This window comes from Rattus norvegicus, chromosome 2, assembly GCF_021556685.1.
Source record: "Rattus norvegicus strain SHRSP/BbbUtx chromosome 2, alternate assembly SHRSP_T2T, whole genome shotgun sequence".
Classification (NCBI taxonomy): Eukaryota; Metazoa; Chordata; class Mammalia; order Rodentia; family Muridae; genus Rattus; species Rattus norvegicus.
This window is the reverse complement of record NC_141535.1, coordinates 112084083-112156002: the sequence shown is the minus strand read 5'-3', so window position 1 is coordinate 112156002 and position 71920 is coordinate 112084083. Positions and strand designations below refer to the sequence as shown.

At 45.1% G+C, this 71920-nt stretch overlaps 1 protein-coding gene and 1 long non-coding RNA gene across 7 annotated transcripts; one reads left to right on the top strand and one right to left on the bottom strand.

The window, feature by feature from the left end:
• The first annotated feature begins 14896 nt into the window (after nt 1-14896).
• On the top strand, nt 14897-52426 carry Tmem212 (transmembrane protein 212). Of its 4 annotated transcripts, XM_087630610.1 has the most exons (5): nt 14897-15097; nt 24647-24706; nt 25599-25922; nt 50700-50737; nt 52305-52426. In XM_087630610.1, the coding sequence occupies exons 1-5, from the start codon at nt 14939-14941 to the stop codon at nt 52348-52350; spliced, it is 627 nt and encodes a 208-aa protein (XP_087486736.1). In that variant the 5' UTR covers nt 14897-14938; the 3' UTR covers nt 52351-52426.
• LOC102555566 (uncharacterized) lies at nt 32789-39312 on the bottom strand. 3 transcript variants are annotated; one of them, XR_015671494.1, is made up of 4 exons: nt 37947-38102; nt 35653-35740; nt 33359-33395; nt 32789-33259 (listed from the first exon to the last, which is right to left on the bottom strand). It is a non-coding gene; the product is annotated as an uncharacterized LOC102555566 (long non-coding RNA). The 3 variants fall into 3 exon arrangements; XR_015671492.1 differs by lacking the exon at nt 33359-33395 and having other exon boundaries at nt 37947-39312; XR_015671493.1 differs by lacking the exons at nt 32789-33259; nt 33359-33395 and adding an exon at nt 34645-34742 and having other exon boundaries at nt 37947-38108.
• Nucleotides 52427-71920: the final 19494 nt, after the last annotated feature.

Below are 71920 nucleotides of genomic sequence, written 5' to 3'. Positions count from 1 at the left end.
AGACAGAAGTCAGTGTCAGGTGCTGGCTTCTAATGCTATCCATCTGATTTTGAGAAAAGATCTCTTACCAGCTCTGTTAAACTGGCTTGCCAAGGACCAGCATTGGCCTGGAGAGGGGTTCTGAGAGAAGGGGTGCCCAGGAGTGACGAAACAAACAATTCAAAGTTGAATTGTCTGTCCAAGCTGACAGCCTATGTCCTGCTTGAGATGGCTCCCTATACAGCTTTCTACAGATAGCTCTTGAGTCTGTGGTCTGCTCGAGATAGCTCTTGCTTGAAACAGCTCTCTCTGCTAGTTAAAATTCTAAAAGCTCTCTGTATAACTCATGGGTTTTCTGACCAGAGTCAGAAAAGACGTTATAAATTCTTGGATTTTATAGAAAAAAAATCTAAAAGACCTATGTTCACTCTCCACATACATCCAGACAGCTCAGCTCTTGCTAGGAAAAAACTTTAAAAAGGATTGCTACCACTTTCTGCTAGCTCATCTCATGTAGACCAAAAGCCCAGTTTCTTAGTCACACATCAATTCAGTCATTTACTCCAGTTCCCCTTTTCTATGAATCGGTATTCCATTCATGACCATAGCCCTTTGGCTACTAGAAGGACAGCAAGTACATTTTTTGTAACATGGCAAATGAATTCTGAGATCTGTTAAGCACAACAAAAAGATAGCTGGGTAGGACCCCTGTCCTGAGATTACCATTCTGACCATGCCTGGACCTAAATTAGCTCTGTTCCAGGCTGATCTTGAACTCAGGAATCTGCCTGCCTTTGAATCTTCCAGACAAGCTCATAGTGGAGTTGCCTCTGTTCTTTTATATCTTTGAAGCTCCTTATACAATAAATATTCCATCCATGTATTTTGCATAATTGAGAAATTATATATTTTTTAACTCATGTTTTCTAAGTTCTTTCCCACAGCCTTAAGGGTCTACCATTTTGCTGAGACATAGACACACCCACGATTCCTGGACTCATGCTGTCTCTGATTATCATGGAGTCATCAACTTTAGCAGAGAGGGTATTCCTAGGAGGAGGATCAGGTAAATATGTACATTATTATACAAACAAGCCTTACGCTTATAGCAACCATCAAAACTCATGGAGGCCCATGCCCTGCTGGCTCTGTTCCAGAGGTGGGAACCATGTCTGGCAGTCCTTATAATGACCAGGCAGGTCTTGGCACTGGCTCACCAGAGACCACCAGAGATTATTCCCCCTTTGCCTTCCCAGCCCTGGGTTATAAAGAGAAGCCGGTGCACCAGGCTTTCAGTTGAATGCTAGGGAATCCAAACCAAGGTTCCCATGATTTGCTATCTCCCATCCCTGTTTTCACAGGTTTTCCTGTTTCTTGCCCCTATGAGCACATCTCCAGTCTCACCTATGCAGAAGTAGCATTATCCAGAAGGCTCAGCCTACTCATTTTGTTTCCCTTTCTTTCTCTCATTAATGGACCATTTATCTCCAAAATGAATTCTTCTAAAACTTCTTTCTCCATTCTTACAAGAAGTGGATAATTTGCTTGATACATAAACATCTCTTTCTGGAGGCTGGAGAGAGCAGGGGTCAGGATTTTGACCCCTGGGTACTCCTGTCTACCTTTGATAGTAACATAATTAAAGACGAGTCTACTTCTTCACAATGTTTGTATCACTTTTCTATGTCTGTATGTGCCTGGGCTGTGTGGACCAGGGACAGGAAGTCCTTGACCAAGAGGGCATGGAGACAAAGCATAGACCTAGTGACTTTCTGAACGTCCTGAGTGAATATCACAAAGCACTACAGCACACAGCACTGCTCTATCGTCAAGAGATAGAAATGAATAGAATGTTCAGGGGGCCCGTGTTTGTGGCAGCAAAAGAGCTGGGAAAAACACTTGGCAAAACAGTCAGATTTTAACCAAGTATTTATTTCCATCAGCCCTTAAGCCAACATCATAAACATGAGAAGAAACTCTCTCTTTAGCACAAGACTGAAAGGGTTTGTGCTGTGGTCCTAGCAGCTAACTTTCCAGCTTCCTTCCACTGTTCACCAAGCTCTGTAATAACATTAAGATTTCAGTGTTCCCACTTCCCTCCCCCGCCCCACCCCCACAGATGAGACATTATCTCATCTGTATCCCATGCTGGCCTGTGGCTGTGGTTGGCCTGCGTGCTTGAAGATGACATTGAACTTCCTACTGCTCTGCCCTGACTTGCTGAGTGCTGACATCACAAGGGTGTACCACCAGGCTGGTTTTATGCAGTGGTGAAGAGTCAACCAGGGGCTTCCTGCATGGTAGGCAATCAGTGTATTGGTTGAGCTACATTCCAGGCCTCTTCATACTACTCCACATTTTGTGTATGTATGTGTTTGTGTGTTTGCACATGTGTGGAGGCCAGGGCTTGACCTTAGGAGTCTTCCTCAGTCACTATCTAGTTTTTGAGACAGACTTTCTCACTGGACCTGGAGCTCATGGATTCAGCTATACTGGCTGGCCAGCTAGCCCCAAGATTCTTCCTGCCTATGCCTCCCCGGTGCTTGTATTGTGGGGAAGTAAAGACACACTGGCCCTTTTAAAACATGGTAGGCCCTCAGGCTTACATGGCAAACATTTTACCACCTGAGCCATCCCCTTAGCCCACATCTTTTCTTTCAGCAAAAAAGGCTAGGAATAGGTGTTTACTACAACAGAAGACTGTGTGGTTAGCATGTGCAAGGCCCTGCATAAGGCTTCAGTATTCAACACCACTATCAAAGCAATACAATGAAATAAAAGTCAAACTCTAGGAGTGTCATGAGCATGTTGCCTGCTTACCATAATCGGAAAAAATAGTAGCTGGTAAATAATAAAAATCGGAGCAAAATAACATGGAGAGCAGCTGTAAGTGTCATGTGGCTTTGTTCCATACATCCATACTCACCGTGTAGTTACAACACAAGCAGTTTGTAGGCCTCAAACTCTGCCAACCCAGCCTGAATTTACCCAGCCTCACAGAACCAAGGAACCACCAGGCTGAGGACTCACACAGAAAGAGTTGAATCCGTTCGTCCGCTTCCTTCTTTGAGACACTGTAGCCCAGGATTCACAGCAATCCTCCTGCCTCAGTTACCACAACTATGCGGTTCTTTAAAACTTAAAGGTAAATTGAAACTCTGTTCCCTTCCTAGACTTTCTGGGACGGGTTAATATTGTCAACTTGTGAGCATCTGGAGTACCCAGCAGACGATGATCTGAGTAAATCTGGGAGCTTCTACACTGAATTAAGTAAGGTGGGAAGATGCATCCTAAATGTGGGTGATGCCACGTCCCATTATTTAATTAAGAGGTGACAATAAGCTGAGGAGTGGCATCTGCCATCCCACTTCCTGTCTGTAAATACAGTGTGACAAGACACCTCCCCTCCCCTTCACCATGTGCCCCCCACCATGATGCTCTGTTTCCCCTCAAACCGTCAGCCAAGACATACACCCCTCTTTGCTAATGATATTTCTTGTCATGTGTCAGGTCACAGCAACAGGGAAGGCGACTGATAAACTGTCTCAGGATGGTGGTTCTTCTGTCACTAGATGGAGTGAAAGTGTCTCTGCCTTTCCTTAGTGGAGGAAAAAGTTGTAGGGTATCGTGCTCCCTCCCTCTCCAGTGTGTGTGGGAGTACGAGCCCTCAACTAGGACAGTGTTATTTCTATTTCATATTTTGTTTTTCTATAAACAAACTTTATCTGTGGCCTTGTGGCAGACAGTCAGTTCCAGGAAACGCACAGCTGACAATGTCATTCCCCTCGAACTGCACATAATATAAAAACAGACCTTAAGTAAATATTTGAATTAGCACAATTACAAAAATTTAACTTCAGGCTAGCCTTTCCGAGCATGTATCGATCACTCCTTCCCAGGGATTCTTCAGTGGATTCGACGAGTCACACCTGCTCATTCAGAGGAAGCTGAACGTGACATTGGCCATGCTGGCAGAGGATGGTTGAAAGAGAGTGTAATTGAGAGGTTAGGTTCCTGCCACCTGTCTATAAATAGCAGCCGAGCGGCACCTCGTGCTAAACACAGAGATAGCAGAGAGGCGCTAACAGCTGGCCCTGGAAGGTTAGGTTGGGCGGCCATTGGATGCTTTTTCTTTTTCAACTATGGATTTGGTCCTGGGAATGACAGGCTAAGCATAGCTGGTTCCTAATGTCTGTCAGGCTCTCCCTGTGACTCTCCAATTGGCTTACCCCTTCATGCTTCCCACTGTTAGTAACACGCTCTTTTCTGTGAACTCGTCTGTTAGATAAGGTGGCCTTGCTTGGCCCCAGCTTTGTCAGTTTGTTTTGTATAGACAGTGAGGGAAAAAAAATGGAAATTGTCGTCAAGGAGAAGTTGCACAAACACTCTTTTATTGTTGTTGTTATTCTACTGTGGAAATAAACAAACAACACCAAGGACAGAAATCTAGGTTGAAAAGTGAAAATCACAAGCCTTTCTATACAATGCTAATACCAAAGATATGCCACCAAAGCGTGATGTTTGCGGTGGGACCCAGCTCCTAATAACATAAAGGGTATGTTCATATTGCCAATTTTTCCATCTCAGAAAATATTATGATAATTGTGATAACATCTGTATGGAGTTATAGTGGGAGAGTTTGCACGGTCCATTTCCCTTGCTTACTCTTTCTTTCTTTCCTTCTTTCTTTCTTCTTCCCTTTCTTTCTTTCTTTCTTTCTTCCTTGTTTTCTCTCCTTTTCTTTTATTTCTTCTTTTCCTCCCTTCTTCCTTCCTTCCTTTCTCTTTCTTTCTTCCTACCCTCCTTTTCTTCTTTCTCTCTTGCTCCCCTCCCTCCTTTTTTTCTTTCTTCCTCCCCTCCTTTCTCTTTCTTCCTCCCCTCCTTTCTTTCTCTTTCTTCCTCCCCTCCTTTCTTTGTTTTCTTCCTTCCTTCCTTCCTTCCTTCCTTTCTCTTTCTTTCTTCCTACCCTCCTTTTCTTCTTTCTCTCTTGCTCCCCTCCCTCCTTTTTTTCTTTCTTCCTCCCCTCCTTTCTCTTTCTTCCTCCCCTCCTTTCTTTCTCTTTCTTCCTCCCCTCCTTTCTTTGTTTTCTTTCTTTCTTTCTTTCTTTCTTTCTTTCTTCCTTCCTTCCTCCCTTCCTTTCTTTCTCTTTCTTTTTTCTTCCCTCACCTCTTCTTTCCTGTCAGGATCTTAAGCACCCCAGGCAGACTGTGAATTCTATGTGGCTGAAGAAGACTCTGAAATAATTCTCCTGCCTCTCTGATGTATATGCCACCACATCAGGTTTGTTCAATGCAGGGGATGGAACACAAGACTTAATATGTGCTAGGCAAGTAACCTACCAACTGACTTTGTCCCCCACCCCATTTGATTACCATGAGCAGGGCCTGATTTCTAGTGGATTAAAGAACTGCCCATCAGAGCTCTTTCTCAGCGGTGACAGTCCTCGCTGGCTCTTGAGAGGCTAGTCTGTACCTGTGTCTTCTTCTGTTCACCACCACGTCCTGTGATTCTGTGCCTTGTGCCCATACAGCAGGGTTAAGACAATTTCCGCATGCTTACTTCCGTGTGCCTTCTCCTATGCCTATGTCTGATGTCCATAGGACGTATCCACAGGGCAGTTTCCCAGCTGGCTTAGCTCTCCCCAAAGATGACCCTTGTGCCTCTATGTGGATTTTCAGAGAGAAGCTGGAGGGGTTCAAGGGACCAGGTATCGTGTGTCTCTCAGGGAAGAGCTGTGGATGGCTTCTATAGCAGATGGCTTAGATGCACTAGCGACTGTGAGAGGTACAGCCTCGTCATTAATTTCTTCTCCTGCAGCCCGACAATCTACCCTAATCGTGTACTCCAGCCTGGATACTGTTCTTGTTTTTGGTGCACAGTAACTTAAACAAAGGCTTTGCATTCACAGAGCTCCACTCGAATCAGGGAAGACACAGCACATAAGACGAGAGCTCTGAGAAGAAAATCAGACGTGATAAAGTCATGGCATCGTATGAAATATACCCCACAGGCTCATGTAGCTAAATACTTGGTCTCCAGCTGGGGGTACTGTTTGCATTAATTGTGGAACCTTTAGAAATGGAGACTCACTGGAGGAAGGGGGTCACTGGAGGAAGGGTCACTGGAGGAAGGGGGTCACTGGGGGCAGGTCTTGATATTTCAGCCGTGTCCAGCTCTTGTGTCAACTCTCTGTTGACCTTCTGCTTCCTGACTGCTGCTGCAGTGGGACCAGCTGCCTCCAATAGTCACCATAGTGGGCCACGTCACCTTTGATGATGAGCCCAAATGAGCCCAACCTCCCCCAAGTTTTCTTCCTGTCAGAAATTTGGTCACAAAAAGAAAAGTAATAGAGTCCCAAGAATAGTGGGGATGGAGATGAAATACTGAGTGAGATTGTCATTGGGGGCAGGGGACTTTGAGTATAGAAGCTGGTGGCTGAGGGCATGAGAAGAACTGTTTATAACACCTGCCTGCACCTCACTGGCTTCCTTTGTAACAACTGTGCTTCACCTGGCTTCCTTTATAGCACCTGTGCTTCACCTGGCTTCCTTTATAACACCTGTGCCTCACCTGGCTTTCCCACCTGTGTTCTTATCTGGAAAGTCCAGAAAAACGACTTTGTTTTCAGACTGATCACAAATTTCTAGAGATCCAAAAGACATTTATTCTATCCCATCTGAGGCTCAGAGAACATTGAGGAGGAGTCAGACAAAAAGAGAAAAACTGGAAAACAGGGAGAAGCACTGCAAAATGGCATCTCAGGAGGCAGCCATAGCCATATGAACTCACAGTAGCTGCCTGCACTGGATGAGCACAAGAGTAGGCCATTCAACTGTCAGGTATGGATGGAGGAGGGCTCCGGTGTTCTGCCCCTCACTGCTGAACCACTTACCACTAATACAACTAGGGAGATAGGCAATCATTGTGCATTTCTGTGCCCACCACCCTATCAGACCCCATTGCTACTTCTAACCCAACAGCCACAGAGCTGGTTAACTAAATAGGTCACGGGACCAAACCAAAAGTCATGAGTCTGGGAGAGGGACTGACAGTGGTATGTTATGTGGTAGAGGTGGAAGGGAAGGGAGAGAAATAATGTGGGGGTGGGGTGGGATGGAGGATGGAGGTGGGGAAGAGAGAGTGATCAGAATACATTGCATGCATGTACGAGATTGTCAAATAACAAAGCTAATCAATAGTGAACGAGCATGGATTTTTGTAGAGGTCTTTGCCTCTGAGCTCTTTTCAGGAAGCTGGGAAAGCACCCACATGGCAGCTCACAACTGGCTGTAACTCCAGTCCCAAGGGATCTGATGCCCCCTTCTGGCCTCTATGGGTAGTGCACACATGTGGTACACAGATGTACATGCACACAAAACCTTCAAAACATATAAAATGAAAAAAAGAGAGAAAGAAAAAACGTTTAAAGAACATGGAAAAGCTTAGTGATTCTATGTCTGCCTCATGCATTTTGATTTCTTTATAGCACAGACAACCATTAGCTTATGGTTCAACCATTAGCTGATGGCTGAGATTAACATATACTTTAACTATGATTGCATGTTTTGTCATGGGTCAAGGTACATGCCATGGTGCACATGTGGAGGGAAGAGGATCGTGGAGTTTGTTCTCTCCTTCCTTTACTTGAATTCTGGGATACCTTGGGGTGGCAGGCTTGAACAGACATTCTCTTACCAGTCTCTGGGTGTTTATAAGATGTATAGCAGCAAAGTTTCGGTTTTAGCTCTGTCCTTTAGTTTAAAAGAACCAAAAGAATGGTGAGGGTGGTGGGGGATACAGCATGGAGTCTCTTGTCCGTTTCTTTTTTTAACTGTGGGTGTAAAATCCTTATCTGATGGTCTAACACTTCCTTGATGTATCTATCTGCTTCATCGACAACTCCCTCTCAGGTGTGCTTAGATGGAGCACAACACTATTTGCTTAGGAAAATGTTCACATGTACACACACAAAGGTGAGCATGGAGGGAGGGAAGGAGGGGAGGGAAGGAGGGAGGGAGGGAAGGAGGGAGGGAAAAAAAGAGGGAGGGGAAGAAGGAGGGAAGGAGGGAAGGAGGGAGGGGAGGAAGGAGGGAGGGAAGGAGGGAGGGAAGGAGGGAGGGGAGGAAGGAGGGAGGAAAGAAAGGAGGGAGGGAAGGAAGGAGGGAGGGAGGGAAGGAGGGAGGGGAAGAGGGAGGGAGGGAAGGAGGGAGGGAGGGAAGGAGGGAGGGAAGAAAAGAGGGAGGGGAAGAAGGAGGGAGGGAGGGAGGGGAGGAGGGAGGGAAGAAAAGAGGGAGGGGAAGAAGGAGGGAGGGAGGGAAGGAGAGAGGGAAGGAGGGAGGGAAGGAGGGAGGGAGGGAAGGAGGGGAGGAAAGAGGGAGGGAGAGAAGAAGGAGGGAGGGAAGAAAAGAGGGAGGGGAAGAAGGAGGGAGGGAGGGAAGGAGGGAGGGAAGGAGGGAAGGAGAGAGGAAGGGAAGGAGGGAAGGAGGGAGGCAGAAGAGGAAGGGAGGGAAAGAAGGGAAGGACTGAGGAGGGAGGGAAGGAAGAGGGAAGGGAGACAAACAGATAGAGAAAAGCCCTGTATTCTAATCTAGTGAAGCTTTGATCTCCAGAGTCAACCAAACACAACTCGGAATACAGTGAGTACAGGAAAGGTGTCAGCCATGGGCCTCCACTATTCCTCCCTACCTTGACCTTTGGCCTTGGCCTTCACAGGATCAAAAAAAGCATAGCAAATATCACACAGAAAAACATGTTTAAAATAAACATTTTAAAACAAGGAATTAGGTGATCACACAGTTCCCATTTTAAAGGACCAAGCCATAGGTGGTGGTAACCCGAGAACTTGGGAGACAGAGGCACATTCAAGGCCAGCCTGGTCTATATATCAAGTTCCAGACTAGTCAGGGCTACATAGTGAAATACACATACATACATATGTATGTAGGTACAAGAATGCATGCATAAGTCAAAGCTTCTTCCTTAAAGCAATCTGTAAAACAAACAGCATCAGACGCTTCCTCCTCACTTTCTCCCCATTTTCTGTCCCCCTTTCTTCACATCTCTCACTTTCCTCCACTCCGAACATGGAGAGACCTGTACGTGAGCTGCTCCCAGCTTCCCAGGTTCCTGCATTCCCAATCAACTCTGCTTTTAAAGTCTCTCAGACCTTAGACTTTTGGACAGCACAGAACACTGTTTGTGGCCCTAGGAGTCTTTTCCTCTTGATTCCAACATGACTCCATCCCTTCCTGTCCATCTTCCCCACACCCCTCTCCTCCGATACCCTTGCTGCATCTCCCTTCCTGTCTGAGCTCCTTATCCCTCCTTGGCGGCCAGCGTGCCAATCCACCCCATCAGTGTTCCATCTGTAATTTCTCTGTTTCCGTGGGAAAACAAGACAGGAGTGGCCGCTGCAGAAGACAATGTCCTCGGTGGCCTGTGGGAGGCTGCTGGCACGGACCAGAGCACAAGTCGCAGCTGTCCACTGCAGCTGAAGAGACAGGTCTCTTCAGACAGATGCCTAGCCGCATGAGCTCGCTGGTATCACAGTCATCTTGCCTGGCAAAACTAGGGAAAAGTCTGATAGATTCCAGATGATTTCAAAACACACTTGAGGGGGAGACACTCAAGTGGAATTATGTTGGTGCAATACTATCTCTGTAGTATCTTATAAATTGGAGGGTTTAAAATAGAAATTTGACAGTTTCCAGTTAGGGATGATAAACATTGAACTTTGTTCTCTGTCAGCCCCGGGTCATTATGAGGAAAGAGAGTTCACTCAGAGTTGAAACTGAACAACCAGGAAAAGCAGAAGGAAATGCACTGTGTATGAGCACTGGGAAGGCTTAAATGGGTTGAAAAATGGTTGAAAAATCTGTGAAAATGTATGACTAAGCATGAGGCATACCTCCACAATGCAACCTGGCATGCCTCCTCAGTCTTCTGAAGGAAGAAAACAGGCTTGAGCAGGCTGCTAAAGAAGACCCAGGAACATCTTCTGCACCGCCAACCTATCAATGTCAGCAAATGTTCTGAGCCAGCGCTCTAGCAGACTCGAGCCTTTCATTTTATGCAGTTTATAACTCTACCTAGCTGGGCTTGCAGGCATAGGCCTGAGGGCAGCTTTATCACAAGTTCACAGCCTTTGTGAGAAGGGTTTGAGGTCAGCCTGGGAAACTTAGCATAGACCTTGAATCAAAATAAAATGTAAAAAAGGTGGTGGGAAATGGCTACCAACCTAGTGTGTGTGAGGGCATGGTGTGTGCAAGTGCATGTGTGTAGCATGTGTGGTGTTTAATATGTAGTGTATGTGTGTGATGTCAGTTTGTACTGTTACTGACCATGTAAAGCTTGATCACTTGGTTAAAACCATAACTGAAGGAGCATATATTTGTACAAATATGTGCATATGTGTATATGTGCGCACAGACACACATGTATGCATCTATGTTTACATATGTTCATACTTATTTGCCCATGCTATACAGCAGAGCTTTGTGTGTACGAGTGAGTGCTGTGCCACTGAAGTGCAGCTCCCAGGCCTCTTTCAGCCGGGGCATGGAGGTGGGCAGGGCCTCGTGCATGCCAAGTCCTGGTCCCACTGTGCAGCTCAGGACGACCTTGGTCTTCTCGTCCTTGCATCTCCGTTTTTCAAATGCTGGGATGGTAAGTGTGTGTCACCCTGCCCCATTTGTTTGGTACCAAGGATCAAAGTGGAGGCTTCCTGCAATGCTGGACAAGCACTCTACCATCAGAGTTACATCCATTGCCCTCTTCTTTCGACCTTTAATTTGAAATTTTCAAGCCTAGAGAAGACCGGGAAGAAAGCATCAAGAATACTATGTAGTCCCATCTCTAAGACATCCTTTTTGAAAAACTAATACTCACAGTCATGGCATGGGCGCTGGGCACGTGCACACGACGGGTGGCACACTTACTTGCAAAAGCACGAGTATAAAGTTCAGAGGAGAGGTTTGTGGACTCAGCTCTCTCCTACACTTCTGTGGGTTCTGAGGCTCAAATTCATCATCAGGTTACAGTGTAGGCATCTTCACCTGACCAGCCCAACCCAACCATTTATACAAATATAATGTCATAAAATACCCAATAGTCTAAGTACAGACAAACCAGAATCGTGTAATTCCAACTTCATGCTTAATTTCCCCAACTGTCCCAGCACCCTTATTGTTATTTTTCATGACTTATAAATACTTTAAAAGTTTAATAGTTTGGAAGGGTTCATTTGTAAAATGTCTCTAGCACCTAGGTTTATCCGTTTCATTTTTATTAGATTCCACTGAGATATTCATGCACAAATGCTACCCAGGTGAGCATGTATGGGTGTCGCATCAGGAGGCAGAGATATCAGCTTGTCCTGTTGTCACACTCTGACCTCTCTTTACTATGGCAGCTAGCACATTCACTGTCATTGTCTCCCTTTCACCCAGTGTCTTTACCATCCAGTGGTGAACCCTGCTGGAGTCAGTTCCCACACTGGCGTTATCAGTGTTAATGTCGTTCATTTTTTGGTACTGTTTACATATTAGATAGAATCTTCAATACTAAACTAGGTCCTTTCTTTCTTGGGGGACCGAGAGAAAGAGAGGCCCTATGTAGTCCAGACTAGTTTCTAACTTGTTATGTAGTGAGGGGTGACTTTGAATTCCTGATCCTCCAACTCCATCTCCCTTGGGATTACAGGTGTGTGCCACCATGCTGACAAACTTGAGTCTTTAACACCACAGTAAATGCTCCTTCTGCTCTCAGGGCTACAACCCTTCAATACTAAAAGGAAGACAGATCTCTGAAACTACTAAGGAAATACATTTTAAGTACATCTCTCTTTAGGACTCCATTTTTCTTCATTTATTTTCTTTTTGATATAAATGAATCTGTCCTGGAGTTTTAAACCCTTTTAGACCCTAAGACCATAGCAGTCACAGGGCTGTTACTCATAGGAAGGAATACACTTCAGAAGCTAGAAGATGATGGACCCAGAGTCCCTCCCTTAGCACACCTGCCGTCATCCAACCTTTGTGAGTGTGGGATGCCTTACTTGGTTGTGTGCAGTGTGCAAGAGGGAACTGGATTCAAATGTCTGTTCTGGTGGGTTGTTCTTCCTGCTGTTGTTGTTCGTTTGTTTGTTTGTTTGTGGGAGGGGTTGAGACACGGATTTGCAGTGCAGGCCACGCTGATCTGGAGGTACTGATTTTCCAGCCTCAGTCTCCCAGGTGCTGGAATTGCAGGCTTACAGGTATTCACTACTGAACACAGCTTTGGTTTCTTGGGTTTTTTTTTTTTTTTCATTTTGTCTTTAGTGGCAAAGCGGGATTGAAATCTTTGTGGAGCGTCCACTCTTCTTCCTTGAGCCAAGATCTTGGGTTTCGCCTGGGTTGAAGAGAAGGTGAGGTGTGCACCTTTGACTTTGCCATCTTCTAGAAGAAGTCTAGAAAGTTGGCGCCAGATGGAAGCTCCCCAGGAGGGAGGAGCTCCCCTGTAGCCATAGCTACTGGTGCTTAGGTACAGTACCATGGCTGAAAGAAACTGGGAACAGGCACGTCCACTTCTGTTCTCACTGAAAGATGTCCTTGCTTTAACGGTTAACAAGAATCCAGCATCTCTGGAATCTGGATCAAGATGTCTCTGGCTCTACCTCACTCTTACTAGGTCATATTTAGCCGTGACACTCTTAATCACTAATAAAGTTAGAGTGACCTCTGTGTTAGTCTGAAATGTTACAGGCACGTAAAGTGTCCCCGAATTAAAAACAAAACATTCTCTCTTTGTTATCCTTTCCACTGTGTACTGTTGAATACTGGGGGTTGCAACAGTCTTTGTTTTCCAAACGTGCTAACAGAAGAGAGTGAGATAACCCACAGTGTGCTAACACACCACAGAGCGGCAACCTTGAGATAAGAATTAGAGGAAAAAGTCAAAACAGCACAGCCAAAGTTGAGCACAGACAAATCTGTCTTTCCTCCAGACCCTTTCCCCGAGCACAAGGCAACACCCTGGCCTCAGCATTCTCTCTGATGAACCTGAACTCACATATAGTCACCCTTGTGCAGCCCAAATGCAGACTGGACAGGCGATTGGCTTCATGGATTGACATGTTGAGTACTAGTGTGTATCTGCTTCGTCCAAATATCATCTGAAGTTGTCAGAGAGGTCATGGATATTTGCAAGGTACAGAAGACTCCCAAGTTCTGTGCCTTCCAGGAACTTCTCTAGTTTATGTGAAAAGAAAATAACCTAAGAACCCAGCTCTCACCACTGAGAGGAAACACGGGACAGCGGCCCTGTCAGATGGCCTGAGCAGCTTTTGTGGATTCCTATCTGGACCGAGACTGCTTTGAAAGCTGGGTCAACTCGAGCATCGAGCAGCAGAATGGCCACCATAGATCAAAAGACAGAAAGGGGGATGGAAGGAACTCTCCAGGGAGGGCCCTCAGGGAATCTTTATCAAACTGATCAAGGAGAGTCAAGCCTAGTGTTCTGAGGTGACAGACAAAAGAATTAATACTGTCTGAGCCGAACACAGGAACCCTGAAGAAAGGTGAGCTCAGGACGTTCTCCCAGTACAGAGCTGACTCCTGAGCATCTACACAGAGGAGTTCAGCTGATGCTCTCACCCAAGCACCTGGTGAGAGGAACGCTTGTCTTGTGAAGAAGCAGACTTGGAAAATCCAAGTAGTTCATTCTTCCTCTAGGACACAAACCCAGAAAGGGCAAAGCCAAAGTCAGATCCCAGCTCTGTCTGACTTAAAACCCATGTTCTGGGCTGACAAGAAAGCACTTGCCTCTAACCCTGGAAACCTAAGTCCCGTCCCTGGGCCCAACTTGGGGGAAGAAGAGAACTGACTTCTGCAAGTTGCCATGCTATGGAATGAACATCCTCCTGCAACACACACACACACACACACACACACACACACACACACACACATACATACACACACACATACACACACACATACATACACACACATACACACACATACATACACACATACACACACAATGTAATTATTTTTAAAATGTATTTAATATATATGGTTATTTTGCCTGCGTGTATATATGTACACCACATGCATCCTGATACCCAAGGATGTCAGAGGAGGTGTCTGACCCCCTGGGTCTGTAGCACAGCTTCAGTTGTGAGCCATCAAATGGATGCTGGGAATCTAACCTGGGTCCTCTGGAAGAGCAGTCAGTGATCTTCGCCAATAAGACATCTCTCATGCACCAGTAAATGTAATTTGTTTTTTAAAAAAAATTAGGACTAGCTGAGCGTGATGCCTGTATTCTTTCCCCTAGGGAGACGGAGGCAGGAAGATCTCTGTAAATCCAAGGCCAACCTGGTCCCTGTAGCCAGTTCCCAGACCTTCTCTAAAACAGTAATAATAAATAGTTGTATGGAATTGAACTTTGAAAGGAGAGACTCGTTTACTTTAAACCGTTTAAGTTAAATATAATGAACAGTGGGCCACAATCTGCATGTGTGATTCTTGCTTTGTATTGTGGGAACTTTTGCTGGGAATGCGACTCTATTGTGCTCAGAGGATGTTGGCTTTATGCTGTAACCACCAGGCAGGTTGAGTTCAGAAACAATTAGCTCTGTCAGTAAGCCTTTGAGTCTGATTAAGTCAGGAAGTGGTCACTCCCCGAGACAGGGCAAATGAAGGGAGTTAAGGCAGCCACTCCAGAATGAGAAATCTCCTGCCCTCACTTGTCTCTGAAAAGTCCGGGGTTAGAGTCCCACATCTAACCCACATTCAGAGTTCACTCCTTCCATTCACCTTCGGTGGAACAGAGAGAGCATTGTCTGCAGGATCTTGTTTCCCATGTTCACGGTCATCACAACTACAGTCTCTAAGAAACTTCTGTTTATAGAGGCCTGGGCTGGGCTTGTGTTTTGGTAACAGATATCACAGAGCAAAGAGTCAGGCCGCAGAGGAAAATGAAGGGCCTCTACCAGGCTGCTGGCAGGACCCTGGTCACTCTGGGGAGCCTGAGCATCTTCTCTGGATCCATCGCCTTCTTCCCTGTCTTTTCCTGCAAGCTTTGGTACACAGGATGGAGCGTTTGGATTGCCTGTCCCATCTGGAACGGGGCTTTGGTAGGACACATTTCATTAAACACGCTGGCGTAAATGGTAGTGAGAAGAAAGGGGACATAAAATAACACACGATTTAAGAGCTTTCCAGGAATTCAAAGAAGTCTATAGTCCACAGAAAAGCATAATCCTGAACTTAGAGCAGGCATTTCTGTTAGTTGAATTTTAAGAATATAATTTTTCTTAATATTGTTTCATTTGTACTTGTATGTCACGTATACAACAATGAGTTGCTTGGGAAATTCTCATGGGGTAAAGTGGCAAAACCTGTAATCTCAGCATCTGGAAGACAGGCAGGAATTATGAGCTGGAGCCCAGCCTAGGTTATACAGGGAGGCTTTGATTATTATGTTGCTGTGAGCTGGAGGCCAGCCTGGGCTACACAGGGAGGCTTTGATTATTATGTTGCTGTGAGCTGGAGGCCAGCCTGGGCTACACAGGGAGGCTTTGATTATTATGTTGCTGTGAGCTGGAGGCCAGCCTGGGCTACACAGGGGGGCTTTGATTATTATGTTGCTGTGAGCTGGAGGCCACCCTAGGTTACACAGGGAAGCTTTGATTATTATGTTGCTGTGAGCTGGAGGCCAGCCTGGGCTACACAGGGAGGCTTTGATTATTATGTTGCTATGAGCTGGAGGCCAGCCTGGGTTACACAAGGGGGTTTTGATTATTATGTTTCTGTGAGTTGGAGTCCAGCCTGGGCTACACCGGGAGGCTTTGATTATTATGTTGCTGTGAGCTGGAACCCAGCCTGGGTTACACAGGGAGATTTTGATTATTATGTTGCTGTGAGCTGGAGGCCAACCTGGGCTACACACAGGGAGGCTTTGATTGTTATGTAGTAGTTCATCCCTTATAAACTGGTATCCCCACAGTGGACTTAGTTTTGACTAAGATTATAAATGTGTGAGGTAGGTTAGACGTAGGCTGAACATTTATATGTTAGGCATAGGCCAAGATAAATGAACCACGTCTCTCTATCCTGCCACTACCTGAGTTGGAAGGAGGCGGTCTGAAGCAGGCACAGTTATAGAGCTACAGGTGGAGGGAAGTGGCTTGCATGCAAGTTCTGACTTTAATGTTCTTAGGATGGGGATCGAGGCAGGAGGCTCAGCCAGTTAGTTCCTTCCTGCTCTTTCCCGTGCTCTGGGGACAACTGCCTAACCCTAAGATGCTTGGTGAGGATGAAGGCAATTGACCAAAGACTGGCAAGAGCATTGTACTTGATTGCTAGCAAACACCAAACCTTTCCCTTACCCTGTGCTCTGTGCAAACTCTCTGCTCGGAATCACTTGCTAGGAGTCCTACTCAGCTCCCTGGTCCCCATAATGCTGCCTCGTGAGCCTCAATGCCAGCCAGTTTACCCATATGTCTGTCCCTTCCCAATCATGGCTGCGATTTCCAGAATGCCAAGGCGTGTTCCACCCTAGGGCTTTGCTCTAGGGGCTCTGTCTAAACTCTTAAGTGTTTCCCCTTCTGTTAAAGGCGGGATCTTATGTACTTCAGGCTGTTCTAGAACTCTCTCTGAGCTTCTGGTCTTCCAACTCCCAACTTCCCAGTGTTGGGATCATAAGCAAATGGCGCTCTCAGTTTCTGTGATGCTGGAGGTCCAGCCAAGGGCTTTATGCTGAGAGACAAGCACTCAGTCAACTGAGCTATACACCTGACTCCTCCCATCAATTCTCAAGTAAATGTCACTTGCTCACCCACGCCTTCCCTCTTTGCCCTCTTTAAAACTGTAACCCCTTGGAGGCCAGCAACATGAACCAACAGATAAAAGTGCTTGTTGCCAAGCCTGAAAATCTGAATTCAATACCTGGAACCCACATAGACGTGAGAACCAAGTCCCATCAAAGGTCCTTGACCTCCACTCGTGTGCTGTGGTATCCATGTGCCCACTCCCCACCCCAACACAAATAAGTAAATGTAAAAACAAACAAAAACTCTTTAAAATTGTAACCCCTGCCCCCATCTGCCATTCCAGATCCTACAGCCCCGCCCTCATCTACATCACTATATAACTTGACTATTTACTAAGCTTTGTACAACAACAGGGGTTCAGTTCTTATTTTCTTTTTTACTCTATCTCCACAGCTTGCAACAAAGAGAGCTGCCTGCTAGATTCTGACAAAGTAGCATTTGATGGCTACTGTCGACTGAGTAGATGACTCCTGGGCCCTGAATTCTGGTGTCTCGGGATGTGTTATAGAGTTCAAATCTGATAAGTTTTCAAAGGACTACAGGTGAAATCTGGCCTCTATGCAGGAGAAATCTTCCAGAGAAGAAAGCAGCAGAGTGCTCAATTCTTTCATATCTAAATTTAGAACAGTCCTTTTTTTCCTCTTGAGTTTCTTACCAAGCCACGGTTTTGTCTGATGAAGGTCAGCACCAGAAGACCTCTGCCTTTGTCCACACCACCCCTGCCAATCACGTCCCGAGACGCTGCTGACGCACATCTTCCTCTAGTGAAGATGGCTTGTATATCTCAATCCAATTCCCATTTCCTTCACAATGACTCCGTATTCCTTTTGAGACTTATAAGACAGATTTTCTTATAGGTGACACAGTCCCCTGTACTTGTCCAGAGGTTTTTATTTAAGACTTACTAAGTCAGGCCCAAGTTTTGGTCCACAGACTCTCCTAATTCTGTTCTGAAAACCACATGGCTCACAATTTTTCTAGGCTGTCTGAGCAAAGTTATTTAAAGGTATCAGCTGCTAGGAAGCGTAAAGCCAGCAGGGCATAGTAGTTTCAGAGCCCTATTAATCCAGATTCAAGGCCTGCAGAGTAATTTCTGTTGAAGAGACTGGATCCCATGAGTTTGATCACAGGTTCCAGACCTAGAGAGTCCAGGGTCTTGGTCAGAAACAAGCCACAACCTGGCTCCCAGATCCTCAGTAATACAGTATCAGGATTCCATTGGAGCCCTGCATGCCAGGCTGCTATAGAAATGGCTTAGCAGTCAAGGGACTTCCATCTAACAGATAGTATCAAAGAAAAGCCAATGTTTGGCATAGATATAATACTGAAAGCAGATCTTAATGATCTACTGCACAATGGAGAGAGGAGACTCAGCACAGGGCAAGGTTCACGTCCAGATATTAGAGCAAAAGAAAGAATGTAGGTCAAGGGGCAGGGTGTAGGGTAGTGGAAAGAGGAAACAGCAAGGAGAACTTATGGGGATGCTTGCTGAGGGCCGACGAGGTGATGAGACATTGTCCTCAGGGTGATACTGAAGGATAAAGAGAAAAGTACATAGTCAGGGTCACCAAACATCACTGCATTGAAGAGAGGCTGCTCGCTGAGGTTCTTGGTTATGTTTCATTTATTTAATCCATTTATCATGTGTACGAGTGCACATGTGTGCCCTTGTGTACCTTGGAGGTCAGAGAAGAACATTCAGTAGCCCATTCTCTCCTTCCACCTTGGGGAATCAAACTCAGGCCTCAGACTGGCAGCAAGTGATGAGATGGCACGCGCTGAGCCATCACACAGGCACCCTACTCAGATTTGACAAGGAAGTGCAGTCTGGTCAAGTTGATCTTCGTCAGTGGTTAGTTTTCCGCTTAAATAGTCTAAGCCTTTTCATAGTCAGCTTGCCTAAAAACAACTTAGTCACCTCGTCACCCAAAGCAATCTTTTCTTCTCCAACTTCCTTTTCTTTGTGTTGGGAAATCAATTTCAAAGCAGGAATGACCTTTGACTCAATTTTTTAAAGTAGCCTCTTTAAAGACTGTTTATGGGACTCACTGGGAATCTAAGATGATAGGGTCAGTACTGGGGTGGCTCTGAGGATATATGGATATGAGATCAGTGTGGGGACCTATGGATGGCAGGGTTAGTGCTGGAGGATCTATGGATGACAAGGACAGCAGGGTCAGGGCTAGGTTAAGCTGGGGCTCAGCAGTGCCTGTCAGGCAACTCCCACTTACCAGCTCTGTCGGGAGGGAAGATATTCTAAAGATAGATAGATAGGTGCGCCCCTCCCTTTAGCCATTGGGCTATTGAAACAATGGGCCCCAAGGAACTGGAATCTCCCCAGGAATCTCATGCAGAGGGGAGGAGAGGCTGAACTGGTGACATCAGGGAAGGAACTTGTGTCCATTAAGATGGCTTCCCACAAGCCTGGCAACTTGTCAGACCACCGTGACAGATGGACTTGGATCTAGACAACAATGTATATGCCATGGGCGGGTGCACGCACGTCTTGGCCCACACTGTCAGCTATCCGTATCTCTTGTCCTCTGAGGATAAACATGGCTCACAGTGGGTCCTGAAGGCAACTTGGAGGGTTCTTCCTTGTTCCTCTTTTCAGCATGGCCACACTGAACAGATCACTTTTCTCTACTTCTCCCTACTGTCCTTTTATGTCACCTTTGGAGGACAGGTGACCTAGGCTAGTTTGCTGGTCCTGTCACGGGGGAGGCTTTGGCACTAAAACCTTTGATAATACTAGAGAGTGCCATGCTGTCAGCACTAGGCCTACGCTGCAGAGCAATGCCCTAAACCAGCCCTATTTAAACCACCTGCCAGGGGTCGTTAGATTTTTCCAATGTATGTTCCAATGTTCGCTTTTCCCTTCCTGCTCACTGTGTACCTTCTCCAACCCTACTTAGATTTTATGTCTAGGCAACCCTGGAAGCCAAACTGTAGAGGCTCTATGCATTTGAAGAGAATAAAACCAATATGCAGGGTAGCTGACAGCAGTTTCAATGGATAGGGTACAATAGACTAGAGACTAGTAGAATTTATCACATAGTAAAGATCTGGTACTAAATCTATTAGATACGAATTAGACTGATGGGACTCAGATGCAGCTCAGTTACTTAGCAACAATACCATGCATGGAACCCTAGGTTACATCTCCAGCACCACATAAACTGGGCTTGGTGGTGCACAATCTCAGTACCTAGGACATGGAAGCAGGAGGATACGAAGGTCTAAGTCGCTGCCTGAGTTGGAGGCTAACCTGGGTCGCATGAGTTGTAGCTACCCCAGAAGGAATGCAGATGCTCTAAGGGGACAGTGTGCCCCTCCTTTTGGCCATGAGACCATTGAAGCAGTGACCTCTAAGAATTGAGGTATCCCTGGGCATCTCAGACAACCTTGCAGAGAAGTCTGGAGCTGGGACAATAATGGACAAGAACACACCTTGACCAAGGCTGCTCACGTACGCCTGCCTACCTCCGGCTTTCTGATTAAACCTACACCTTCTAGTAAGTCCCTGGGGTTGAACTTGGCAGAGGGGGCTGGATCTCTCAGTTCTTTCCACTGTGAGGATGGGTGGCTGATGGGCGCCGAGGGTCTGAGCTGTGACCCTAATATTGCTGCTAACAAGACCTATCTTAAAATAAATAAATAATTTAGGAAACAAACAAATAAAAAGACTTGTGATTAAAGCAAGATTCAAGATGTGCTGCTGGCCGTGAGTGGAGTTTAAGGTCTAAAGACCAGGGTCTTGCAGGGACCCTCAGACCTCACCCGTTGTGGTCCAGCTTGCACATAGCATCTGCACTCCTGTGAGTTAGGCCGGATGCTTCCTTTTCAAATGCCACCAGCATTACTTGGTGGTCCCCAGATAATCCCAGTATATACTGACCTAGCTTTTGAGGTCCTCTTCATCCCAGCATAACACAGCTTTCAACTCTGATTTTCTGCTTTTCCCTACCAAGCCTCCCCGACCGCCCCCAACTACAGGTCTGGAACCCCTCTGTCTGGGCCCCAAGCACAGTATAATTTCCTCACCTCTGCAGATGCAGGTCTTTAAGACTGCCCTCAGGTGTCATGCTACTGAAATTAAAGCCATCCTTCAGACTTGCTCTAGACTCTACTTGTCCTGAAGCTTAACACCTAAACATTGTGTGTGTGTGTGTGTGTGTGTGTGTGTGTGTGTGTGTGTGTGCACCAAATACTCGTTCTTGTCTATTTTTATTTTATTTGGTAAATGTACTGTTTTATGTTTAATGTGTATGCATCAGAGACAGAGGCAGAGAGGAAGGGAGGAAAAGAGGGAGGAAGAGAGGGAGAGAGGGGAGGAGGGAGGGAGAGAGGGAGGAGGGAGGGAGAGACCACAAGCTTAGGTATCTCAGAGGCCAGAAGAGGGCAGGGCATCAGAGCCCTGGAGCCAGTCTTTCAGGCAGGTATGAGCTGCCTGCCATGGGTGTCTGGAACTGAATTCAGGTCCTCTGTAAGAGTTGTATGCACTCTAAAGTGCCGAGCCTTCTCGGCCTCTTCAGTGAGGACATTTGTATGTGCACAATGTGCTGGGTTTTTGTTTTTGTTTTGTTTTGTTTTTTTTATCTTTTATAGCCTCTTAGCCTCTTTCGAAAAGCAGGAGAGTATCTCCATGACAGTTTAACTTCCTGTTTAAGACTGTTTCAGTGGATAGTGTTCCTCATAGGCACATGGGTTTGAACACTTGGTCTCCAGCTAGTGGGAGTATTTGAGAAGGTTATGGAAGCTTTGGAACATGAAACCTGGGCTTTAAAAAGAAAGGCAGTCTCTCAGGACAGATCTTGAGACCTTATATATAGATCAGTCCTATTTCCTATCTGCTTCACAAGAATAGATGCAGTGTGAATAGCCCGCCTGCTGCTCCTTCCCTCATGCCTTCTCTGCCTTGTGCTATGTCTTCTCACCTCAGTGGACAGTATCTTCCCGGAATTGTAAGCCCAAACAAATCCTTTATCCATTAAGCTGCTTCGTTGGGGGGTATTTTATAACAGAAATAGAAAGAAACTAATGCAGGGTCTCAGGTAGCCTCGGCTGGCCTCAAACTCTCCGTGTAAGAGAGACAACATCTACATAAGATCTTGTAAATGACTAAGCTATATCCTCTTTTCATACAACGCCACTGAAGTTTCCATTTCTATTGCTTCCTTCGATTCATCTGCTTCTGGGAACTTCATGGTGTACTTAGGCAGTTTAAACTTCTAGAAAAAGGTCTCATAATTACTGAGCAATGAAAGCGTTAGCCATCCCCAGGGAAACAAGCCAATAGCATGGCGGCCGGCTGGGGACGGGACACTCTCTACCACCAGGCACCTCTCCTCCTGGCCCATAACCACACAGCTTCTCCAGCCCTTCACTTCTGGGACACCCGACTCTCGTTTTCTTTTGCTCTTGACATCCCCTCTCCACTCTCAAATCTCTCCCGTTTTAATTCTTTCCCAGCTCCTTATCTAAAAATAGAAGAGAGCAGCGGGCATCAGGAAGATGGGTGTGCTCAGCTTTGGCATCCCCAACCCATCCACCAGGTGAATTTAACAAGTTATGAACAGCCAGCATCCCAGGCTGCTGCTCAAAGAGCCTTTTCAGAGCTGTGTGTAAACAAGGCAAAATTCAACTGGCCGCTACCACCAAAATAACAGGAAACTGCAATTCTGTAGCGCTTTTCAACTTTCAAGAGGAAAGAAATCCCTGCCAACCCCACACTCAAGGCAAGCTAGAATCTCCGCATCCCATAACACGCAGCTATCTTCCAGAGCTTCGTCAGCAACAGGGCAGCAGCAATCTCCTGCTTCTGAGTCTCTGTGACTGATGACAGGCAAGCCACAGGTCAACCTGGAAACTTAGACAACCCCGGACTCCATTTCTCTGCTCTTCCTAATTCTCCCGTTCTATTTGCACTCCTCTGCCTCCTTAGCATCCCTTGAAAAGGTTTCTCTTGCAGAATCGAGCCACAAACCTCTTTTGACTGCAGATGCTCCTCCTGTTTTTATCCAAAGGACTTTCACAGTAGAGCCACGGCAAGTCGGCCATCTTGGACTGACCAACAGGAGCCATGTGTGAGCCTGTGTTTCCCTCTCCTGGTTTCTCTAGATCCAAGCTTCAAAACAGTAAACACCCCAAACTTGGAGCGCTGCGAGCAGCATCCCACTAAGTCACATGGGTGAGGCTCTGATTTCTCCCCTTAAATTAACTGATTCTGGTCAGGCCACCATGTTCAGTCCTCTGTCAAAATGAAAACCAGTCTATACCTAGTGTCTAATTTTAGGATCATCTCTTCCTGACTTCCATCTCTATCTGAGCTCGGAATTTATACTTTGACTGAGGGTGAGGTTTCTCTGGTTTGAGGATCAGTGATTTCTAGTCTCAATAACCTCAAACAGCTCCATCTCCAGACCTCATGATGAATCTGAGATGAGCTCAGAGATTCCTTTTCCATGATCTACTGCAACGTTCTGGATACACCATTCCCTCCTCCATTAACTATTTTCATTCTGCGCTTTGAGCATTTTTCTTTGAATGGGGACTATAGAGAAAATCCCTTCATAAAAGTGGATAGCACTCAGAACACGGAATGCCATGCCTCGTGCCCATTCTAATGGCTGTTTTTATTATTTAGGAAACAGAGGTCATGTGACTACTCCCCATCGGCAGTCCAAGGCAGCACAATTAAAACAAGTAAAAAGAAGAAACAAGCTGCAAAAGATCAGACCGAGGATAGAATGATTTCTGGGCTCTAGGACAGGTCCCCATTCTGAATAGTCCCATTTGCAGGTTTATAAACTTGTTGGGAAGATGAAAGTGTGTCTCAGGGAGCAAGCGTGCTTGTAGCCAAGCCTGATGTCTGAGTCCAATCCCCAGGCCCCACCCCCACATGGTAAGAAATAGCCAATCTTATCAATTTATCTAACCTGCACACACAGACACACACACACACACACACACACACAGCACACACACACACACATTATGCTCTGCTCTTCCTTTTTATCTGGACCTCAAAATTCACACACACAAACACAAACACACACAAACACACACATACACACACACACATCACACACACACAATGTTCATCTCTTCTGCCTTTATCTGGACCTCAAATTCATGCTTTGATACACACACACACACACACACACACACACACACACACTTTTCTGTTGCTGTGATTTAAAAAACAATAGCATAACCAAAAGCAACTGAAGAGTTTATTCTGGCTTATGATTCCAGGGCGTTTGACTCTATGGTGGCAGGAGGAAGAAGATGGGTTTTTACATTTCTACCTCCACACAGGAAGCAGCAAGCAGAGGGAGCAAGTAGGAAGTGGGGCAAGACTCTAACACAGCAGAGCCCATCCCCCACTTTAGCATACTCCCTCCAGCAAGGCTCCAAGTCCTAAAGATTCCATACCATACCCTTCCCAAACAGCTGCACCAACTTGAAACCAAGTATTCAAATCCAGGAGCCTCTGGGGCCATTCCTCATTCAGAGTACCACACGAAGCCCAGGGCAAGGTCTATGAAGCCAAGATTTAACTGTCCTGACCTGACAGTAGCGGAGGTGGTGCCGGATGGCAAAGTCAACAGAGAGAATGGAAAATAAGTTAGTGTGACTCATGTCCTGATGACTCTAATGGCTTCTTTTCCTCCCTGTCAACACAGCTCCTTTCACAGATGAGGAGGAGATCAGAGCTGTAAATCCATTTCACCCTTTGCCCTGCCTTCTAGCTTGTGATAAAGTTGTCAAGCTGTGAGACAGATTGAACTCTTAGCAGAGGTCCCTTCGATTGTGGATGTTATTTTTTTCCCAATTTTCTTTTCACAGGCTGTCACAGCTGGATCACTCGTGCTGCTGGCTCATCGAGAGTGGACTCAGAGACACTTGGTAAATTCAGAAGTGTCTGCAGTGACCATACAGTGTGAGTGTGTGTGTGTGTGTGTGTGTGTGTGTGTGTGTGTGTGCGCGCGCGCGTGCTATGGGTTGAACCCAAGTACACAGGCAAACCCTTTACCCACTGAACTACACCTCCAGACTCAATAATGCATTCATATCTCAGCTCTGTGGTCTCCATCCCAGTCCTCCCAGATTGGAAAGGATAAAAGGCCCACTCGAGCCTGTTTCTAATAGTGCTGAGCCAGCTCTGTCCATGCTACCAAAAGCACACAGCATCTAAACAGAGGCCTCCTTTCCATAGCAAAGGCTGAAGATAGGGGGTCAGCTCGGGTTTCCATCGTTTGATTGAGAGGGTCTGTCTGGGGTGAAAGGCAAACCCTGAGTATCGAGTCCTAGAGAAGGGACTGGTTCAATTCATTTTGTTTCTCCAAACACGGACTGGCACCCTGTGTCGGATAGGGAATAAGTAAATAAAATTCTACTGAATTGACTTCATTTTTGCTCAAGTTGGCAGACACGATGTCCTCCTGCAGCATAGACTGTAGCAAGGGCAACCTGAAAGGAAAGCTGAGAGGACTAGGGATGGAGGTCAGTGGTAGAGTGGGGGCCTGGCATACAGAAGGCCTGGGGCTTACATTTTAAATGGCAGCACTGGGGTGGGGTGGGGTGCAAGAATCCAGTGTGGCACTTGGGAGGTAGAAGCAGGAAAGACCAAGAGTTCGAAGCCAACCTTGGAAACCTAGAAAACACTGCCTGGGCTTCAGGAGACCCTGTCTTGAAAGTAGATAAGAAAAGGATGAAAGCTGTGTGGGTCTGTCATACAGGGGAAATTAACAACCATCACTCTTTCTCCAAGTAACAGTTTGTTTCTGCTTATTTTCAGTGGGAAGCTGTTTTCACCTTTGTAGTTCTGAGCATTCTGGGATGTCCCCTTCATTTCGCAGTAGCCTTGCAGTCTGCCCTCCTTGGTCCATATTGCTTCTACTCCTTTTCAGGGGTCTCGGGGACCAATTACCTCGGTTATGCAGTTGCCTTCCCTTTTCCGTACACGAAGTTCCCATCGGTCTGTGTAGACCCACTGCACTATGAAGAGTATCACCTGACCCTTCAGGCCCTGGACCTGGGCCTGAGCCTCACCCTGTTCTGTGTGTCTGTAGCTGTGTTCATCAAGCTTTCTGCAAGACTGATGCAGACCGGACACGTAAATGTAAGTCTCAACCGATGGAGGCTGGGCTTGCTCTGTCCCGAATGGTGAAGGTAGGGACTATAGGGGATCCCTAAATGTTCTCCCTCAATCACCTCTACCTCCTGCCATGGTCACGAGGGTCCAGCATGTTCCAAGTACTCAGTGATTGATTTTGGATGCATGGGTGGAAATGTGTCGGGAGAACATACGTTAACTGTAGGCACCACCTGCCATTTTTTATCTCAACTAGAATTTTAGAACTGTGACAATGGTACACATTCCAACCTCTTTGGTATTTTCCTCTCTTTTTAAAATGTTTAAATTAACTGACAATTTCACACATGTGTATAATGTATTAGATCATGCTCACTTCATGTTACGTTCTCTCCCCCCTTTCTTATCCACTGAGCCTCTTTTTCCACAACTACTTCCCTTTTAACTTGTGTGTTTGTGTGTGAGCGCATGTGTGTGAAAGAGTATTGTGGTGTGGATGTATGTGTGAGTGTGTAATGTGGTGATGTCGATGTGTAAGTATATGTGGGGGGGGGTGAGAGTGTGTGTATGTGTGTGGTGTGTGTGTGTGTGGTGTGTGGATGTGTACATGAATGTACGTATGGTGTGTGTGTGAGAGTGTATGTATGTGTGGTATATCTGGATGATGTGTGTGTGGGTGATATGAATGTGTGATACGTGTATGTGTGTATGTAGCGTGTATGTGAGTGTGTGTATGTGTATATGTGTGGTATATGTGTGTATGTACTGTGGATGTGTGTGTGTGTAAATGTGTGTGGGTGATATGAATGTGTGTATAAGTGTATGTGTATATGTAACATGTATGTGAGTGTGTGTATGTGTGGTATATGTGTGTATGTACTGTGGATGTGTGTGTGGGGGGGTGGGTGATGTGGATGTGTAAGTAGAGGTGTGTGTATGTGTGTGATGTACGGGTGTGTACATGAATGTGTATGTGGTATGCATGTACATGTATGTGTGTGTGTAGTATGTGTATGTGTGATGTATATGAGTGTGTGTGAGTGTGTGTATGTGTGATATGTAAGTGTGTGTTTGGACATGTGTATATGCATGCATGATCTCACTTGGCCTGATGGGTTTCATTGAAGTTTCTACTGAATCACAGTTGAGGGGACATTTACTGGCACATAGGCAGTTAACCAGTGGCTACATCACTGAAGAAAACATCTCCTGTTACTCCAGCAATCATTAACTGCCAAGATCTCCCCCAGGAAGGGGTGGGACCTGGTGAGTTCTTCCCCAATCCTCCCAATGATGGTGTGCTGGCTGGTCCAGTCTTATTCTGGGAAACTAACCACAAGTCTAAGCAAAGTGGGTGCCCCACCCGGCTCTGCATTGGTTTCGAGAACAGTGTAAGTTTTTCTCCTGGAAAGATGTATGTTAAACAAACCTCAAACTTCAAACTATAAAAAAATTAGTTTTACTTGTTTCATTTTGCGAGAAGGTCTCTTTTTGTAGCCTGAGTTAACTTGGAACTCATGTGTAGCCCAGGATGGCCTTGAACTCTTGGCAATCCTAGCCTCCCACATGCTGCAATTATAGGTGTGCCTCACCGTGCCAGGCTCTCACACACATTTTTCCTCATTTTTAATTCGTGTCTATGGGTATTTTGCCTGCATGTATGTCTGTAGAGTTCATGCAGTATCCATGGAGGCCAAAGAGGGCATGAGATCTCGGAACTGGAGTCACCCATGGTTGTGAGCTGTCAACTGGGTGCAGAGAACAGAATCTGAATCCCCTGTAAGAGCCAGCCTCTTGTCTGCTGAGCATCTCGCCAGGCACAAACCAACATTTAAATCGTGCTTTAGCACGTTCACTTGCAGTTTTTCTTGGTGCTAGAATAGTTAATCATTTGCTTTATTCTAACATATTAAACTTTACCATATAAAAATTTTCTAATAGAGAATACCAAAAGCTTCATGGAAACTGATTGTACCATCTCCCTTTATGCTTAAATATTCGTCAAATACAGATGCTTTAATTTGGCATCTACCCATGAATTTCAAAAGGTGGCTTTGCTACTGTTAAAGAACATATGGAAAAGTTCTCCCAGTATTTCTGTTTGGGCCGTGCGAACTTCCTAGCTTTTTCCGAGAGAGTTAGTAATAATCCTAATGGGAGGGCCTAGCCAACTTCTGGTTGTGTGGAGCCAAGTTTGCATCTTAGAGGTTGTATGCTTCTCTTAACCAGTTCCTCTAAGGGCTGGGGTGTTGGTACAGTGATTACCAGGTAAGCACAAAGCTCTGTGCCTGATCCTAAACACCACCCAATATAGATATGGTTGGTACACATCTGTGATCTCAGCTCTTGGGAGGCAGAAGCAAGAGTATCAGGAGTTCAAAGTCATCCTTGGCTTCATAGCAAATCTCAAGTCCAGTGTGAGGTACCTAATACCCGGTCTTGAACAAACCAGGAGTTGGGGGCAGGCACAAACCTGGTGATGAAACTTGTCTCAGATCACACAGCTAAGGGGCAGAACCCAATTCTGAACCCAGAGAACCTCTGACCAAGCCTGATTCATTCAGCCTGCCTAAGCCCCTTCCTTATTACTACTGCTGGGCCCTAGTCCCAGCCCATTGCCACAGGACTGAAGGTGGTAGAGTGCAGGTAGGTGACCCTGGATCCTAACTCTTCCAGGTGTGGTCGATGTCCATCCTCTGTCACTTGAAGAGCCTTCTTCAGAAAGAGCCGCTCCCACTGCGAACTCGGCTTCTGTGATTGAGATTCCTATCTATGGGGTCAAGTGAATCTAGGTAGTGTTGGGCAGCTTCTTTTCTTCCAGCTCAATGCTATCTACCCCAACCAGCAAAGCCAGAGCACAGGAAGTTGGCACTCTTGATGCCTTTTGTGGTCAGCCCTGTCCTCTTCAGCTCCTACATAAGTCTGCAAAGGAAGTCCTGTGCATTCCTAGGAACAGAGCTGATTTTACAGGGAGGCCTGCCAAGCAGAGGCAAGCCAACCCACATTCCCTCCCCTTCCTGCACTGCCAGGGCATCTGGAAATTTAGAACTTGACATTTCTCCCAGGTAGCAAACAGTCCACATTTTCTAGAGTTCTTTGTTAGGAGGAGCCCCCGGCTAAGAGAACCAGCGAAATGCTGGCCACCATAGGCATACGGCTACCCTCCTTTGCTACTAACACCTACGTTTAGCACAGATGGAGTTCAGGGAGAAAGGAAGGAAAAACCAGATGCAGAGTTTGGTCATTGAACTCCAGAGACTAATTATTGCAGGAACCTCTCTGGAGAGACAGAAAATGAACAGGAAGCAGAAAGTGAGTTACTTGTGGACCTAGACTCCTTTGGAGGTCAACCAACCCTTTGGCAGCGGTCACATAAGACCATCAGAAAACACAGATGTGTTTGTTATGATGCATAACAGTACCAGTGTTATAGTTGTGAAGTAGCAATGAAAATAGTGTTCTAGCTGTGGGTCTCCACAGCATGAGGAACCATATTAAAGGGTCACAGCAATAGGAAGGTGGAGAACCACTGGGCTCCAAGGTAGTAGTCACTTGGGCTGCTCCAGCAGAGCTCCTCAGCCCGTAGGGCCCAGCACTGTACTATGCTTCTCAGAGGAGATGACTGACAGCAGAAGCACTCATGCAGCCTAAGCCATTTGTTGGTTGGTTGTTTTGAGATAGTGTTTCATGTACCCCAGGCTAGCCTCAAACCCACTTCATAGCTGAGGAAGACCTTAGATTCCTAGTCCTCCGCCTTTACCTCCAAGGTGCTGGGATTACAGACAAGCTCTAATACGCCTGAATTACAAACAGGTTCTAACTTGCCTGGCTTCTGGGTTCTTATTAAAACAAATCTGTAGAACCCACCTGAGCCCTTCAGAATCCTGAAGGAAGAACATAGACAATGTACATTTATGACACACATCCTTGGGAAATTCTAATGACCACAGAAGTCAATGAATTGACACTATAACTTGTTTATTTCTTGTTTATTTCCTTCCTCCACCCCCACAATTCCCCTCTTTAAAAACAAGGTATGACATAACCCCAAGGCTAGCCTTGAACTTGCAATGCAACTAAGGCTAACCTTGAACTTGTGATCTTCCTGCCTCTACCTTCAAGTGCTGGGATTACCATACCTGCCTTATGAGGTGCTTAGAATTGAACCTATGGTTTCATGCAAGCTAGGGCAAGCATGCTACCAACTGAGCTATGTTCCCAGCCTCTTATACCTCATTTCTCTGTAAAAGCATCTCTTCTCACTGGCATTTCTGGACAGATTCCCTATTTCCCTGTCTTCCTACAGCACAGCACCAATTTAGGCAAACATCTAGATAAATTTACGAAGGTCGTTTCCCTTGAGTGCCTCTTTGGATGATTTGACGTGCCTTAATCAGCAAGGGTAGCAGATCGAGTTTCACTGACTGTCATGAGGGACTGATACAAGGAGACTTGAAAGTCTACATTAGCTCATATGGCCCTGACTCTCCGCCCATGCTTGCACAACTCCACTCAGACATCTCGACATATCAGACATAATTTCCAGCAATGAAAAGAGAATATTATTTATCGAAATTTCAGAAGACATGGGTCTTTCTTAGAAGAAAACTGGGATTCCATCAATACAGACTCCTCTACCATGTTCCTACCCGAGATGAGCCCACAGGAAGTTATAATGCCTGACATTTTCCTTTACTTCGTTTATTTATGGAGTGGGGCGCGGGTACTCCATGTGTACGTGGAGGCAGAAGACATCTTTCAGGAGTTGGCTCTCTCCTACTACATTGCACATTCTGGGAATGGCTTTGTCCTCAGGCTTGACAGCGAACACCCTTACCCACGGACACCGCACTGGCCTGTGCTGCTAGATTCTCTACAGAATGAAAGTTCTAGCAATTTGTTTGCTTTTCCTAATAATGCCCTGAACTTTCCTTTAAACTATCGTACATAATATAAAGCCTGCTCCTGGCTGGTACTTTCTCTTGCAAATAAAACATTGATAACCTCCCCAGTATAGAGGACTGTCAGGGTGGGGAGGTGGGAGTGGGCCGGTGGGTGAGAGAGCACCCTCATAGAAGGGGGGGGTATGGGATAGGTTAGCGGTTTTTTGGAGGGGAAACCAGGAATGTGGATAACATTTAAAATATAAATTTTAAAAAATCCAATAAAAGAAAAAAATCATATTAACTAGAAAAAATTTCAAAAGAAAGAGAACAAAAAGAAACAAACAAAAAACTATAAATGTGGGGACAACATCTATGTTACTGGCACGAGCAAAAAGTTGAGGGATGTAGCGTAGAAGTTAGAAAGATATAAAATAATGTTTATTTGGAGATTGGCTGAATAAATAAACTTATGAGCAAATAGTAAAGAAATGGCTTTAACATCCCACAGCTTTTGAAAGAGGAAACACAGATCCCTGTACAGTAGACTCTGCATTGTGGTATCAAATGATATGTGAGATAAATAAGATTACCAAAAAAAATTGATAACCATTACGAATGGCAGTCTTAAGTGTCATTTTGAAAAATCAATATTCTTCCAAAACTAAAAAAAAAAAACCTATCACGAAATTTGAGGGTCGGGAGGATTTGGTTTTTTAAAACGAGAAAACAATGATCAAAATACGTTGTAAACGTATACAATTCTCCAAGAAATATTAATTACATTTGAAAAACAGAGAAAGGTAAAGACAGCAAGCAATGGTCTGAAGGAAGATGGAGGAAGTGGAGGTGGCGGCCTCTGGCTCTGGCATCCAGTGCTGTCCTTCAGGGGTTTTTCCTGTTAAGTTCCTGCTTTCAGAAATGAGCCAGGCACTCCTGAGGGCATCCCCAACCCCGACCCACCCCCAACGGTGTTCAATAGGATCGAGGTCATCTTGTTACAGGTCACACAGATAAAGGGCGGGGCAATCCCCACAGAGTCACACTGAGAAATATTTGCAGGAGGTGGGGAGCATTTGATGACTCTGAGAAGCATGAAGACCTTTCTGACCTGCAGTTTTTCTGTCTCCAGGGGCCATGTGCCAAGGACTGCAAAAATAGGATGGCCCAGCAGCCCCACGCAGCAGCCTGGCGCAGCAGCCCCGCGTAGCCCTGCGTGGCCCCCGCGCGGCCCACATCACACACAACTTACATTGGACAACTGATCCAGAAACACAGCAATTATCAGCATTCTCGGTCCAATCAGTAATGCAGCTATGGGAAAATAAGGATCAGGATTTCTGACACCTTGCAGCCATTCCCTCAACTGCGCCCTCCGCCAGCCATCCAGATGGGGTGTCTCCTTTTATTTTCCTTTCATTATTTTTTGTTATGCTTTGTGGCTTTTTTTAATGAAAAGGGGAGGGAAAACATTTCCCCCTCTTGTCGTGTGAGGTGATGGTTTTACTTTTTCTAATGAATGGAGATGCTTGCCTCACAGAAAAGATGCCGGTAAACCCTTCAGGTGTAATTTAAAGACACTTGAGCAAAACATTTATTAACCCGCAGTTCTTTCCCGTAGCAGGAGACAGATGAGCTGGCCATGTAATGGCGCATGTCTTGAGCATCATTAATTCTCTGCAACAGTACAAATATTAGGGAGGTATTTTGAGACAGGCTCTCATAATGTAGATGGGGCTGGCAAATCCCCCTGCCTCTGCCTCTGATGTGCTGGGATGACAGATATGGTTCACCACGCCCAGCTTCTGTAAGTGTACTTTGAAATGGAATATATTGTTTTTGAAACAGACAGAATATATTGTTTTTGAAAATGACACTTAAGATTGCCATTCGTAGGGGCTGGGGATTTAGCTCAGTGGTAGAGCGCATACCTAGGAAGCGCAAGGCCCTGGGTTCGGTCCCCAGCTCCGAAAAAAAGAACCAAAAAAAAAAAAAAAAGATTGCCATTCGTAGTGGTTATCAATGACTTTTAGTAATCATCTTATTTAATTTATTTCACATATCATTCACATATATGTCAGAATATAGTACTTACACACCGTAACAGTTCATTGTGATGTGCTCATAGTGGGTAAAATCCACTTTGATTATGTCACCCTATTACCTCTCGTCCCTGCCCACTGACTCCCACATCTTCCAGCTAGCCAGGCTTCTGCTTTCACGACTTCAGTTCTTTTCTTGGTTTGATGGGCTTGATGGGGTTTGCTTACAGAGACACGGGTGAGGGGTTTCATCTATAACTCTTGCTTAGGGCCTGAGGCCTCAAGTTGATCTCTGTAGAAATACAGGGAACTGTACCTCCTTAGGCAGAGAGAGTTGGGTTGACTTGAGTAGGCCCTTGTAGGAGTTGAAGTCCACTGTACTTCTCCCTCTTGATGTCTGTTGTGTTGTCCTCAGATTAGCCAGTGGAGAAATCAGAATCTAGAAGAATGATGGGGACTAGCGATGGCTCGGGGTGGGGGTGGGATAAAGTGCTTACACAGAGACAGGCAGATCCCTGGGGCTCGCCGGATAGCTGACCTAGCTGAAACACGGAGCTCCAGGTCCAGAGAGAGACCTGTCTCAAAGGGTAAGGTGGACAGAGATAGAAGAAGCTAGCTACGTAAACTTCTTGCCTCCACATGTGCATGCACACACATACTTGCATGGCGCACACGTGCCATAGTGAGAGTGGGGAGGAGATGGGGAGGGGGAGAGAGAGACAGAGAGAAGAGAGACAGAGAGACAGAGAGAAAAGAGAGGAGAGAGGCAGGGAGAGAGAGAAAAGACACACACACAGGGGAAGAGAAACAGAGACAGAGAGACAGAGAGAAAAGAGAGGAGAGAGACAGAGAAAAGAGAGGAGAGAGACAGGGAGAGAGAGAAAAGACACACACACACACACACACACGGGGGGGAGGGGAGAATCACAATGTGGGTATTACCACTTCTACAACCTCAAGTTCTTCAAGAGAGCAGCAGCATGAAGACTGGTCACAGGAAAGTAACAGCAACTGTTGTTTACCAGCCAATTACCAGCTGAGGTCACGAGCTTCAAGTGTTAGCTGTAACTGCCAGTTAGTTGCAGGAACTAGCTACAGGTACTAGCTGTAGTTAAAAGCTAGCTGCAGATGCTAACTACAGGTACTAGTTAGCTGTAGGTACTAGCTAGCTGCGTGTGCTTTGCTTATCACTCAGTGCTCACAAGTTCATGTGTCCATTTCACAGACAAGGACACTGAGTTTGGAATGTAGGCCACTGACTGCCATACCCTCTCAGGGAGGGTGTGGAGGATCCCACTGCTCTGTGACCTTGCTGAGGCCTCCCTCACTCTCGGATGACAGCTTTCTGAGGGCTTCCCACTGGTGAACAGTCTATGTTCTTAGGGTGCTTGTATCACTGAATAGGTAGGACACCCCAAGGAGAGCAGCAGCTTACAAGGGCCACGGAGATGAGTGCGGTTCTTGTAGTGAACTAGAGTGGAGGGACTAGAGAGCTCCACGCTTGCTAGCTCGGTTTTCCCGATCATCTTAAGCTACTGCCTGTTGCCGTTTGCCAGGTCCTCAGTCTCACCTTTTATCAGGAAATATCCTGGTGGCTTATTTTTTTCCTTTTTTCCAAATCATAATTTGAAATATTATTAATTAATAAGTTTGAATAGATATTAAACACATTGAAAATAAGCAAGGCCTGGTGACAGCTACATGGTGGGGGTGGGGCAGGGTGGGTGGGAGTTGGGTGGAGGTGGGGTGGGTGGGGTGGACTGGAGGGGCAGTAAGACAGTTCAAGGCTACAGAATGAGTTCAAGGCCAGTCTGGACAACTTAGGGAAACTCTGCTTTAATTTCTGAAAAAGACTGACTAGAAGCCTGGGGATGTAACCTGTACAGTGCTTGCCCATTGTGTGTGAGGCCCTAGGTTCAATTCTGAGTATAAGGAAGGAAGGAAGGAAGGAAGGAAGGGAAGAAGGAAGGAAGGAAGGAAGGAAGGAGGAAGGAAGGAAGGGGAGCAGGGGAGGTGAAAGAAAGACGAGCAAGCAAAGGAGAAGAAAAGAAAATATTTAAAACAATAGGGTTTTGTTTGTTTGTTTGTTTGTTTGTTTGTTTGTTTTATTAAAAAGTAGAACTTTGGGAACTAGGAGATGGCTCAGCTAATACTGTGCTGCCATGTCAGCATAAGAAGCTGAGCCTTGATCCCCAGCACCCCTGTAAGGTCTGGGTACAATATATACCTGTGCCTGCCGGTCACTGGGCAAACTTATGCACACTGGTCACTGAGCAGGAGAGAGATTCCTGCAGTCTACCAGCATGCCAGCCTGGCTGAATTGGCAAGCTGGTAGAAAATGATCCAGGAGGACACCCAGTGCTTTACCTCTGGCCTCCGCAGGTAGGCCCCTTTACCTCTCACACACACCGGCAAGTGTTCATCCCTGCACATGCATGTGTGTTTACACCCACAAACACATTCATGTGTGCATATAATACACTCATATCACAAAGTAGAATCTTCATTTAAAATCTCAAAGACCCCAATTCTCTAGAACTGTGAAGGAATTCAAGGAACGCTATAGCTACACTTAGATCCCCTGGTGATTATAATGGAGCTAAAAAGGGGACAGGAGGGACCAGTGTGGGTTTGCTGCTTTACATTGTATTACAGAAACCTGGGGAGCTGTTCCAGGATGTCTGAGTCCACTCCCTATAGCCAAAGACGGAGAAAGCCAGAGACGTAATTAGGGTGAGAACAGGATCACGGGCATGAGGAGTGACTCTCCCCTGCTCACAGGCCAGAGGATGTGGGAGAGACCGTGGGCTGTGTTGCTCTGTAAGCACTCACCAGTCATCTATGGAGTGTGCTGCCTTGTCTTTAGGACCCCAGCTTCTGGACAGGCAGCCTCCAGGGATCATTCCGGATCTCTCACAGTCTGTGACATTGAAATAAAAATTTCATTTCTTCTGACACATTATTCAGACACAGTACTCTGAGATCTCAGAAGGGAACACTATATGAAAGCAAGTAGAAGAGGAGGAGGTTTTGTTTGGTTTGTTCTTGGAGGAATGCGTGTCTCTTTCCCCGTTTGAAGCCGCTGTTGTGCCCCGAAGTTACATCACATTGCTGAGGTACAGTGCCAGCCCATGACACATGACATGCTCAGAGCAGTACTCACATGACAAGCACATGTCAACCCACAGCTCCTCAGATCTCTCCAACCACTCTCCTTTTATTTACTTATTGACTTCAACCACTTTAGAGCAAAACATTTCCTTACCCAATAGTCAATCTGTCATATCAAACTGACAAAACATTTCATGTTGGCTCTCTGGGAAAGCAAACAACTTTCCACTATATTATTAAATACATAAGGGGCATATCTCCAGTTTATTTGAAAACCAAGAAGAGGAGGAGGGGCAGTTTTAAAATATTTTCACTACATAATCAACAGAAAGAAGAGACAGGCTATGGCATAGCAAAGAATCTTTGCCCACTATTCGCCAAGCAATCTAGAATATAGAAAGAAATGTAGAAAGTAAATACCCAAAAACTCATGTAATCAGCAAGTGGGCCAGTGGGCTGAATTGACATCCTCCAAAATAAGACACAGGTGTGCCCTGACTATTTAAACACAGCATAGCATCCTTAGCCATCGGGGAGACGTGAGTTTAGACCGTTGCTGAGATTGCACCTCGAAACACCCAGAACGGCCATCATCAAACAGCAGCAGCATGCACTGGTGAGGACTTGGGGAAAGAGGAAGCTCGGACTACTGTGAGGATGTACACTGGGGCAGCCACTATGGAAATTGGCATGGAGTCTTCCCCAAGTCTAAAAGCAGAACCACCATATTGCCCAGCTGTGCCTCTCCCGGGTATAAACGCGAACAGTCTGGAGTCAGCAGAGAGATACCCACACGTGCTTAGTGCTGCACGACCCACAGCTAACCGGTTTTGACTTCAGCTTAGGTGCCCATCAACAGATGCATGGATGAAGAAACTATGGTACACGTACACATGAAATGTTATCTGACTGTAAAGAAAAACGAAGTCATAGCCATCGCAAGAATAGATAGATCTGACATCATGCTAAGAAAAGCAAGCCAGATCCACAGAGAGACACGCCACATGTTTTCTTTCACATGTGGAATCTACATTTAAATTTAAATGTATGTGCATATATAGATAATACTTTCTCAGCCATGTGATACATTCTTGTAATCCCAATAAGCAAAATTCGGATGCAGGAAGATCATGAATTTGAATCAGCCTGCTCTTTATAGTCAAACATCTTTAAAAATTAAAAGTCAAGGCCAGAGAGAGGGGTCAGCAGACAATATGAGTTCCAACTCTTCCAGAGGACCTGAGTTTGGTTCATATCACCAACACCAGGCAGCTCACCATTTCCTATAACTCCAGCTCCAGGATGCAGACAGATACACACACACACACACACACACACACACACACACGTGTTGTGTGTGTGTATATATATATACAATATATAGATGTGTATATATACGTGTGTGCGCAGTGTGCGTGTGCATGTGTGTGATATTTTAAGCCGTAAAAGCCCCATGCTGCACCCTAAAATAACTACACTATAAAATGAAAAACAAATATGACATCCCTTTCCTTTCTTATGTTGTAAACTAATCTCATGTTGCAAGCAGAAAAGGAGACTATGGCATCAGGTATAGACTCCAATCAGAGCCCCTTTACCTTCTGAAGACAGCCTTCTCTTAAATGTCCCCATACATGTACTCAAACTACTGCTTCAGATATTCAAACTCACTTCCCAGTGTCCATTTACCGTAAGTTATGGTAAAGCCAGAGGGAGAGAAAGAAACAGAACGTGTCCTTGCTCTCCTGACTAACAGAGACTAAAGTACATGGACTATGTTGTAAATTCTCCCCACTGAAGTGGTAGAGAAGACTTTCCCTGCTGTGGATTCCCTTTGTAAACGTCGTATGCTTTGTAAACTTTGTGTAGTTTGGAAACTTCCTAAACTCTCAAGGCAAGAAAGTGGCTCAAACATCTGGAGTTCAACAGCAGCAGCACTGAGAGCAGAAGGGCGGGGCATGCCCTCGCCACTTTGTTTCATCTATGCCCTGAGCCCATTGGATAGTTCTACCCACCTTCAAGGGCAGCTCCTCCTCCACACACACCCCCAGAGTCACTGATCTGTATGATAATTCTCTTTGAAAAACACTCTCATGTCCATGCCTAGAAGTGTGATGTGTCAGTTTTCTTGATGGCTTTTAATCCAAACAAGTAGGCAACCAAGATTAAGCATCGTAGAGTATTCAGAAGATAGAACCCAGAGGACTCAGCAATGGTTACCATGGAGATACGGGAGGCGCACACAGATGCGAAAGAATCGTGAGAGATGAAACTGAATGACTGAATTGAATGAGTCATATTCTTAACAGGGTAAAACACTCAGTGTCAAATATCTCATCATCAATAAAGAGCCATTGTGAGTACCAAAGAGAAAGCAGAGGCCGGCACATCCAGCCAAACGAGTCCTGAAATCCTCCAGACTTACGTAGTCCATACACATGGTGCCTCGCCCTTGAACTCAGAACAAGTTCAGCACTCAGTTCCATGGTTTGTAAAGATTTTAAGAGAGTATTAGGTAATGGTTTTTGCATTTGTTTCTTTTCCTGTTGTTTGACAGAATGCCCGACAAAAGCGCATGAAGAGAGGAAGGTTTGGGCTCAGTTTGAGAGCATGATGGGAAAATCACAGCAGCAATGTGAGGTAGTTGGCTTCACTGTGCCTGCAGTCAGGAAGCAGGGAGACGAATGTCGATGCTCAGCTCTCGATATCTTTTTTTCAGTGCCGGACTGCCGCCCGTGAGGTGATGCTCCCCACACAGAGTATCTTGGTTAATCCAATCTGGAAACCCGCTTGCAGACATGCTCAGATGATTCTAGATCTGTCTGTAATACTGTCAGTAGTCACCACCACAATTACATCTGTGTTTTCCTGCTCCCATGAAAAAGAGCTCAGCTAAGGACTCTAGGGCTGCCAGATCCCATGGATCCTTGCCAATATGCATGCTCCTTGGCCACTTCCTGCACAGAGCACCTCCTCCTGATATCTTGCAGCAGCCCATGGTTCCACCCAGTCTCCTCTCCTCTACTTAGGTTACTCCTTAGGATGCTGCTGCCTCAGGACCTCGGGTGTAAAGATTCACACCTCCGTTTTTAGAACCTGTCCTATTCTAACAAGCCACACAATTGTCTATTTCCTGGATATTTCTCCTAGGTGTTCACAGGCGCATCAACTGATCCTCAAGGTGTTGATGGAGCTCAAGTGGGGACTCCTCTCAGGTGACACTGGGCTTGGCCAGAGGTCAGACACCCTTCAAGACTACTTACGCATCAGATCAGCTACCAAATCCTGACAACTAGAATCTAAAGGTTCTCCACTGCTACCTTCCCTCAGCGCTGATTTCTAGGTTAGGTTTTGCACTCGGCCTTCTCACACTCTAGGTTTAGCTGGGTTCTAGAATGATCTCTATCAAGTTCCAATCTGTTTTTATCACTCCCTGCCTTTAGATCTGTGGAGGTTTGAAGGTAAATGCCCCCCATAGGCTCATAGAGTTAAATATTTAGTCACGAGTGAGTGGCACTACCAGAAAGGATTAGAAGGTGTGGGCGGGATAGCCTTTGAGGTTTCCAAAAAGCCCATTCCAAGCTCAGAGTGGTGTGGGCGGGATAGCCTTTGAGGTTTCCAAAAAGCCCATTCCAAGCTCAGAGTCTGACTCTTCCTGACACCAGTGGATTCAGGCGTCGAACTCTCAGCTGCTCCTCCATCCAGCACCATGTTTGCCTTCATGCTGCCGTGCTTCTTGCTGTGGTGAGAGTGCGCTGAGCCTCTGAAACTGTAGGCCAGCCCCAGTTCAAGGCTTTCTTTTATAAGAGTTGCCATGGTCAGGGTGTCTCTGCACAGCCATAGAGCACGGACTGAGGCAACATCCTTCTAGGTCAACCCTTCATGTTCAGGCTATCATGATGCATCTGAGTCTTCTCTGATCCTGGGAGTTTCTTGGACGCAGGGGTTGTCTCTGTTAATCTCTCTACAAGTTTTGAGAGGATTTTTCTTTTGAAATTGCATATGTTAACTCAGTGTGTGTGTGTGTGTGTGTGTGTGTGTGTGTGTGTGTGTGTGTGTGTGTATTATATGAACCCTCTGCTCCCCCTCCTCTGACCCCCCTCCCAATTTCATTTCTCCTCCTCCCTTTCTTCCTCTTCTTCCTCTTCCTCCTCTCCCTCCTCCTCCTCCCTCATTCTACATAATCATTACAGGCTATATACACTTGGATGCTGGGCTATTAACTGGAGCTTGGGTCACCTACCATAGGCAACAACCTTGAAAAAAAATAAAACAACTCTTCCTCTCCCAGTAGTTTCTCAGCTAGGGGTGGGGCCTTGTGAGCACCTCTCATCCATGCTGGAATGTTGACTGGCTGGATCTTGTATCTGGCTTGACCTTAGTCAGACCATCCTAGCTGCCGTGAGTTCAGGAATGCCTCAGTTCTGTCATGTGCAGAAGACTCTGTTTCCCGGTGCTCTCTGACATTTGCCTCTGACGAGATTTCCATCCATCTTCCCTGATATTCCCCAGACTTGAGTGGAACAGACTATGGCCCAGCTTCCATTTAGGGCTGAGTCTGAGTTGCTTTTCCTTCCTGCCATTTCTGAAGCCAGCAGACCCATCCACTCCTGTGCTAACTCTGCACTCCATGCAGGTGCCCCACGAAGTGTTAACATTTCCTTCATGTTTTGCATCCTGATAGACTTTGATGGGCAGAGGCCATGATAATTCTCACTGATTTCTCACTCCTAGGATAATGTCTGATTGTAAAATTAATTTTTTTTAAAAAAAAGATCCCACTTTGGGAGATTGTCAATTGAAGTAATAATCTTCACTACTGATTTTTTTCTATCTGGGCCTTAGATTTTTCTCATCTGGATTTTTTATCTGAGGGCAGCCTTAGAACCAATCCTCTGGTGTAACAAGGGATGAGTACATGTTAAACACTTCAAACTGGGGGCTGCAGAGATTCCTCTGTGGTTAAGACCATTGACTGCCATTCCAGATACCCAGGTTTTATTCCCAACACCAACATGGCAGCTCACAACTGTCTGTCTCTCCAGCTTCAGGCACTCCAATGGCCATGTCTGGCCTCCACAGGCACTCTATACACATGGTGTATAAACATGCATGCAGGCAAGCACTCATGTGCATAAAATATTTTTTGAAACCTTTCAAGTGGTATGTGGTGGTATATGCTACAATCCCAGAACTTAAGCGATGAGATAACCTGGGTACATTTTTGAGGGAAGCCTGGGACTTACAGCAAGGTTTTATCTAAGGGAGGAGGAAGGGGAAGGAAGGAAGAAAGGAAGTCAAAAGAGTATAACATCGTCAACAGAAATCCAAGAAAATGCCCAAGCAAAGTGGAAAGATTCATTGAAAAGGATTCCGATCTTTCTTGGCCATCTATTTTCTTGAAATCTTCAAAACTGGCAGCACAGCAGAACAAGTGACTCCTTCTATTTATCCCTCTCCAGTTGGTCAGCAAACCTATGGTTTTTAAAAATCATTTTAATGTATATTTGTGCATGTTTCTCTGTGCGTATGTGTGAGAGAAGCTCATAGGACACATCAGATGTCATCCTCAGGAATGTCAGCTTTAAGACAAGGTTTCGCACTGGCCTAGAGCTCACTGGCTGGTCAGTGAGCCCCAAGGATCTTCCTATGTCCACTTGTCCAATGTCCACCACAAAGCTCTGAACTTTGTTAGGGGTTCTGGTGGTTGAACCAATGTCCTTGCCTCGTGAGGGAAGCACTCTGTCCTGAGCCATATCTTTTGTTCTGATCAACTGAGCCATTCACTTCCTCGTGGGGCCTCCCCCTCCTCTTCTCTATAAACCAAAGTAAACTAGATGGCTCTGGTCAAAACCCTTTCACAGTGATGATTAACCTTATTAAAAATCCTTAACATTGAAAAATACAGTAAAAGAATTCATAAAAACAATAATCTTATCATTTTATTATAGTTTACATTATTTAGGATTACATTAAAAATAAATTTAGTATAATAACATGCAAAATATTAGGCAACTGTTTACTTTCATCATACAGGAAGTGACAGTCCATGTCATTAACATTAAATTGAGTATTGGTCTGAAACATGTTTGGGAGAAATTTTGTAGTGATATGTGTGTGTGTGTGTGTGTGTGTGTGTGTGTGTGTGTGTGTGTGTGTATAAATTTTGCAGACTGGCTAAAATTTAGAATGACAATTAAATGTTATACTCAAATATCAATGGAAGCCGCCATATGTTTTAAGGTTTGGCCAAACGTATTATTTATTACTTAGTTATATTACAATTTAGTAGGTGTCTTAGTTAGGTTTTTATTGCTGTGAAGAGACACCATGACCAGGGCAACTCCCATAAAGGAAAACATTTAATTGGGGCTGGCTTACAGTTTGAGAGGTTCAGTCCATTACCATCATGGCAGGAAGCATGACAGTGTCCAGGCAGGCAGACCTGGGGCTGGGGGAGATAAGAGTTCTACATCTTGATCTGAAGGCAACCAGGATGAGACTCTTCTGCAGGCAGCTAGGAAGAGGGCTTCTCTTCCTCACTGGGCAGAGCTTGAGCACTAGAAGTCCTCAGAGCCCACCTACGAAGTGACACACTTCCTCCAACCAGGACACACCTCCCAACAGTGCCACTACCCATGGGCCAAGCATATTCAAACCACCACAGTAGGTATGGAGGAAGTGGGCTTTTTGCCGTGATTGCTGCTGCTATTGTTGCTCTGAGTCAGAGTCTCCTTGTAGTTGAGGCTGATCTTGAACTCCTAATCCTCCTCTACCTCCCAAATGCTAAGTTACAGGTATGCATGGCCGTGCCTCTCTACATTTGTTTTATAAAGAAATAAAAACATTAGAAAATTATCAAATTAGTATTTGTGGGTCCATCGATGCAAATAACACATTGTTTATCCTGCTGTACTTGTCTGACTTAGACCGAAAACCTAACTCTGTCTTCAACATCTTTTTTCCTTTTAAGGAAGAAAAATGTGCCCTGATGCCCTCCTTTGGCGTGTTAGGCAGAAAAATGTCATCTAAAGGCTTAGTGAAAATAATCTCGAGGCATACTGTCAAGAGGGATCATCATTTTTATGCTGTTTTTACTTGAATTTTTGCATCAGTGTTTCTTATTCCATTTTTTTCTTTTCCAAAGAGCATGGCAGTTCTATCAATGACGTCAAGGAGATAATTAAGATGGACGGTAGCTTAATCAGCTCTAGCACAAAGCAGTAAACAGATGAAACAAATCTCCCCAGAAGGCTGCAAGGATTCTTCCTCTGTGTGCATGTGTTTAGGCGTGAGCCTTCATGTATGTACATGTTCATATGTGTGCAGATGCATGTGTGTGCATGTATGTAGAGACCAAACAGCATCTGTAGGTGTCATCCCCATGTACTTATAGGTTGTTTCTTGAGACAAGGTCTTTCCCTGTCCTGGAATCCACTAAGTAGTGCAGGCTGGCTGGTTGGTAGCTGTAGGTTTCTACCTGTCTCTGCCTCCCCAGCTCTGTAGTGACCAAGTACCATTGTACACAGCTTTTTGTCTTCATGTGCATTATAGAGACTGAACACGTGTCCTTAGGATTGCAAGCGCAGACTTACCAACTGAGCTGTCTCTACGACACCTAAACAATTCTATTTAAAATGTAAAATAATTGGTTTGCTGTGGCTGAGACAGTCTTGTCATGCAGGCCAGAATCAAGCCTTTTACACAGAATGTAGCCCGGAATTGCCTCAAACATGATGAGGTCTTGCTTCTGCCCCCTCAATACTAGGTATATAGGCTTGCCCCACCATAATCCCCCCTAAAACATATAATCAAACTGTCAATGTTCTAGATGGACTTGAACCAGACATTCAACCCATTTAATGATGCACTGGTTTCTTTGTAGAAGAGTTCACTGCAGGTCTCCTCAGTCCACGGGGCATGTGGGAAGTCACTTACGGCTCATTCTGCCTGCTCTTCAGATCCTCAGGGCAGTGCAGAGTGCCTGCTATTTTGGCTATTGCTCTCCTATGATGGGGAAACTAATAGGAACCACACAGGGATATTAGGTTTGTCACTGGGACAATCACAGTACATTCCATTTCTTGAGCACCTTCTATGTTCTGGGCACTACTTTCTACCAGGAGTTGGCAAACTGTAGCCCATGTGCCAAAGCTAACCAATTGCCTTTTGGGAAATTAGGAATCTAAGCTAAGAATAGTAGTTGTTGTTGCTACTGTTTTTGTTGTTACTGTTTTCAGTTATGTTAAAGAAAGTTAACACTCTAATTTCTGGGCCAGAGAGAAGGTTTATTAGGTAGATTATTGCCAGGCCTACTGCCCTGAGTTCAATCCTGAAGACCCACTTGATAGGAAAGAAGCAACTCCCAGAAGGTGTCCTCTGACCTCTACATACACACAGTGGCATGTGTGTGCACCTCCACATGTACACTAAATAAATGTAAAATAAATATTTAATTTTCAACTTTCCTTTAAAATTTTAAGGCATATTTCATCAAATATTAAGACACTGGACACTAAGAGAGGCGTTCACCCCATTGCTGGGGTCCATCCAGTGCATCCATTTCTGCTCTTGTGTGCTCATTATGACAACATTCAAGACATGCTCCTAGGATTTCTACACTTGATCTTAGCCAAAAGGCCGAGAAGCAATGCTCCTAGAATTTCTAACTTTGGCACTGTTCAACAAGATTTCTTATAGTTCTTAAATGGATGGAGGAAAAGAATCTACATTTCATGACATATGAGCATTCCATCATACACGAACCTCTGTGTTCACAGAGTCCTGTTAGAAGACAGTCATCCCATGTCTGAGGCTGTTCTCCCCGTGGTAGCAGAGCTGAGTACCAGGACAGAGATCACATGACCAGTTAAACCTCAAATATGCGTCATCCGGCTCCTTGCAGAAAAATGTGTTGATCCCTCCTTTAAGCACTTCACAAACAACAAAAAGACAATCTACTTTAAAACAAGAGAGACAGAGGATAAATATATACATCATTTATAAGATAAAATTGTATTTAAGGGTGGTTGTCAAAACAAAAAAGGGGGCAAGAAACACAAGCACAGGGTCAAAAGGATAGAGGGCTGCAATATTAAATTTCATTTTGATGTATTCCTAGATATAGCTAACATCTCACTTAAGCCTACAGCAATCATATTTTCAGTCTAAACACAATTTGCCTGTCACCGGGAAATTACTATGGCCATGCAATCAAGAAAAATCTTCAGGAAGGACTGTAAGTGGAAAGTGAGTTGGGATTTCTACCCAAGGAACAGTAGTTGTCTGAAGAGCTGCGTTAGCATTATAAAGGCTTATAAAGCCTTTATAAAGGGGAAGCCCATGCTCTGTGCCATTGTGTATGGGTGGAATGAATACACAGGCTTGTCTATGTGCATTTGTATATGTGTATGTATGTATGAGTGTGTGTGCACGTGTGTGTGCACGTGTGTGTATGCATGCGGGTTTGGGTGTACGTGTGTGTGTGTGTGTGTGTGTGTGGTGTGTGTGTGTTTGAGTGTGTGCACATGTGTGTATGCATGCGGGTTTGGGTGTACATGTGTGTGTGTGTGTGTGTGTGTGTGTGTGTGTCTGTGTCTGTGTGTATGTGTGTGCTCCCAGATGAGCGTGTGCTTATGGATAGAACAGATCATTTTAGATGTCTATCTGTCACTGACCTGGAAGTTACCTGCTTTAGCTACGCTTGGCGGCTTGTAAGCCCTAGGATCCATTAGTCTCTACCCCACAATGCCAGGGTTACAGACACCTGCAGCCTCGTTTGACATTTTACATGGATGTTGGGGATTCGAACTTAGGCCCTCATGTTTGCAGAGCAAGGATTATTGCCCACTGAGCCATCTCTCTAGCTCTTCATTGGCACCTTGATCTCAGGCAGATCGAGATTTAATTGTTCCTCTAACCCTTCCCATCTGGATTTTTGGGCTGGGTTAAGCAAGTCAGAATCAAAACCCCTGTGCCTCGACTTTCCTCCTTTGTAAAGTGGAGGGAGCCCTGTCCTCCTCATCCACTGAGGAATGACACCATTTCTAATAAGAGCAGAAGAGGCCAGCATGGTCCTGGAGAAATGCTCAAGAAATGCTCGCTTCCTTCCCTCACTTCTAATCAAACCTTAGTTCTTGGCTCCCAATTAAAGATTTCTGACAGTTCCCTTTAATCTCCTGTTAGTTTTTGAAAAGCCTCAAGCCAAGCCAAGCCAGACAAAACAAACAGCAAATGGCCAGGAGACATAGTCAGTGCCAAGATGCCCACTTCCTCACAGCCCCTGCCCAGAGGGCAATGGCCTGCCTGGGCTGTGTCCCCGCCAGGGTCTTTATTGCACACGTATTTCTCTTTTATACCTTTCTGACACCCCCTTCACCACTACCACCAATGTGGCTCTCTCTGTCAATGCCTCTTAAATCCTTAAGTGCGTCCATGATACTGTTATTTGGACCATCCTTCAGTGGTTTCTGAGACATAAAAACAGCTAAATTAAATGTCAGAAGCGACACTTGATAAACTGTACGAATAAATACTTCTCTTTTCTCCCCCCTCCCTAGGGTCCAAGGAATGCACAATAAAGTTGAAGCTGCGTTCCCCTTCAATTGGCCTTATTTGTGGTCATTATTTTGAAATATTTACAAAGTAATTTTGTTCTTTAAATTCCCACCTTCTGTGCTCTTCTGAAATAAGATTTGCACATTTTTGGTCCTTTCATTGACATTTAAAAATGTCCGTATTATGATGTAGAAATTGAAGTACTATTGTTGCCATAGAAATATGTAAATTAACAATATACACTTATAGCCAGTGAATGGTTCGTTTTCATTTTTCTTGTTCTGTGAGGGGAGTTTCATTTGAAAGCAACCCCGTATCACATAAATTAGGGAACATTTCTCTCAGTTTTTCTTTATTGCTACCACCAAAGGCGACTCTAAATCTTCACGACACAATGAAGACATGGAATTGTGGCCTGCGTGGGGAGCATCATCCTCCACCCAGCGCCTGTCTTCTCATTCATGTTTTTGCTCTAATATCAATCTACCTAAGATCTAAGGCTGTCCCTTCATTGGTAGAATGCTTTACCGACAGCATGGGTGGGGCATGGTTTTAATCCCTGGCTCCCCATAAAACCGGGTGGGAGGATGACACCTCAGATTCTAGCTCATTGCAGGTAGAGGCAGGACGATCAGGAGTTTAAGGCCATCCTACCACATAGTGAATTTGAGGTTGGCCTGGGGTATGATGCGACCCCATTTTAAAAATCCAATCAGCAGACCTGCAAGACAGTTCAACTAGTAAAGAGACTTGTCCCAAGTCTGACAACCTGACCTCAATCCCTGGGCCCCACATGATGGAAGGAGAGATCCAACTCCCACATGCAGTCTACCTTCTTCCACACGCGTACTGTTTTAACTGCACACTGGCACAGACACAACACATACACACACACACACACATACAACCTTACAAGCAAACAAAAAGCTTTTTGCAGTTAGAAAGAACCTTATACCAAGTTCTCAATAAAGCTCCAAGATCTATGAGGCCATGTTGCTGTAAAATTATAAAAAGTATTGTCTTTTACCCTGCACTAGGTCCGGCGGCACTGCAATGCCCCAAGATATCTGGTAGATATCTTCATCTCAGGCAGCAAAGCCTCTCACCCGCTCTGCTCCATCCCACATCACACTGCCGATGGCTTCTCTCTGAGCTTGGCAACAATCTCTCTACCCGTCCAGTTCCCAAGGCAGGCTTCACCATGCCAGAAACACACATCCAAATTCCGTGGCAGCCCAGTGTCTCCAGCCACCACACACTCTCTTAAACTTAATTTGCCACATGAAAGAACACACAACACAATCACCTCTGATCTAATTGATAAGATATAATTGCCCATCTAGACTCACAAAGGTCTGTACACATCCATCCCTTAAGAACATTCATAACAACCTGTGAATGTACAGAGAAATCTTAACATCTGCCTCCACGTTCTCCCTTTCCTTGATTCAGTCTCCTCCTCACTTTGAAACTTTTCCCCACCCATCCTTCCTTCTCATCCAATGACAGGCCTCGTTCTATCTTGTACCTGCCTTCACCTGTATGACATCATCCTACAGGGCCATTATATGCTCATTCCCAAGAAGGCACTCCATGTGGCTATGGGCTGACTACAGTAGAGATGCCCTTTCTGAGATGGATCAGGAAGGTTCTTCCTGGATTCTCTAGTCATGGCCTTGTGTCTGTGGCTCTCCACCGCTCCTGTGCTGGGTTTGAGTCATTGAGCCACCCTAGCGCCCTCAGCATGTCTGGGAGGCTGTTGAATAGTGAGGTCTCAGGGACTGTCCTGTGAGAGTGCTGCCCATTACAGTCAGAAAACACTGGTGTCCTGTATCAGAAACCCGACAGGGCTTTGACATAAACAGGGAAGCTTCCTCCTCTTCCATTGTAAGACAGACCTCAATTTCCTCATGGTAAAATAGGGGTCACCAGAATTGCTAATTCGGTCTTTCTGAAAGAATCAATGGCATTCTATGCCCACCAGAAAGCCCAGTGCAGCTTGGAGTCTCTAAGCAGCCAGAACTGCGATCAGTTCTGTTGCCCTGATTTCTAGTCCCAGAACTCATTTGATGGGGAGGGAGAGAACATGTCCCAGGGTTCAGCACCAACGTTGTGTTTATAAAAAGATGGGGGGGGGGATTATGTTCTACAGAGGTCTGAGGAAAGGGGGTGCCTCAGTGGGCCCATGCTGAGACATCCCTTCCCCCTGTCACATGACAGTTTAGTATAGAATAGAGTTATTCAGGGCATGGGGAGGAGAGTTTAGAGGGTAGTAGGGCAGAGAAAGGCAGAGGGGAGAGGGAGAGGGAGAGGGAGAGGGAGAGGGAGAGGGAGAGGGAGAGGGAGAGAGAGAGAGAGAGAGAGAGAGAGAGAGAGAGAGAGAGAGAGAGAGAGAGAAAATAGAGTAGGAGAGGAGAGGAAAGGCCGGCCATGAGCGTGTAGAGAAGGGGGAAAGGGAATAGGGAGAGAGGACAAAGGGGATAGAGGGTAAGAGCAAGAGAGCAAGAGAGAACAAGAGGGAGCAAGAGACAGAGGAGGGGGCAAGCAGCCCCTTTTACAGTGTCAGACATGCCTAACTGTTGCCAGGTAACCGTGGGGTGGAACATACCTGACTGTTGCCAGGTAACTGTGGGGGTGGAGCTTAGACAGAATGCTAACACCTACGACCTCCACACATGCACTGTGGCACGTGCCCGCCTATACGCATCGCACAGATGCACTGTGTAAGTATTAGTTCAAGGGTTTGGACTTCATTCAACACATTCAGTAGATGTCTTCAAACATCAGTCAGTATGGATTCCACTTAATTTGAAAACGGACAAATTCAGGGTAAACATTTTAGACATAACACTTCAGACATAAGACATAAACGCCTTCGTTTTGCAGATGTGGTATCTGTGATTGTGAGAGGCTTCATGACTTCTTCAAGGGCACAGGGCTGAAACATTGCTATCTAACAATCCAGTGCACGGTCTCCCAGGCCCGGGTCCTCAATCAGCACACTGTTATCTGCCCCATAATAGAATGATAAGATTTCTAGCCATGGTCTGGTTATTGCACACGTAGGGGCCCATTAGGATAACGTCCAAGTTAAGAGCATTTGAGCTTTCCCCCTCAGTACAGGGCCCACTGCTTATTCCTGCACCTACATCTTGCTTTAGTATTTATGTCCTACTCTGTGCTGAAATAATTTAAGGTGACCCTCGGATGTTTTACCAACAAGCCACATCTCTGGCTGCTACCACACCCTCTAAGGCCGGGGCAGTCCAGTAGTTGCTTTCTAGAAGTGAGGGGAGAAAATCTGGGGAAACATTTGAGAACCCTGAACAATATCCAGTTTTCGTGGAATTATGTGGAACAGCACAGTAGTATATGCCTTTGGTTAGCCAGAACCCCACTCACAATGTTAATAACCACTTTGGGTATCAACACGTTAGAGTTTGCCATTCTAGTCACAAAGAAAAGAACAGGCATTTTACTGTGCCCTTGTCTGGGAGACATAAAAGGGTTAATTCTCCACTGCTGTGTGCCAAAAAAATGTCTAGTTTACAGACTGGAACGAATATGGCACCTTCGTTTTAAACAGCCAATTTCCAGTTTCGTGTGGCTGTTGAGATTCCTAAGCTAGTGACAGGGGCCGGGCAGAATGGGCTGGGTTACTTTGAATGTGGACATATGGGCTGTGGGAAGGAAACTATTTAAGATGGGGCTTAGGGAGAGGGGGAAAAAGTCGCCTTTCCCCAGCTGAGATTTTTCCAAGATGTCGTCATACAAATCTCCAAAACCTCTGCGGAACAGTAGACGGCTCTCATTGGCTGTATGCAAATGATGTGCGAGCACTGGTTTCCTGGCAGAGGAAAACTTACACCAAAGCAAAGATCCAGTCCGAGCCCAGCCCGGCTCTCTACAATCCTAAAAGAACAGTCATTCTTGACAGGACAATTTCAGCCTTTGACATGCCAGGAAGTAATTCCACAATGTCACTCAGTCTGAGGTCTCACCAGTCCTAAGACAAGAAGACACAAATGCAGCGTTTACGGTTTAAGTTTTCGCACAGACTTTAGTACAAAACCTGGAGCAAAAACCGTGGGAGGAGCCCGAATTACATCGAACATTGTCACTAGTAATTAAACCCAGTGTATGGGAAGAAAGGGCTTCTGTCAGGAAATTGCAGGCACAACCTGAAGCTCATTTCTTCCCCCATTTTACAGACAGGGGGCCCTCGCCACGCTCCGGATGTGACACCCAGGTAAGGCTGGGTGGGCGTCATTAACGTACCTCAGAAGTTAGCCCATCCTGGAGGTTCAGAGGCCTTCCTGAGGTTTTCTGACCTATATGTTTCAACGTGTTTCATTTTCTCCAAGAGCAGGCAGACAAGAAAGGTCAGGGGACTTAGGTTAACAGCTGGGAAATGGACTGGGACCCCACAGTATGACATCATTTTTTTTGCAGCTCAATGAAGCAATGACAATTCCATGAAGGAAAAAAAAATCAAAACACTATAAAGTAGCCGGGGCTGCCACAGCAAGTCCCAGAATCTGCAGAGAAAGGACCTGCCTAGCTTAGCCCTTGCCTCTTTGTTAATATCCTCGGACAGGGCACCTCAGAAGAGAGGGTAACAGGGATAGGGAGGGAAGAAGCTAAAAGAGAACACAATGAGAGAGAGTGGGGGAGAGTGGGGGGGAGAGGATGGGAGGGAGGGAGTTGGGAGAGAGAAGGGGAGGGGGAATCTGGGGAACAAACATGAGAGGGCTCCTCCTAGACCTATAATGGGGTTCACTACTATTTATCGACTGTCTTGTGGCTGGTCCAAGGGGAAGAAGGAGGATTAAAACTTGCTTCAGTGTCCAACTGCCAGGCCTGGGGCAGAGCTACATCTCCCCTTTTTGGACTCAGACAACTGTCTTAGGACTCGGTTGTACTGACTTGTCTAGAGATATGTACAGAGAGGCCTATTCACCTGGACAGAGAGGGCAATAGCAGACCAAAGAAACGGAACTGTACCAGTCCCTGGACAACTTGACAGCAACACCGTGGAAGGGTCTCGCCTCCCCAGAAACCCTTCACTAATTATGTAGGCTCTAGGAAGGGTGGGGAGTCAGCTTTGAACTTGTATGGTCCTCTTGAGACTTAGAACTTTGCTGTGAGTTTCTTCAGCTGCCCTACCCCTCCCTCTAGGAAGGGCTGTTTCAAAGCAGCAGGAACAGCTATAAGGGCCTTGTCCTGGGGCGCAGGTTTGAGTGGATGACAAGACTTTCCTAAGTAGCCCGTGAGTATGTGGACACTCCTTGTGGGGTATACCCAGAAACTTAAGTGTGAGAATTTGTCTGGTTATGAAACTTCGGCAAATGGGTCTCCTGAGTGGGAACCCCCAAACATTGACAAAAAAGATGTCCTCAAGGCACCAGCACAGGTCATAGGAGTCTCGCTGGCTTGGTAAGGAGGAACCCTGACCTTGGCTTCGGCCTGTCTCCATGATCTTGTACCATGTGCCCAATTGTGGTGCTGCTCCTACCCTCCCCAGTGGCAGAGCCTGACCTGGATTCCAACCAACTGGTTCAGCACTGAATCAAGGCAAGGATTTAAAGGCTCTGGCCAACCCATTGAGAGGCTGCCTCAGAGTACCCTGCTGCCCCACCTCTGGTAACAAGGTTTGGAGAACTGGCTTCTGTGTTATATACCTCTGTTGCTGGCTGAGTGGCTGCTTCCTATAACCAAGTGTCCGTTCCCTTTGTCATGCCCCAGCAGGGACTACAGGATGGCTTTGAAAGACAGTCTTAGCACTTTCGTCAATTTTCTTTGTTCTTCCCATACAGATCCTCCTGGAAGTTAACAGAAGCCACCAACACTGACTACAGCTAAGCTAGACTATCATAGCTCCTTGACACTTTAATATATATTTCAAAAAAATTGACAATAAATCATTTTTACAACATCACTTCCTAGCCTCCTTGATGGGTGACACACTACAAGGGCTGTCTCAATCATGACAGAACAACTGTCCAGCAACTGAGCAGTACCAGGTGGCCCCTCTAATCTGGGTTTCAGGAAGTTATTCCACAATTCTTGGTGGGAACCATGCAGAGACAGATATGCTCCCCGGGAAATCTCACATAGCTGAGAGGTGTACACATCCTCAGGATGGCTCAAAACTCTAATCCTCTCCCTCCACCTCTCCCTCATTCTCCTGGAGAGGGTTGGTGTCTTCTTTAAATGAGTCACTATCCCCACGATCTATTGAAAACTCTAGCTGTTGTAAGGTCAGGAAGCACAAGAAACAGAACTTTACATAAAACGCCCATAATTACTGAGGTTATTTTTTCCCTGCCAAATTGGCATTCTTAAACTCTCTGGTCACTCCTTTTAAGTCGTTATGGTGTCTACAATTAACTTGATAGGGAAAGGGAATTTATTTTTACACTGGTGAACCTGATCACAAAATCCAGGGCTTGTATATTTACCATCTGAATAACCACTGTGCTTGTTCACACATATTGAAAGTGTCGTTTGACTTAAGTACACAGAGCAAACTCATTGAAGACTACCCTTTCACCTTGCTCTAGACTCGGAGAAAGATCAAAGCTGCCGGTATTTTTCCAGGGTGACTGCTTTGTTCTGAACACTTCGCCCACCTCCAGTTTGTAGAAGCTCAGACAAAAGCCTCTTGTTTTTCTCTTCTAGAAACCTTCTTATAAACAAGACTCCGTTGCTCACTTGGCATCCCAAGAAGAGGGGATTCTTCCTCATAGGTAGACCTTTCCATTACAGTGTCTTCTACAGTAATAGCATCAATCCCTTCAAACTTTTAAAGCTCACAGTGTTAAAGCAGGGAAGAGCATTGTGGAACTTGGCAGATGAAAAGCACTGTGGGACTTGGCAGGTGAAAAGCATTGTGGGACTTGGCAGGTGAAAAGCATTGTGGGACTTGGCAGGTGAGGAAAGGTATTGAAATGGTTCTGTTCTAATAAGACCGGTGTTGAACAATGAAAAACAGCTTAACTATTAACATCTCTGCCTTGAAATACCCAAGTGGCTAGCATTTTTTTAAAAATGTAACCCTGGTTTATTAAGTAATTCTTTTCATATTGGAGGAGAATATAAAGTAAGTGTTGATAACTGATTTCGATTAGCTCATAAATTATTACTGATAAAGAATGCACAGGGTACCAGATTGTGTCTTCTTAACATGGCACAATGACTTGGAAAAGCCCAGGGCCCAGCGGGAGGCTCAGTATGTGAGGGTAATTTCCATTAAGCTTGGAAACTTCATCCCTGGGACACAACTCTTACCAGCAAGTTATCCTCTGACCTCCACACATGCTGTGGTATATGCAAGCTTGTGTGTGCTCGCACACACACAAATAAATAATTGTTAAAAAAAATGTCCAGCCCACAAAACACAAATGATACAGAAGATAAATGGTAAAGAAGTTTGACCAAGTTACACACCAGTAAAGGGACTGAAAACCAAACCCTTTTGCCTTTGGGGGGTTTCTGCTTTCCCACACATGGAACAAAGGAGCCAAGATTAGCTGTCATGTCCAGAATCCTGGAACTTTAAATACGTGTGCTGGTGTAGAACGTTAAGCCCCCGCATGCTTTGCTTGGCAAATTTCACGAAAAAGATAAGTCCAATGGAATTATGACTTCAGACAGGGAAGTGGATGCTATCACAGACCTAGGGAAGAAGAAGAAGAAAAATATGGAGCTGGGCCACAGATAGGAAAGAATGCTGGTTGTTTTTTTTGTTTTTTTGTTTCTTTTTTTTAAACAGCAGTCTGGACAGGAGGGAGCTCAGGCAGAGAAGGGCGCAGCAGGCTCAGGCTGAGAGCACCTTGCTCAGGCCAATCAATCAACAAAGATTTTATTTGACTCGAGTTACTTTATTTGTCAAGGGACGCTTAGGAGGCGCCTGAGATAACATGGACGAGGGTTATATGCCCTGCCGAGTGTAGTGGATTGCAGAAATATCCTAGCGACTAGCTCTGGTAAGACTAGGGAGGGCAGGGGCCTGGGTAACCAGAGAGGGCTCAGGAAATATTCAAAGAATGCTCTGAGGTTGAGCCTAAACAGTGGGGCCTGGCTGGGGATTGTAAAGAGAGGGCAGTTGCAAGCAGACAGAGAATGAGAACCAAAATGGATTTATCCTCTTTAAGTAAATACCCAGCCAGCACTCGGGAGGGGACATCACGGCTGCGAAAAGCACTTGGACTGTGAACTGAAGAATGGGCCTCAGAAGTCCTCAAAATATAAAGATGCTTCGGCATTTGCGATTTCCCACCGGACTCGCTTCTCCCAGAGAGAAATATAAAGAAAAAAACATAGCGCTTCACGAGGCTGGGTTCTCTTACAACATAAAAACTATGAAGTCCAGTGCATTACTCTTGTTGTCATGTCTCCCGGGAAGCTGAAACAGAATTGAGATTTAATTCTACGATTCATGTATCCAACTCTCTTTTCTTCATATCCTTCCTTATCTCCCCTTTCTATTGTTCATTACAGGCCGTCTAATTCTTTCCTCCGACTCAAAGATACTGCATCCTCTGTGTCAGGTACATAGAACGTTCTGAAGGGCAGATGGCGTGAGAGTCTGGGGCAGCAGGCAGAGTTATGAGCTTTTAATATTAGTTCTGCCTCTGACTCATCCTGTGTTTAGGTCTCGAGGCTTGAAGTTTATTCTTGGGATATAGTTCAGGCATTTTCCAGATGAGGAAGGGCTCTGGGGCATCTAGCTGACTTTTCCTAATAACTCACCCAGTGACTGTCTTCCTCTTGTTTAAGCATGGCTTACTTCTCCGAGGGTCTTTGATCCTCTGTCTGCAGACACTCTGGCACCAGGAGCCTTAAAGGTCAAGGAGCAAAGACACACCGGAGGAGGGTGAAATCAGGGGACACTTGTTAGCAACCTCTGAGAACCTGTAGGGCAAACACTGGCTTCTAAGATAGATAGATGGTGTCATCCACGGTGTGAAGAACTGTGTGCTCACTAAGTTGAGGCAGAGACCCAGCAGGTGTGTTCTGGAACAGCTCATTAAACTCTGCTCCCTTTAATCCATGTGGATTGCCAAAGTTCAACATCATGAGGGCCAAGAGCAGAAGTATGCACTTGTGACTCAGTTTCCTCGTGGAAATAAAGGACTTAAAGGAAATAAAGGGCTCATTCAGCTCCTGAGGCTCTTTGCACTTTTAATTGCTACAGTGTTTTTTGTTTTGTTTTGTTTTGTTTCATTTTGTTTAATCTATTCGTTCTCCTTACAGTCATTTGGCTCCACGGGGCACACAGAGGGACAGCTTTGGATTCTCTCTCAGTACTATGTGAAACAATACATGGATACAGTAGAAAACTATGCATAATTGGAAATATTGATTGGCAAGATGTCAATTCACTATGATCTCTAAGATATACTAAAGACCTGCTACATATTTGTGATGGTTAGCTTTAATTGTCAATGTGACAATTTAGAACCACCTGGGAACAGAGTCTCAGTAAGAGTTTAGCTATGAGCCTGTCTATGGGGGGTTGTGTTTGTTACATTAATTGATGTGGAAAGACCTAGCCCACTAGAGGTGGCACCATTCCTTAGGTTTGAGTTTGTAGCTGTGTAAGAATGAAGCAGATGAGCTGAGTACTGATTATGCATGCACAGGCTTGGCTCTGCTCTGGACCCTGGATCCTGACTAGCTAGTTTAAGCCTCTACTCTGATGGATTTGTGATTTAACACAATGCTTTCTCCCCCGAGTTGATTTTTGTTGGGATATTTTATTCACAGCAGCAAAAATGAATCTCATTACAGCATATTCAAATACGTAACAAAATGATGTTTATGCAGGTTTGTTTTTGATTGTTTGTTGTAAGAAGTCACACAGGAAGGGATCCTGTATAATCTTCTTTGTCAATAGTACCATCTTGCAAAACCATAGCACAAATTCACAACCTGGTCTTGAACATTGACAGTCAAGATGACAACCATTTCTGTCATGCTCAGGATCCCCCCTGTTGCCCTCTGTGGTCTCACACATTTGCTTTCCACCCTTAATCCTTGGAAATTTCTGGACACCTCTTATCTATTCCCAACTTTTATAACTTTATCATTTCATACATTTTATATAAATATAATCATACATCATAAATGTCTAAGCTTTTATAAGCTCAGCATCATTTTTGTTTGTTTACTTATTTGCTTATTTATTAAGTTACTTTGGCACAGAGTCTTGTGTAGCTTAGGCTGGCCTCAAACATACTGTGTGTCTTGAACTTGAACTTTTGATCTTCTTGCCTCTACCTCCTGAGTGCAAGCATTACAGGTATGTAAACCATGCCTCCTTTATGCAATGTAGGAATGTAGTCTAGAGCTTTGCATGTGGTATGCAAGCTCTCAGCCAGTTGACCTATACCCCCCAGCCATCAAATATGTACCTTCTGAAGTGAGTGACTGCTATAAAGCTGTTGAACAGAATGGAGAAATGAAACACCAAGATTAGTTAGTGAATACAGACAGGGAGCTCTAACTTCCAAGATTAGATCAAAACTTTCCAGTTCCTTTGGGATGGCCAAATGGAGCATAACAGCTATAGAGACTGCCACATGGTCAGGAAATAGCCAGGCACCTCAATCAACAGACAAATTCATCTGTGGTTCTGAGTGAAGTGTGCTCTCTTCAGAACAGCTCATCGCTGGCTGTACATCCCTGAGTGATATCCAAGATGGCCCCAAGAAGTCAAAGATTTGCCCAGCTGAGACCTCTGTGGGTATTTGATCCACTGAATCTGGTGGTATGTTAAAAGTGATTGTTCTTTTAGGCAAATTTGGTGTAATAGTTACATAGCTACAGTACCTGGACATCAGCTACATGCTAACTGGATCCTCAACCTGGACCCTTCCTGTAAGTGCTGATCCACAGAGATTCATCTACCCAATGTCATCACTGGAAACTATAGAAGGCCAACTCTCTGGCCCCTAAACCTCTCCTTTTTCTGTCTAATGAGTGATACTATTAAGAAAATATTTACAGAGCCAGTTGTGTGGCATATCTATAACCTTGGCACTCAGGGGGCTGAACCAGGAGGATCATGAATATGAAGTCAGTCTGGTCTGTAAAGTGAAACCCTCCCTGGTGGTGAATATGCTCGGATCATAGGAAGTGACACTATTAGGAGATGTGGCATTGCTGGAATAGGTGTGGCCTTTGGAAAAAGTGTGTCACTGTGGAGTGGGCTTTGAGGTCTTATGCTCAAGCTCCACCCAGTATGGAAGAGGTCTCCTTCAGATCCAGATGTAGAACTCCCAGGTCCTCCTCCAGCACTATGTCTGCCTGCACACCCCCACCATGATAATAATGGACTGAACCTCTGAAACCAGAAGCCAGCCCCAACTGAATGTTTTCCTTTATAAGAGTTACCTTGGTCATGGTATCTCTTCACAGCAATAAAAACTATCTCAAAGAAAACAAAAAAGAGGAAGATGAGGAGAGGTCAGGGGCGAAAGAGCCATGATGAGGAAAAAGAAGAGGAAGAGGAGGAGAAAGAAGAGGAGGAGGAGGATGAAAAGAGGAGGAGGAGGAGAAAGAAAAAAAGGAGGAGGAAGAGGAGGAAAAAATAAATAAAAGAAATGAACTTTCTGAGCAGGGTCCAAACACTATTCTTTGACAGGCTACATTTTTATTTCCATTGAATAAAAGCTGAGTTAGTCAAAGGCTTTGACATATAAACAAAAAGTACACTGGGTGGCCTTACATGTGTAGTGCTTACAAATGGTGCACATAATTGGGCCATTTGAATGCAACTAGCTCCCAATTAGAGGAAGCAACATGCTGAAGTACATAAAGCAAGAACATTCTCAAGTCTCCGGATTTGAAAGCTGTCTGTGCCCAACACACTGAAAGGCCTTTGCTGCCACAAGAATAAAACTCGGCCTCTATTAATATCAAGCCTGGCCCCTCTGAACACTTGCTTCCTGGTGATTTATGAGGGCCAGGCTGCTTCCTGCTCCTTTTGAAAGTTAGGTTTCAACCTAGGAGGAATTCTAAGCAATTTCTCATCCCTTGGCCAGAGGGCAACTTCAGGCGAATCTTTTAAAGAAAGTTTGGGTATTTACAACTCACAAATTGATCCTGGTTGATAGCTCACAAAGGAGAAAGGGGGGACTTGTTGTTATGTCTGATGCCAAGTGGGACTTGATCCAAACACAAATAAGTCTACTGCGGGCAGTGTGTGTGTGAACGGATTTTCTAGGTCCCCTGCCCTACAGTAGAAAGATGGAAACTTTTCCCCTTAATCCCTAGCTGCCCTGAGCAGTCAACTATCCCCGGTGCACCTTGATTCTCCCACCATCTCTCTGCATACATTCATCAGACCTGTGAATCCTGAACCATACACATGAGCTTCTCTTCCTCCACCTTTCTTCCCTGCTTGCTGAGTCCTCTGGGGAACCCCCAAATGTCCTGTGCAGCGTGCTATCTCCATTGGACCTCCATTTTCCTGTCACCTGTCTGCCCACCTACATCAGAACTGTGAATCCTAATCTCGAACCATATAGCCAAAGGATAACCATTGGAGATCTGCTACACCAACACCATCAAGATTAATCAATCCTCCTCCCAATATCTACTACTACAACAGGAGGAACATACAGGTACCACAGCCATCCAAATGGCTAAAGGCCCTCGAAAGAACACAGTCAAGAAAAGCCAGGGCAACATGAGCACAGCCCTAGTAGAGCAAGCCCTGGATAACCTAACACAATGGATGCACACCTTAAATCCAATCTTATAAAGATGATAGAGACCTGTAAAGAGGAAATGAATAAATCACTTAAGGAAATACAGGAAAATACAACCAAATGGGTAGATGTCTTTAAAGAGGAAACAAATACATCCCTTAAAGATATAAAGATACACAGGAAAATACACAGGGGAAGGAAATGAATAAAACTGTGCAAGATCTGAAAGTGGAAACAGAAGCATAAAGAAAACACAAACTGAGGAAATCCTGGAGATGGAAGGTCTAGGAAAGGGAACAGGAACAACAGATGTAAGCATCACCAACAGAATACAAGAGATGGCAGATAGATCTTGGTATAGAAGGCATAATAGAAGAATGTAATATGTCAATCAAAGAAAATGCTAAATCTAAAAATCTCCTGACAGAAAATATCCAGGAAATGTGGATATCATGAAGAGATCCAACATAAGACTAATAGGAATAGAAGAAGGTGAGGAGTCCCAGCTCCAAGGCCCATAAAATATTTTCAACAAAATCATAGAAAAAAATTCCCCAACTTAAAGAAAGACATGCCTATAAACACACAAGAATGTCAGTCAGACTGGACCAGAAAGGAAAATCCTTCAGCCACCTAATAATGAAAACAAAAATCTACATTAAAAAAAAAAAGAACATTAAAAACCACAAAGGAAAAAGGCTAGGATACATACAGAGGCAAACTTTTCAGAGTTAAACCTGATGTCTCAACAGAGACTCTAAAAGCTACAAGGGCCTGAACAGATATCTTACAAGCCATTTTAAAAAAACAAAACAAAACAAAAACCAGATGCCAACCTAGACTACTATACCCAGCAAAACTCTCAATCACCATAGATGGAGAGAACAAGATATTTCTAGATAAATCCAAATTTAAACAATATCTATCCACAAATCCAGCCCTAAAGAAAATACTAGAAGAAAAATTCCAGTCTAAGGAAGATGACTACATCCAAGAAAGCACAAGAAACAAAAATAGGGGAAGCATGTGTGCATGTGCACACATATACACACATCTCATACACATCTCTCTCACATACACACATGCTAATATCACACACACACACACACACACACACACTGACATCAAAATAACAGGAAAGAACAATCACTGGTGATTAATATCTCTCAACCTCAATAAACTCATTTCCCCAATAAAAAGGCACAGGCTAATAGAATGAATATGAAAACAGGATCCGTCACTCTGTTACACACAAGAAACACACCTCAGCAATAAAGTTAGACATTAATTCACAGTAAAAAGGCTTGGAAAAAGTTTTCCAAGCAAACAAACCCAAGAAGCAAGCTGGGGTAACTATTCTAATATCTAATGAAAGAGACGACCAAAAATAATTAAACGAGACAGGAAAGGACACTTCATACTCATCAAAGGAATAATCTACCAAGATGTTATTTCAGTTCTGAGCATCTGTGCCCCAAACATAAGGGTACCTACATTTGTAAAATAAACATTGCTAATGCTGAAATACCTCATTGAACCCAACTCATTGAACCCAACTCATTGAACCCAACACAGAGATTGTGAGAGACTTCAACATCCCAGTTTCACCAGTGGACAGGAAAGTTCATAGTTTATACCTCCATAAAGAAATTAGAAAGTTCTCATATAAACAATTTAAAAGTACACCTGAGTGCTCTAGAAGGGGGGGGGCAAGCACGCCTAAGAAGAGCAGAAGGCAGGAAATAATCAAAATCAGGGCTGAAACCAATCAGTTAAAGACAAAGAAAACAATGCAAAGAATCCAAGAAAGCAAGAGCTGTTTCTTTGAAAAAATAAGGCAAAAAGATGGAAATGAAGAGGGAGATATAACAACAGACACTGAAGAAGAATCATTAAGTCTTATTTCAAAAGCCTGTACTCCAAAAAATCTAAAAATATTAATTAAATGAATGATTTTCTAGACAGATACCACTTACTAAAGTTAAATCAAGATCAAATAAACTATTTAAACAGCCCTATAACCCCTAAAGAAATAGAAGCAGTCTTCAAAAGTGTCAACCAAAAAAGCCAAGGGCCAGACAACTTTAGTGCAGAATTCTACCAGACTTTCAAAGAAGAGCTAACACCAATACTCATTAAACCATTCTATAAAATAGCAACAGAAGGAACACTGCCAAACTCATCCTATGAGGCCATAGTCACCTTGATACTTGAACCACACAAGATTCAACAAAAAGAATTTCAGACTGATTTCTCTTATGAACATTGATGCAAAAAATACTCAGTAAAATACTTGCAAAATCCAGAAACATATCAAAGGCATCATCCATCAAGATCAAGCAAACTTCATCCCAGTGATGCAGGAATGGTTCAATATACGAAAATCCATCAATGTAATCCACCATAAAAACAAACTTCAAGAAAAAAAAATCACACAATCATCTCATTAGATGCTGAAAAAGTCTTTGACGAAATCCAACATCCCTTCATGTTAAAAGTATTAGAGAGATCAGGTATACAAGGCACATACATAAACATAATCAAAGCAACTTACATCAAGTCAATACCTAACATCAACCTTAAACGGAGAAAAGCTTAAAGCAATTCCACTAAAATTAGAGACAAGACAAGGCTGCCCATAGAACAATAAGATAGCTAAATGAGATCAAGGGAATGCCAATCAAAAAGGAAGAAGTCAAAGTATTGTTATTTGTGGATGGTAAGATAGCATACATAAGCAACTCCAAATTTCTACCAGAGAACTACTACAGCTGATTAACACCTTCGTCAAAGTGGCTGGATACCAAATTAACTCAAAGAAACCAATAGCCCTCCTTTATACAAATGATAAACCGTAAGAGAAAGAAATTAGGGAAACTACACCCTTTACAATAGCCACAAATAATACAAAATAGCTTGATGTAACTCTAACCAGCATTTCTTACAGAGAAGATACATTTTGGGTCTGAAGTTTTGTGAATGGGTTGGTATCCCTATCGCTCCACTGGGCTTCCTTCCTGGCTACAGGAAGTGGCCTCTTCAGGTTACATGTCCACAATGCTGTGAGTCAAAGCTACGATCACCCACATTGATTCTTGAGAGTCTCCCCTATCGCAGGTCTGACGTGTCCTCAAGATGACTGCCACCTCCCCACCCTGTCATTTTGCAGATTTCTAATTATTTTCATCTCTCCTATCCCTCCCCACACATGATCCTGAACACCCACCATCTCCCTCCCCATCCCCTCTCCCTCCCAGTTCCCTCCCTTCATCTGCCTCCTACAGCAATTTTATTCTCCCTTTTAAGTGCGATCCAAGATGGAGCAGAGACTGAGGGAATGGACAACCCATAACCTGCACAATCTCATGGGCAAGCCCCAACCCCTGACACCATTGATCATACTCTGTTATGCTTGCAGACAGGCATCTAGTATGGCTGTCCTCTGGGAAGATTCACCCAGCAGCTGATTCTGAAGGATGCAGAGACACGCAGCCAAACAGGGGGTGGAGGTTGGGGACTTTTATGGAATAGTTGGGAGAAGGATTGCAGGCCCTGAAGGAGATAAGAACGCCACAGGAAGACCAACAAAGTCAACTAGCCTATACCCGTGGGGCTCTCAGAAACTAACCACCAACCAAAGAGCCTATGCAGGCTGGATCTAGCAGTCGCCTCTCTGGCACTTATGTAACAGATGTGCAGTTTGGTCTTCATGTGAGTCTCAAACAACGGAAGCAGAGGCTATTCCAAAAGCTGCTGCTTGTCAGTGGGATATCTTCTTCTAGTTGGGCTGCCCTTTCTGGCCTAAGTGGGAGAGGATCTGCCTGGCCCTGCAGAGACTGGATGTGCCTAGGGAAGGGGGGTGGGAATATACTGAGGGGACTCCACCCTCTCAGAAGAGAAGGGGATGAGGGACAGGTTATGGGAGGGGTTGACCAGGAGGAGGGGCAATGAGTGGGATTAAATAGTAAACAAATTTAAAAAAAATTTTTTAAAGAAAACAACAAAATATCAAAGATATGATCCTTTTGTGGGTGACAGTGTTGTGCTTCTAAAATAATTCCATTTGAGGAAAACAACTAAGTAATCCAACTCCCAGGTTGCCCATAATTATTTCTCAAAAACCAGCACTAACAACAACACCAGCAAGGACAACAAAACTGTAAGGGGCCCGGAGGCTGCTGTTCACCCCATTGCAACATTTTTGCTACTCACACAACTTAAGACAAAGGTTGGATTCAGTTCTATTCTGAACGTTCTTTGTCAGCACCTAGCCTGGTAAGGAAACTATAGTGTCAGAGCCTAGAAAGTTCCAGCAGGATGTGGAAGGTACAAGGCTCAAACTGACACTGTGAAATAGAAGAGGCACCGAGAACGCAGCTCAGCTGGTAATCACTCTTGCACTTAGCATGCACAAGGCTGTCTTAGGGTTTCCATCGCTGTGAAGAGACACCATGACCACAGCAACTCTTAGAAAGGAGAACATTTAATTGGATCTGACTTACAGTTCAGAGATAGTTAGTATTGTCATCAAGGATGGAAGCATGGCGGTGTGCACAGACAGGCAGGTGCTGGAGAAGGAGTTAAGAGTTCTACCTCTGGATTGGCAGGCAGCAGGAAGTGGGGGGGGGCACACTTCCTCTAATAAGGCCACACCTACTCCAACAAGGCCACAAGTTAGAACACTATTTCTCTACATTAATTCTAGTTCTAGAATTGAATTATTTTTACATTTAGAGTTTTGGTTTTGTGAGTTTGGTGTGTGTGTGTGTGTGTGTGTGTGTGTGTGTGTGTGTGTGTGTGTATGCTTCCTTACATGAAGGAGTCAGGGAGCACAATGAATGTGGTGGTTTATATATGCTTGGCCCAGAAAGTGGCAGGATTAGAAGGTGTGGCCCTGTTGGAGTGGGTGTGTCACTATAGGCATGGGTTTAAGACCCTCACCCTAGCTACCTGGAAGTCAGGATTCTCCTAGCAGCCTTCAGATGAAGATGTAGAACTCTCAGGTCCTCCTGCACCATGCCTGCCTGGACGCTGCCATGTTCTTGCCTGGATGACAATGGACTGAACCTCTGAACCTGTAAGCCAGCCCCAATTAAATGTTGTCCTTATAAGATTTGCCTTGGGGCTGGGGATTTAGCTCAGTGGTAGAGCGCTTACCTAGGAAGCACAAGGCCCTGGGTTCGGTCCCCAGCTCCGAAAAAAAGAACAAAAAAAAAAAAAAAAGATTTGCCTTGATCATGGTGACTGTTCACAGCAGTAAAACCCTAAGACACTATATTATAACAAATGTGCGGACAGAAGAGGGCAACTTTCAGAAGTTGGTTCTTGAGATGACTGGGGTAAGGCCATCTTGTCCTGATCTTAACCTGACTCCCTTTGTGTCTACTCAGGTCCCTTTCATCCCTCAACCTCCTGAACCATCACGTCTGCCTTGGTATCACATTCAGGACTTTCCATGAACCTGATCCTGCCAAAGTAACTGTTGGATGTATAGCCAAAATAAATAGCCAGGTTCCCTGACCTAACCCCAACGATGATGTCATTGTGGTTTTTACCTTTATACACATTGTACCCCTGAGCTTTGTTGTCAAGAGTTCTTTGGGACAAAGGCCTGCTCTCAGTCACAGGCTACTAAGGGACTCTACTTTGGCCTTGTATGCATTGTAGACTGTAAGCTCACACCCTATTGGAGCCTGGTCTCTCTGGTTTCCATGGCTGTTCTGTGCTACGCACTCATGACCAGGAGGCCGTGGCATTCCTGTCTTCAGTTCCAGTCTTGCTGTAGGAGTGTTAGGATTGTAGAAGCACATCGCTGCCTCTGACTTTTTTCTAGACAGTCTCACTTGTCTAGTAAGGACTAGCCTGGAGTCGCTCTGTAGACCAGACTGGCCTGGAACTCCTGCTTCTGCCTCCTGGGTGTTGGAATTAAAGGCATGTGCCTGCCACTACACCCAGCATATCTGACCTTTTACATGTGTTCTGAGGCTTGAACTCAGGTCTTCATGTGTGTGTGGCAAGTGATTTCACCCACTGAGTCATCACCCCAGCCTTCAAATTCAGTTGTATAAGTTGTGTATAGTTGCTTTCATAATGTAATGGTAGGTCTGTGTGTGTGTGTGTGTACATGTGTATGCACATGCAAGTCTGTTGTTGTTGTTGTTGTTGTTGTTGTTGTTGTTGTTGTTGCAAGCAGACTCTGGCTCTACAGCTGTGGCTGATCTGCAGCTCACAATCTGCACCATGCTGGCCTGAAACCTACAGTGATCTTCTTGCTTCGTCCACTGCCTCCCAAGTGCTTTCTATGATGCTTGGTCAGGCATGCTGAGTACCATGCTGACTACCGTGCTTAAATTTTTTGTGTTTCTTTGTTTGGGATTTGGGGTGGGTTTTTGTTTGTTTTGTTCTGTCTTTTGTTTATTTTTTTTGTTTGTTTTTTTGTTTTTTGAGATGGTCTCACATAGTCCAGGCTGTCCTTGAACTCACTATGTTCCCAAAGCTAGCCTCTAACTACACCTGCCTCCATCTCTCTAATGCTGGAACTCCTGGTGAGCTCCACCAACCCCATTCTATCACGGAGTATTTGTTCCCCTGCCCCCCATCCCTGTCTCCGTTCCCCCCAACCCCGGCCAGGTCTCACTATAGCTCACAGAGATCTGCCTCCTGCCTCCACTGCTGGCATAAAGTCCTGCACACCACTCCCAGCTTCTCACAGACTGCATCTGATAGACACCTCCCATTATTTTTCTGCTGTTAATGCCAAAAGCCAACTAATTAATACTAACGACCTGGGCCCCTGTGAGGTAGGGTGATTTTACTAACTGAAGTAAGAAAGGGAGCGTGTGGGTGTTGTTGGTACACAGGAACTTAGCACCCTTCCATGAGAGCACACTCCTCCCTGGTAGTCCAAAGGCACACCTTGGAAAAGGAAAACATCCATTAGTTTGCTTGGATTTGCTTAGCCTGTGTGTGTGTGTGTGTGTGTGTGTGTGTGTGTGTGTGTGTGTGTGTGTGTGTGTATTTTGAGACAGTATCTTACATAGCCCATGGCGACCTCAATTTCACTATGTACCCGAGGCCAGCTTCTATTACGCTCTGTGGTTATGCGATGTGATGCTGTTCTGTGGCACCGTTCTGTGGCACCGTTCTGTGGCACCGTTCTGTGGCACCGTTCTGTGGCACCGTTCTGTGGCACCGTTCTGTGGCACCGTTCTGTGGCACCGTTCTGTGGCACCGTTCTGTGGCACCGTTCTGTGGCACCGTTCTGTGGCACCGTTCTGTGGCACCGTTCTGTGGCACCGTTCTGTGGCACCGTTCTGTGGCACCATTCTGTGGCACCGTTCTGTGGTCCCGTTCTGTGGCACCGTTCTGTGGCACCGTTCTGTGGCACCGTTCTGTGGCACCATTCTGTGGCACCGTTCTGTGGCACCGTTCTGTGGCACCGTTCTGTGGCACCGTTCTGTGGCACCGTTCTGTGGCACCATTCTGTGGCACCGTTCTGTGGCACCAATGTTCTATAGTTCCATTCTGGGATTCTGTCTTACATTTCCATTCTGTTGGTGCTGGTCTGTGGTTCTGTGGCTCCTTCTCTTTGCTTTGGGGCATCATTTCCATACTGACTTTTTTTTTAAATTTGATTTTGTATATCCTGTGGTAGAAAAGGCCCCCTTTTTTTTATTTAACGGGCCTAAGTATTATGGTAGAAGAAAAATAAGTAGTTAATTAAAATAAATCAATATTAAGATTATAAAATCACTCCAACATTAATTGATGTATTAAGGATGATCAAAGACTATTTCTAAAGACTTGGCTGCATGCACATGAGAGATGACTACAGCAAGGATTAAAGCCTCCTTCCCACCTTTCCTTCCTCACCAGTTCTGAGGATCACTGTGACCTTATTTACCTCATGTAACCAAAAGGTCTTATCTCAAAAACTACCATTGGCCACTCCAAATAAGAATCAGTTCTTCCAAATATGTACAAATAGTTAAAACCTGAATAGCAAGGCCAATAGCCTTCTTTCTAAACACAAGAAAGCCATGGCTTTCTTTCGGTTTTGCTGTAATGGGGATCTAGCCCAGGGTCCCACACAGCCTTTCCAAACTCTCTGCCCCTCCACCCTAGAATAAAACCATGTCTCAAGCCATAGAATAGAGTGGTAGCTTCCAGAGTCCCAGGAAAGAAGACACTGATTGCCTTAAAGCCTGGCCAGGGTGATCCCCACTGAGTGACCTGAAAGCAATGTGCACCAGAACGTAGACGCCAGCAAGAGGCTTGGAACACCTCTTCCTTGCTGCTTCTGTTGGAACTCTGTATCCCTGCTCCACATGCAGGGATGAACAGAACAACTGAAAACCAGACACGCAAACCGGACGCACATGAGCAGAGGTAGCAATTACCTTGGGGATGGGTGTCAATGTTATGTAGAGCTGGTTCCTCAGGTACAGCTTACCTACTACTAAGAAAACCCATCACACAGCACAAGAGGCCTGCTCAGAGCACAGACGGTTTGCTTCTCCTGTGGCCAGAGATCCATCTAATGACTCAGACAGAAGACTGCACTCTGAGGCTCTGAATGGTTCACTAAGTCCAGTAGTAACAGCTCTGGAAGTTGGCATCTAGAAGCCAAGATACGACGGGAAGGGACCACTCACCGGTACTCTCCACCTCACCCCGTCAGACTGGTTCTGTCTCTCCTTCTCTCAATGCATAAAATTCTCACCAGTAAGGTAGAAATCTTATTGCCTAAAAACTGCTCAGTGGGGGATAGCTTTGGTGCCTTTAAAAAATATTTTTTTAACAAACTTTGTAACATACGTATGTGCAGGCATGTACAGGCATGTGTATTCCACAGCACATGCGTGGGGGTTAGAGGTCAGCTTTGTGAAGTCACTTCTCTTCTGCCCTTTCATGTAAGTTCTGGGGATTGAACTCTGATCATTAAACTTGCACAACAATGGATTCCCCACTGAGCCATCTGTCTCACCTTGTACGGCTAGTTTCTACTTTTGGTTTTTTTTCTTCTGTTTGCTTGTTTGTTGTTTTTGCTTTCTGGGACAGGGTTTTGCTATGTAGCTCTGGTCTCGAACTGACAGAGATCCACCTGCTGCTGCCTTCTGCATTCTGGGATTAAAGGCGAGCACTACCACTGCCCAACTAGTTTCTATTCATTTTAATTGCTTTTATTTTTATGTGTTTGTTTGCTGGGTGGATGCCCTTGTAGTCAGAGAATAATTTGTATCACTTGGGTCCCTGAGTGGGCTGCACACAGGTCCTTAGGCTTGGCTGCAAGTGTCTTTGCTGGTTGAGCGGACTGACTGGCCCGGTTGTTAGTTTGGTTTTTTTTGTTTGTTTGTTTTTGTTTTTGTTTTTTGTTTTTGTTTTTGTTGTTGTTGTTGTTGTTGTTGTTGTTGTTGTTGTTGTTTTGATGAGGACCGAACTCAGAGCCTTGTACTTGCTAGGCAAGCACTCTACCACTGAGCTAAATCCCCAACCCCTGGTTGTTAGTTTTTAACTGAAGTCTCCACTTACTTGGGCAGGCACTGTGGTGAGAAAGCAGAGCTACAGCTCGATAGATCCCTTTGTGCCTCAGGTGTCTCCCCCGAACGGTGAGCCGCCATAAATGTCTTCAATTAGTTCTGTTCTACGAAGGGTCTTGATCTCCTGACAGGTAAAAAGACCGCAGTCCAAATGTTCCCACCATCTGGCAAAACAGTAGCTCGGGCAGTGCTGCTTTCACTTGGAAGTTGGGGAGTGCTCGTATTGCAGCACGGTTAGGATAACGGGTTACAGCTCCAGCAGGCTACTCAACCCGCCATGTCCCTTCCTCCATCTGGAAAGTCAGAAGACCGGCAGTGCGCAGTCGCAGTGCTGTCACACAGGTGAGAGACTGGAAAGCGCTCTGCAAATATTAAGTGCTTGTGTTCCCGCCTGTTGTCACAGGCCGGTTTCATACCCCAAACAAAACAAACAAACAAACAACAACAAAAAAAAACCCAAACAACAACAACAAAACCTAAGCTCTAAACTGCAGTGTGTGTCCTGGACAAAAGTAAGGAAGAAAGGGAAATTGGTTGAAAATAGGTCTTCGACCACCATGAAAAGATGATGCTTCTGAAGTGAAATGGAAGCAGGGCGTTTTGATAGGTGGATGGGATACGTGAGAGTGTAGTGTGTACCACCCCTGCAAACAGATGCTCTCTGTCCTTCCGCGCAGCTCCACTCGAAGCCAACCATCTCGAATGTTCCCTTTTGTTAAAAGGAGAAACTTAAAGTGGAAACTCCAGGTACAGCCAGGTGGTTTGTTGTTTGTTTTTCCTATTAAATGTGAGGTTTCCTGCAAGGGCAGGGATAGGCCTCCCTTCGAGCCAAAGTCAGCAGAGTTGGGTCCTGAAAAGTTCTGTGTAGAGAGGTTCACTCTGTGCTTTCAGGGTAAACTGTAATTCTTTAACAAGATGGTCTTTAAAAGGCATGTTCTCTAGCCCAGGTGCCCAAGGAGATGGATTAAAAAAATGGGAAGAATATATGTACATATATGGATATTTTAATAAGTAATGAAATCATTCACCCAGAGATGCGTTAAACAAGTTATAGTCATGTTAAGTGAATTAAGCTAGCTTCAGAAAGACAAGACTGTTTGTTCTCTTTCATACATGGCTCCTAGATTTTATACAGACACGTACTCACGATGTAGTGGCACACACCTTGAATATCAATACCTGAGAGACAAATTATTGAATTTGAGGCCAGCTTGTTCTACATGGTGAGTTCCAGGCCAGCAAAGGCTACATAGAGAGATCCCATCTCAAAAAAAATAGAAAGAAATTAGAAAAGAAGAAATTAAAAAGTAAAAAGCAGAAGCAATGAAATCTAGTGGGAACAGAGAGGGACTAATGGGGAAGGGAGGGGGGAGAGAGGACAGTGTCGGGGGCGTTCTCTGTAGGATATGTGCTTCCATGGGACTATCCGATGAACACAGTACCATGTGCAATTAATGCCTGAGGAAAGAGATGAAAATCCCCCTAAAAGCAGCCAAACAAAATATAATCTCGGCTGTTTAATTAACTGTCAGTCAACAGACATCTTCTGACCAGCGACGACCATGTGTAAGGCTTTGGGCTAAGCTCTTTGTGTCAGATACAATTTTAAGAAACAGCAAAATGCAAAACAAAAGATAACAGAGCTTGCTCTGAAGAGCTGTGGATCTAATTGGACAGATAAGACGTACACATCCGACCAGATAAGTGGTATAAGCTGGAGACAGACTGCTCTGGGCCAGAATGGGCCAAGAAAGGCTTCTAAGAACAACCTGAGAGAGGCCGTGGTGGGTCAGTGTGGGAAGGTGACTAGAGAGAGCTGGAGACAGAGAGGAGAAGGCGGGAGTAAGGGCTGGTAAGTAGGATCTTTCTACAGGACTCATTCGAGGATGAGTGGGTGTCAGGCCGTGGAGATGGCTCAGCAGAGAAAGACCATTGCTCAGATGACTTGAGTTCGCTCTCCAGGATCCTCATGGTAGAAAGAGAGAACTGACTCCTGCAAGTTGCCTTCAGACCTCTGCCCTCACAGCATGGTGTGCACACACCAACATCCCTCCCTCCCCACCAACTCCCCACCCCCCACACATAATAAAATAAAAGTAGCTGTTTGATATAAGACTGAAGCTTAAAACATTTCTCTTTCTCCATCTCCCTGTCTCCCTTACCCTCTGGTGAGAACTCGCACACAGGGAGGTAGAAAGTGCTCCATGCTCAAAGACAGGCATTTTTGACCTTTAACTGCTAAATGCATCTCTGTCCTTGCTCATCTCTACCGTCTGCCCGTTCCTCTTTCTCCCCTTCCTCCTCCTCCTTCTTTCGCTCTCTTCTCTCAGCCTGAGTTTTCTTGGGAACCATCACTTCCAATTGTCCAGTTGCTCTGTGGAAAAAAAAAAAGGAAACCTCTTGGGGCTGTTACCGAGGACTGCAGAGTGTTTAGGTCTCAAAACCTTGGAACATTGCAACAAAAACGTTCACAAGACCCTAAGTTCACGCTCTTCCAAAACAAGCTTGCCAAGTGAGGGCGGCCATTACTAGCCTTCCCATTTCACATCCAGTTTTCCTCTGAAACTGCTTGAAGCTAACATCTGAAAGACTGTACTCACACTGAACAGAAATTAGAACTTAACAGCTCAGACCTGACTGAACTTTCTGCCATTCCTTGTTTCTTTTCCTGTTTTTGGTTTTTGTTTTCGGTTTTTTGTTTGTTTGTTTGTTTTTGTTTTTGTTTTTTTGAAACAGGGTTTCAGGTAGCCTAGGCTGACCTCAAACTCACTATGTAGCCAAAGCAGACCTTTCACTTCTAATCCTCCTGCCTCCACCTCCTAAGGTCTGGAATTACAAGTATCTGCCAACACAGTAGCCAGTTGATACAGTGCTGGGTCACTTTGTGGGCTTTGCACATGCTAGGCAAGCATTCTGACAAGTGAGATACACTGTAAATCATTGTGCAAGTCATTGTGGGGATTTTTTTGTTTTGTTTTTTATTTAACTAACATATCTGCACTAGGATTCCCAAGTCTAGAGAAACAGAATAGGTAGAATGAATGTATATTATGAAAGGTTATCAGTCAAACTGGCTTGCATAATACAGGCTAAGCAGTCCGAGGTGGCTGAGTACTGGAGAATTCGCCTGGTAGTTCTCAGCCCATGAGGTTGGATACCTCAGTTGCTCTGTCT

Bases quoted from the DNA above. Each gene is read 5' to 3' on its own strand.
- Tmem212 (XM_087630610.1), top strand. From the start codon at position 14,939: ATGAAGGGCCTCTACCAGGCTGCTGGCAGGACCCTGGTCACTCTGGGG. The intron at 25,923-50,699 runs GTAAGTCTCAAC...CCCATTTTACAG, and splicing joins TGCAGACCGGACACGTAAAT to ACAGGGGGCCCTCGCCACGC. The intron at 50,738-52,304 runs GTAAGGCTGGGT...CTTCCCATACAG, and splicing joins GCTCCGGATGTGACACCCAG to ATCCTCCTGGAAGTTAACAG.